At 34.2% G+C, this 72089-nt stretch overlaps 1 protein-coding gene and 1 non-coding gene across 2 annotated transcripts; one reads left to right on the top strand and one right to left on the bottom strand.

Moving 5' to 3' along the window:
* Positions 1-20580: 20580 nt before the first annotated feature.
* On the top strand, positions 20581-24108 carry LOC131061783 (tetraketide alpha-pyrone reductase 1). The gene is made up of 6 exons (XM_057995607.2): positions 20581-20732; positions 21389-21558; positions 21640-21828; positions 22022-22184; positions 22506-22698; positions 23769-24108. Exons 1-6 carry the CDS (start codon positions 20603-20605, stop codon positions 23923-23925), a joined length of 1002 nt encoding a protein of 333 aa, XP_057851590.2. The 5' UTR covers positions 20581-20602; the 3' UTR covers positions 23926-24108.
* A 2170-nt stretch (positions 24109-26278) lies between these two features.
* TRNAK-UUU (transfer RNA lysine (anticodon UUU)) lies at positions 26279-26351 on the bottom strand. The gene has a single exon. It is a non-coding gene; the product is annotated as a tRNA-Lys (tRNA).
* Positions 26352-72089: the final 45738 nt, after the last annotated feature.

The raw sequence follows: 72089 nt of genomic DNA, 5'->3' as shown, positions 1-72089 counted from the left end.
TTAAGAAGTGAGCATCCGCATTGCTCCTTAATATTTCATCAAATAATCTGTTGAAGTGAGGGTTATGCTGAGCCCTTTCGATTGTTGAAGGAGTGGGAGTACTTGGGTTTTCATCAGTTACAGTTCCTCCAAGTGCTTCTTGAAATTCATTGAGGTTGTCTTCTTCTTCCTCAATTTCTATTTCTCGTTGCCTTGATCGCGATCGGGTTTGAGCCATTTTGTTTGTAAGTTTGTGTTGAAGTTGATTGAAGATGATGATGAGTTATTGATGAAAGATTGATGATTGGTGATTTGTATTGTATGGGGATCTCTAACACTTTAAGGTAGATGTAACCGAAATTCCTTCTTTGAATTGCTTGTTTGTTTTGAGGAGTTTGGATGTGATAAGGTGTAGAGAAATCTGAGATGTGTTACAGATTTTGACTACCTAGCAATGAGAGGATTCACTCATGAACTAGTTTTAACCTGCGTAGATGTGTCTCTTAGGATGAGCTTATCCTAGATGTAGAAACAATATAAAAAGTGATGTGATGTGTTTGATTTCAAGCAATATCTAAAAGAGAACTTGGGACAAGAACCTCTTAATGTTTTGAGAGTTTTGGGATGAATTGATGATGGAAAAATGATGTATGAATGAAATGATAGATGAAAATGTTTTCAACTTCAATAAAAACTTTGTGTTACAAATGGGACAAACTCTATCTCTTCCCTTTCGGGCGTTGGTGGCACTTCTCGAGCTGTGTTGTAGGTGATACAGATGTTTGGGAAGAAGTTGGGATTAATCTTTCCTCCTTGATTTTTGTGATAACTCAGAGCTCTATATTGCATAAAAGCTCTGCTGTTCAATGATTCTGAATCAAACTCGTTTGTTTTACCTTGAAGGTATAGACGCATGCGATGTAGAAAGACTCTATGTGAGACAAAGATTTGTCTATTGAGATAGAAGAATTTCCTCCTTTTGATTAAAGCCTTTGAGCTCAATGGTCTCCTTTTCAAGTTGATATTCTGATGACACTTCTTCTTTCGCAAGATGTGAAGAATGGTCATAAAAGTTGTGACTCTGTGTTGTTTGCACTTTGTTTTTGGTATTTGTGGTTGTGTTGACAGATGTTGGATGAATACTTTGTTTTTGGGATTGATTTTCTGATTTTTCTTTGACAAGAAAACAAAGCAAGCACACAAACACAAAATTGTAGCCTCAAAGGCACAAATGAGTATGGGTCTAGATTAACCCAATCCTTGGACTTGTTTCTGACCCTTCTTTTAGATGTATTTTAAGATGTATTTCCAAAGCCTGAAGTCGGCTCAATTTGCACTAGGTCTGTAAAATGAACACACTTCAAACACTCTTTATCCCTAAGGTCAAATGGCCAGTTGTGATAAATTTAGCCCACATCTTGATATTTCTTCGACTTTGGTACTACATACCTTATGAATCCCGCCGTGGCAGGTAAGGATGTGATATACTAAGTCTTGCATGAGCATAACAAATAGATGATCCCTATGATGGGGGAGTCACCACTTTTATCAAGCCACAAGTGACCTTTCAAAAAGCTATGTTTCTACTCAAGGAAATATGTATGGTGAGTATCTTGGGAGCAAAACCATCTATGCTCTTGCACTAAATTATACCTCAAATATCCTCAATCAATAGAACAGGTGGGCTACTACTTAAAGGTGTTTAGTCATGTTCGATGTTTTTGGACATAAGTTCATTCTGCAGTGACTCACTTAAGAGCCTTGTAACTAGTGGTGGGGCCCATTTGTCCTTTCGGCTAGTTACACTATAGGAACAGCTATACCCAAGGCTACAGCTTTCGCTCTCACCTGATTTCTATAGCGGCTCGAAGGATTTACCGCTCGAGGTCGTTCCCAAGAGTATCGATCCCTTGGCAGGCCTCTCTTAAAAAGATAAAATGTGAGCGTTACTAACACTTTTCTCTTGCACCTAGGACCACGAGAGCCAAGGGAGAGGATAGTGTGTGTTAGAGGTAGGACCACTCGACCAACTCTTTTGCACAAGTGTGTCAAACACAAAATTCACTTGTTCCTTTTAATTTGTCATCGCAATGATTTTCTATCTATTTGGAGATGTTGCTCCAACAATCATGGTGTTCTTTTTAATTTTCAAAGGCAATTGTTGGAGTAAATTAGAATTTGAAAATCCTGGTCAACTTAATGAAAAACACGTTTGCATGAAGTAAAATTGCTTTAAAAATGAGACAAGTTGATTGTGAATTTTATTTGCACCAAAAATGGAAGTGTGGATTGTAAGTTTTATCTTGATGCAAGAAATAAAATTTGCCTTGTTGATTTTAAGCACCAAAAGAATTTGTTCCTAACTTTGCAAAAAAAAAAATTGCGTGTTTGTTTTTGTGATTCTTTTTAACTTTGAACAAGTGTGATTCTTTTTTAGAGCTCCAAACGAAAGATATGGTTCTTTTTAAAACTCCAAATGAAAGTGTAGTTGATTTTAACCCAAAAGGAAAATGAATTTATTTTATCCTAACTTGAAAGACAAAGTTAGCAATATGAACAAATTTATTTCCTAAGCTAAAATTGCTAAAAATAATGCTATTGTAGGGGTTAGTTAAAACCTGCACAAAAGATAATTAGTTAGAAAAATCTGCATGTTTTGGTGGGCTTATACAAGCCTAAAATTTTTGGTTTTCGGTTACAAGGAATTTTCTTACAACTCTTTGTTACAATAGCTCTACTCTGTGTGAAAACAGAAGTGCTATTTAACATGAAAGAGCAACATTATAGACAATAGCGTTAAAGTATCAATTTGCGAAGGTGCTAAATTGAGAAGAAAAATGCAAGAGAATGACCTGTGTGTCAATTAAAACATTCAAAAGTTAGTAGTCTTCAAAATGATTGCTCTTTGATTCACGTCGGGTTCACCAAATGATGTCATGGAAATGGGGACAAGGCAACAACAAAGTTCAATGTTAATAAGTTAGTTTCAACCATAAAAACAAAACAAAGAACTAAAAACCATTCCAAACATATCAAGAGAGATTTCAAAAAGCATGAAAGAAGTTTAACAAAATAAAAGAAAGGAGAAGAGCCTCCCTAAGATGCTTCCATGATGCCTTTTGATGCTTCTCCCTTGTTTCTCTCTTCTTCAAGTCCCAAATGAGTGTAGCTCTCAGCTTTTAGCACTAGCCATGGATGCCATATGGAGATTCAAGATGGTTGAATATGATAAGCAAATACTATGCAAGAGTAGATAGTGATGCTATGAGAAAGCTCTATGCTAATGCCAGTATAACAACAATACTCTAATGCTTTCTTTTGCTTGAGGAGAAGGGTTCTATTTATAGAAGAAATGGGGAAATGAAGGGTTAAGATTGAATGGTTTAATCAAGGGCCAAGTTTGAAAGTTGGGGATCCATGTGCACAATTGGCACCAATAAAATGGTGACAAGTGTCAACATAAGATTGGGTTGAGAGAAGAGGTTGGAGGCATTAAAGGCCTGAGAAGACCTCATGGTTATCTAGAAGGTAAGGGTCAAGTCTAAATTAAGATTACCCATTGGATTAAGAGTTAATCCAAGGATAAACCTTTGTGCAAATGATTAAGAGATAATCATGGTCAAAGCATTAAAGGCTTGATGAGACCTTTGGGTTGGGTAGAGGTTGAGTCAAAACAAATGTTTTAACCATGTGGGAGGGTTTGAGGTAACCATTAATGGTTATTGGAGACTTTGGGGATTAAGTGGTTGAAGGTTGAAAGCCTTCAATGGTTATCAAAGACTTTGAGCCATTTAGTGGTTGAAGGTTGGAAGCTTTCAAAGGTTATCCAAGACTTTTAGGCTTTGAGAAGTGACTCCATTTTGCTTAGGAATGTAACAATAATTAGGGGATGGATTAAGTTAATTAGGAAGGGGTTAGAAGAATCTAGAAGAGGATTAGATTTTGCAAGTGGATTTGGTGGGTGAGGGAAAATAGGATTTTATTAAAATAAAAATTCATTTATTTCAATAAATGTGTGCAAGTTGTATTTGGATAAATATTCAAATAAATATTAATTTATTTAAATGAGAAAAAGGAAGATAAAGCATTAAAATGCTTGAAGACTTTGAGGGGAACCATTAAAGGCTTGAAGACTTTAAGGAAAACCATTAAAGTCATAAGAAGACTATAGAAGGAAGCCATCAAGTTTGAAGACTTTAAAGCCATCAAGTTTGAATACTTTAAGGGAAACCATTAAAGGTTTCAAGTGGGTGAGGATAAATAGGTTTTTAAATAAATAATTTATTTAAAATAGTTGTACAACTTGCTTTTGTAGGAAAATACAAGTGGGTAGAGGATAAAGGTGATTTAAATAAATGTTAATTTATTTAAATGTGAGAGGTGGGATTTTGGGGGATTTAAATAAATATTAATTTATTTAAATGTGAGAGAAGATTTAATTAAATAAATATGATTTATTTATTTAATTAATGGTCTAAATTTGGTTAAGTGAATTAAATCAAATAAATTGAATAATTTATTTAATTAATAGGAGAAGAGGGTTAAAATGAATTAATTAAATATTAATTTAATTAATTATTAATTGATGGTTAAATAATCAAATAAATACTAAGTATTCATTTAATTAAGTGGACAGATTTATGTGACTACAATTTAAATGATGAAACAACTTAAATCACTCACATTAAGCTTACATTTCTAAGCTTAAAAGTGTTAAACACTCATAGTTGGCTGACATTTTCTAGGCTTAATATGTTGCTTAAGATATGTGGCCACACTAAGAATACACTTCTAGACTTAAAAGTGTTAAACACACTTAATATGATCTAAGACTGACCAAAAATGACTCACTAATTTTTCATATAACTAGCAGTTAAGCTGATAGGCCATCAAGCATGCAAGGCTAAGGGCATTTATAGTGATTTGGTAACATAAAATAAAAAGCTTTTGAACTTTACGAAAACAATTTATATACAATAACAATTTGCACTACCAAAACATTTTAACAAAACAAGTAGAAATATCAATTGTCAAATGCAATTCTTTTATATTTATTAACAAAGCTATTTTTTAGCAATTCTTTTATATTTATTGACAAAATTTCATTGATAAAAAAATGTACAACATGAAAAGGCTCATCCACAATTACATGGTTTGTGAATAGATATGCACTATAGTTGCACAACTCAAAGCTAGATTTGTTAGTCTTCAAAATGTAAATGTTGTTGTAAATAGATGACTAGTGTGATAGGCAATTGAGTAATAGATATCAAGACACACAATGCTTGAAAAGAGATTTGTTAAAGTGATATAATATCCAATTATCATTTGACAACCAAAAAGTGGCATGTTCGTAAGGGAACTTATATAGCATTCATTATTATGTAGATTTCTCTAGGCAATTTGATATCAAAACTTCAAATATTTAGAAAAAGTAATTTGTCATCAAGAATTTGCAGCATGTCATACAACTGAGGGTCTTCAATGAATAGTCTTGCAACAGTAAAATTTCCTTACATAAAATAAAAATGATCTATTGAGCATGATTACATTCCATTGAAACCTGAAAATTATGTTTTGCAAAAAGAAATCCATCTGCTTCATTAAGGAGCAACATTGGATTGTATTATGTTAGAAATTGCATTTCATTTAATTATAAACACTATGAATAAATTCGTATCATACTAAGAGAAAAATGGTCTACAGATTGTTGATAAAGCCTAAATTTACATTTTGCATGTTCTTGGTTCATAAATATCACTCCAAAAGTATAGGTAAAGAAAAATATTTAATAGTTTAATTGCCAAGTTATGTATACCAAGAACTATGAAGGGTCAAACATTGAAAAGTAATTTTTAACAGTTATACTTTATTGCCTGTATCCAATCTAGATACATTTCCTTCAAATCACTTCCTTACGTTAAGCATAGAAGAATGCCTATAATTTTGAAGCAAAGATAAAAAATAAGTCCAAAGATGATAGGTCCAAGTTATTTCATAAAAATGCAAACAAGTTACTATATACAATCTGAAATAGATTTCATCCAAATCACTTAATTAAGAGATAGCTACAAGAATGCATATAAATATTTAAGTGAAGTTAAAAAATAAGTCCAAAATTTATAATTCCAAGTCATTTTACAAAAATGTGGACGAGTCTCAAAACACAAATTTTGAATCTGGCCAAGGAAGTACACTGGATAATTTTGATAGACCTTTGTAGAAAACAACTTTGACCCACAAGATGGCCCATTAAGAGCCTATTTATTGCAAATGTTTCACTTTCTTTTTATTTTCCTTACATATGAAATGATTAAATTGTACAAAATTGCATTTACCAATATAAAGGTACAACAAACTAACATAGACATAAAACCTATGAACATAGCAAATACATGACTATCAAAACTCTTTATCACTCACACAAATACAAACAATTAATATTGAAGGAATTTATTATATAATATTCCAGAGTCCCCCTTCTTTGAATTAGATTCCCCTGAAGTACTTCTCACATGAAATGTAATGATTTTTTTATATTACACTAGTGAATGATAAAAATCTATTGAAATACTGAATCCACTCATATATCCACTTGTTTTAAGACAGAGCTAGACATTAGTGTCTCAATAGCTTTGTTCACTATGTAGTATTATGTTACCTATGACTATCCAACATAGACGCTTCCTCCAAACATATCTTCCACCCTAGATCATACAAAACACAGATGTGAACAATTGTCTCCAATTTCTAATACACTGACTATGATCACTGTCTTCATTGAATGCTACATAATGAACTATCATACCTATTGTGGGAATACTGCCACCATCAACTAGGGCTTCATACCTATCCAATTTTCTAGGTCCTTTTTCTTTCAAATGCTGACATAGTCTTAGAGTCCTTTACATGCTTAGTATTGTATCTTTACTCTTTCTATGCCTTACTACATCTCTTGCAAAAGCGTTATTTTTTTTTTTGTTGCTCACAATCAACTCCCTTTGAGACTATATTCTCAATTCATTTCATGGTTCTTGTCATCCTCTATTGTGGGATTTAACACATGCATTGCCACTATTTGTGTGTGAATGAACTAGTAGGCCATCAAGTATTTAATCTCAATAGCACTAATCTTTCCCCTTTTGTCTATGACATTCATGTGTTATGTGATGTAGACCTTTTAACTAGTAATGTTGTGATTTGAAACTGTCATCATGCTTTCAACAATGCACTTTGCCTTTTGGGTTGTCTCTATGAATAGAATGTCATTTATCGTTTCAATAGAGATAACTTCAAATTTGATTTAGTCTACACTAAATCTGCTCTAGTAGTTGTTCTTTTACCTCAATAAGCCTTCATGGAGGATAGAAGAACCTTTCTCATTGATTTTATCCTCTATATACTCATTTCTCTTGCTTTGTACACAATAATTCTTAAAGAACATTGTGGCATCTATTGTCATTTGATGATCATTTCATACTATGTATGTGTCTGTGTTTCATCCATTTGCATGTGAAAAAGGATCACCAAGCATATCTCTTTTGTCATTATTCTTTGAGGAATTGACTGTTCTTTGGATGAAAATTCCCTCGTACATTAATTTTTACAATATGATATCCTTTTCTCTTTCCCTAACTTTCTTCCTAAAGCAATGGCATAGAAAATATAGGCATTTACAAAACAATGCCATCCACTTACAATAGACTATCCCTCTATGGCAGAGACAAAGTTAATCAAGAGGATAAGCTTAAATATGAATATTAAAGTTCATACAAAATAAGAGCCATCAAAAAGAAACAAAATTCTAAACTATGCTTCTTACTCCTTCAACCATCCTCCCATAAACTTTAAAGGTCTTCAAAGATCTTTAACTACCTTCTCTTCAATGTGGTTGCCATTAGAGCTGAGAGATATGTCAGAAAAGAGGAGCAATAGTAATCTAGGGATAGAGCTAGAATAAGCTATAATAAGGAGGGAGGGGGGTATGGGTAGAAGCTTCAAGTCAAATGGCTAAGTGCTATGTGGACCATTCATTCTCATTAGAGATGGGCTTTTGTGAGCCACTTCTCATGAATCATGGGTCAATGGGTTTGACTCAAAAACTACATAGTTGAATCTTGGTAGCAATATCATAATTTGATTTGTTGTGGAAAATACCTCCTACTTATCAATTGATGAGGTAAAGGGGCTCTATTATGAATAGTTCATAAGGCACAACACTTGTTGAAGGTTTTGCAAAATGGGGTTGCAAGCTAAGTGGGTTTAACCTTGGAGGAAACTCTATGGTTAAGTGTGCTTGAGTTGGAGTAGTACTGAGATGGCTGACCTCCCAGGAAGGCCCAATGCTTCACCTTTATGAGCATCACCTAGATGTAATGAGTTATATGTGGACCATTCATTCTCATGTGAGATGGGTTCTTGTGAACCACTTCTCATCAATCATGGATCAATGAGTTTGACTCAAAAACTACATAGTTGAATCCTGGTAGCAATATCATAATTTGACTTGTTGTGGTAAATACATCCTACTTATTAATTGATGAGCTAAAGGGGCTCTATTATGATGGTTAATAAAGCACAACACTTGTTGAAGGTTTTGCAAATGGGGTTGTAATCTAAGTGGGTTTAACCTTGGAGGAAACTCCATGGTTAAGCACACTTGAGTTGGAGTAGTACTGGGATGAGTGACCTCCTAGGAAGGCCCAATGCTTCAGCTCTGTGAGCATCACCTAGATGTAACAAGTTCTATGTGGACCATTCATTCTCATTAGAGATGGGTTCTTGTGAACCACTTCTCATGAATCATGGGTCAATGAGTTTGACTCAAACTACACAGTTGAATCCTGATAGTAATAGCATAATTTGACTTGTTGTGGAAAATACCTCCTACTTATCAATTTAGATTTATAATCTATATGGATTTAGCAAAAATCTTTTGAGTTGGAAAAAAATACTTTCCCACTACTACTTCATTTACATAAGCAAAGTTTTGTGATAACTTCAATATTTGTAAATATGAAAAAAACCACAATTACATATGAATGATTAAAACATATAGGAATTCATTACTAATTTATTTAAAAACATATTCAAATTCAATATATATAATTTTACTATTGTTCTACTCAAAATGAATTTACAAAAAATTAAACATTAATCCAACCGTGTGCTTATCACAAAGGCTTGTTAGTCCACATTAATAGTGATCGTGGTTCCCAAAAATTGACTGTCCAAAAGGTAGGATTAATTTGATTAATATTCTAATTATTGGTACTCAACACTTTAATTTGATTAATATTCTAATTATTGGTATTCAACACTTTACTATTTAAAAAATAATAATAATCCATAGAATTAGTTTCATGTATTCTAACTTTAGCATTCATGTATCACTTCTTCTCTTTTTTACTATCTCTTTTATCTTCTCATATCATTCAAGGTTTAATCCATAAAATTAGTTTCTTGTATTCATATAACACATCATTTTTTTTTTACTTTTTAATTTGTGGTATTCATGTAATACAACATTTATTTTTTCTTTTTACTATCTCTTTTATCTTCTCTTATTATTTTTAAGTTTGAAGTGAAACTATCCTTATTTTATAGCACATTATTTTGTTTTAACTTTTTAAGTTGTGGTATTCATATAATACAACACTTTTTCTTTTTTCTTTTTAGTATCTCTTTTATCTTCTCTTATTATATTTAGCTTTTGAAGTTAAATAATCCATATTTTTTTGCTATTTATATCTCATCTTAAAAATCACAATTTTTACCCTCTTTCTATTCCATCCAAAGGATCCTAATGATAGATCATAAGAAAAATATTTTTAAGAAAATCAATTTACATAATTAAATCCACATACAAATACAAACAAACTAATATAATTAAATTCACATACAAATAAACAAATACGAGCAAACTAATATATATATTTTTAATATGTAAATAGCTACAGAGGGGCAACACCCTTGTATTAATCAAAATAGGAGAATACAAGGCCTAGTTCAATGAGAGCAGTAGGGGGAAAGAACTAGGAAGAAAACCCCTACCCTAGCTCTATTCCTTATACAAAAAGAACCAGCAATGGAGGTTGGGCAAGTACAAAACACCAGTCGACAATCGCTGGAGAAGATAACAGAACCAGCCAGAGGCCTTTAAACAAAAATAATAACTAGAAAACAGAGAAACTGAAGAAAGGTGACACAACCAGAATCAATGGGATTCTTTCGAGTCATCATCCACAGGAGCACAAGCTGCATCCAAGATTATAGGGAATTCAGTGCCACAGGTCGAGTGAGCCACCAATTCAGCCTTCTCCCTAGGGAGTCGGTAGTCATTAGGGAACCACTCCTCGCCAAGCCCAAACCCCCAGTCATTGCCATCAACCAAATCTTCATTGTCAAGAATACCAAAACCTTCTGCACCCTCTAACCCTTCATCTTGAAGATACTTTTCCCTCCATTCCGACGTGAAGCCATTTTGAATGCCTACTGCCTTAAGTAGAAATTCAATATTCCTAGTAATGGCAAGCTAGGTTTCTTGAAGAGCATCAAAGTCCAGAGAGTTCACAATCACAAACTTTCTCACTTTCACCCCATTGCCCAAGGACATATAATAATTTTGGGGAAGAAGTACTCTCTAGTTGCTATCAATATTGTCCAACGCGACATCAATTTCCCCCAGCAGGCGATGTTTAAACACCATTTGAGTTAAAAGCTTTTCTCTCTACTTGCTAGTCCCCATGTATATCACCATTGCAAGGAAAAAGGTCAAGATATTGACATTGGCTCTGTACCTGTGATAAGCCATAAGGAATTCCTTCCCCAGTATCCTTTTAAGGCTATGAAGAATGAGAGGGTGTAGAGAGTAGAGGACCTCCTGCAAACGTTTGTCAGTGATTTCACCCAGGAAGGTCATTTGTCGACAAGTAGCTTCAAGGAGAATTGGGGATTCCATGGCAAGTCATTGAGTGAAGAATGCAAATGTTTGATGGGAAAATGAGGGCATTCCAGTGTTAAGTAGCAAGTCATCAAACCAGGGGATACGAGCGCCATGCAAGTAGCTCATGCCTATTGAATACACACACGTGAAATAACAATGTCCAATCAAGTTCGTCAAATTAATGCCGATTATCTTTATCCATCAAGTAATTATATGCATATCCAGATAGGATCTAGTCGTAACTAGATGTCAATTAAAGTACACACATGACCAATTGCCACGAGGTGCAAACCGACACAGACCAATAATGACGGCAGAGAGCCACGTCTCGGTGGCAAGAAGAAATCTTAACTGGTGAACAAATCAATCAGTCGATCAATCCACCGGAAGCCATGGTCATTAGGTTAAGTAAAAAATATAGAGGCAAACGGGGAGGCAATGCAACCAATTTGTGCCCCAACCGGTAATTCAATCAGAGAAACTTTTCAACCGGAATGAGAAATGGAGAACGCAATCGACAAGTAACTCAACCGGTGAGCACCATCATTAGTGAGATAGTCAGGAGTCCATATCAACCGATGGAGGCAATACTACCAGTTAGCACCATCATCGATAGGTTAATCAAAGAAACATATCAATTGGAAGGAGAAGACAATCAGTTGAGACCACAATCGATAGACTCAACCGAAAAACACCATTACTTGGCAAGATAATCAGACCATATCAACCGGTGGAAGCTCATCTGGGATAACAAACTAGTCAGAACGACCCAATCAGAGTGCCAAGGGGGGGTCACCATCGACAATCACCATTTTAGAGAGTTTGTTAGCCTCTCCATTGCCTTCCCTATAGATGTGGCTAATCCGAAATTCATCAAAGGTGGCTATCAGCACCAGAATCGGTTGAAGCCACTGGTTAAGGCGCCAACTAGGGGTGTTGTTATAGAAGACCGCATTAACCACATTTAGTGAGTCTCCCTCCAGATGAAATCTTTGCACGCCAAGCTCCATCCCTAGCTACAATCCTCTTAGAGTCGCTCTGAATTTAGCTTCGTTGTTAGTGGCAACTCCAATTTTTTTGGAGATTTCTTTTATACAAATACCATCAGAGTTCCTCAGTACACACCCAATACCACTTTGACCCAGGTTTCCAGCAGAAGCACAATCAAAGTTTACCTTAAACCACCCAGGCTCTGGCGCTTCCCATTTAACACTCAATCTTGGATTGACCTGATCCACTAGGGATCCCTTACCAAAAAGTGGTGGAATGAGTAGATTTGGAAGTGCCAGCTTAATCTTCCAATCCCAGTCCGTATATATATATATATATATATATATATATATATATATATATATATATATATATATATATATATCTTTAATGATTTGGATTGAGAAGCCTCATTCAGGAGCTCAGTCAGATGGTTCTCAATTTTCCCACATAGAGTCGTTAAGCTCATCTCTTTACCCTGGAAAATTCTACGATTCCTTTCTTTCCAAATTTCCCAAATCAGAAGAGATGGTAAAATATAAAGTAAATCAGAAAATATAGCCTTTCTTACCGGTTTAGGCCATTGCAGAAACCACTCTTCCAACCCTGATGGAAAGGGGCCAAAGATTCTCAATTTTCTCATGAAATGCCACCAACAATGACTGGAGAACTTGCAGTGGAGAAGTAGGTGATCCACAATCTCTTCTTGCTCTTGACATAAAATGCATCTACTGGGTCCATTGATGCCCATTGAATAGAGTCTTTCTTTAGTTAGAATCTTCTTTTGACAAGCCAGCCAAGCAAATGAACTTGCTCTAGGTAGGACATGTCAATGCGAAAAAAGATTAACAGGCCAATCTTTTTTGTCTATAGCCGCTTCTTTCAATTTGTAACCAAAACATACCTTGTATTTACCATCAGAGGAACCACACTACCTGATAATGTCCTTTTTAGGGGAAGGGAAAATAACCCTTTTGTTGAGAATATCAGCAAACAAGTCTTTCTGGTGCTGATCCAAGTCCAAGGTATCCAAGGAGTTCCATTTCCACTTAGCAATGCCATTTTCTTGGATAGGGTAACCATAATCATAGATATTGTGACCCTAGAGGCGACAAGTTTCTACCATAATAGGTTGCAGAGAAGGGTTGAGACATAGGGCAACTTCACCAGCCCAAGAATCAATCCAAAAGGAGGCATCCCTTCCATTCCTGACATCCCAGGTAACCTGATCACTTATGATTTCCCTACTTTCCACAATAAAATTCCAGATGGCCGAACCTTTGGGGGGGTTGTTTATAGTAAGAATCCCTTTTGGCTCTAGGGAGTCCAAATATTTATGTTTTAGAATCCTTGCCCATTTTTGTTTACCACCATTTCCCAAACCACTTTAGCACCCATAGCTAAATTCATATTCAAAATTTGTCGAATGCCAGCACCCCCTACCTTTTTTGGTTGGCAAATCTTTTTCCAAGCTACTAGAAGAAATTTCCCTTTGTCATCTGAGCCATTCCAAAGGAAATTTCTCATTATAGAGATCAATTCATCTTCAATTGCTATCGGTAATCTCAGACATGCCATGGAAAAAACCGATAGCGCAGAGAGGATCGATTTTATCATAGTGAGTTTCCTAGCAGAGGATAACCACTTGCCTTTCCAATTTGCAAGCTTGGATTTGCACTTATAAATAAGATGCTTCCAATAGCAATTTCTGTTACTGCCAATGAAGAGGGGGGTTCCAAGAAATTTCCTTGGGAAGTTTGCAACTCTGAGATTAAGAATCCTTGATAAGGCACCTTGCAAGTTAATCAGAGTGTTGACAAAAAACACTTCAGATTTGTTCCAATTGATTTTTTGCCCAGAAGCCATACAGTAATCATCGAGACATGATTTAATTGTCCTTGCCTCTCTCCTACAAGATGAGCCAAACAAAATGGTATCATCGTCAAACTGCAAGTGAGTCATTTTTTCAATCCCTATTGCTACATTGACTCCAAGCCATCGATCATCTTGTTGAAGAGCCCTTATTGATAGACCTAAGGCTTCAACCATTATGATAAACAAAAATAGTGACATTGGATCACCTTGTCGTGTTCCTCTTGACGTGGAAAAGAAGCCATGAGATGAGCCATTAACCAAAACGGAGAATTTGGGGGATGATAAACAACTCGTGACCCATGTGATCCATTCCTTGCAAAAACCAATTTTTTTTAATAAATCAATTAAGAAACCCCTATCCACCATATCATAAGCTTTCAGAATATCCAGTTTTAAAATCATGCAGGAATCCTTGGTTTTCCTAGCCATGTGAAGCGTTTCATGGGCAATGATAATGCCTTCCACAATGGATCTTCTAGGGGAAAATCCACTTTGTTCATCCAATATGATGTGTTTAAGGAGGGGCTTCAATCTGTTGGCTATGATCTTTGTTACAATCTTATAGATCATGTTGCATAAAGCAATGGGCCTAAAATCACTCATCTATTGAGGGTTTGCTTTTTTGACATTAAAGCCAAAAAGGTATGATTAATAGCACCTAACATAGTCATTTTCTTTCTTGATTCTTCTACTGCTAGGTGTAGATCTTGAGTGATGACATCCCATAACTGTTGGAAGAAAGATGAAGGGAAGCCATCAGGGCCAGGAGTCTTATCAGGATTCAGCTGGAAGGTGATTTTCCTTACTTCATCAATTGAAATAGGATTAAAGAGAGTTGCATTTTGACTATCAGATATTATGGATGGGATTGAGTTAAGATGTCTGACTCTTGCTTCATGATCATTCTAGTGACCACCATTCATTAAAGATTCAAAGAATCTTACAGCTTCCTGCACAATGTCCTCATAGTTCCTGACTATGTATCCATCCAGTCTCTTAATCTCTGATATTCTATTTCTATTGCGAATGGCAATGGCTGATCTATGGAAGAATTTGGTATTTCTGTCACCTACCTTAAGCCATAACTCCCTCGATTTTTGTTGCCAATGGATTTCCTCACACCGAAGGATTTCATTTAGATCAGATTTGAGGGATTTTTCTTTGTTAAATAAATCCTCATTCATTCTTGAAGTAATAACAGAATTGGTGATTTCTTCCAACTCAGCCTTAATTCTTAATTTCTCTATATGAATATTCTTGAAACGGTTCATATTCCATTCTTTGATCTTAACCTTAATATACTTGAGCTTCTTATTGAATATGAATAATCTCGAATTATTCCCTAGAACCGGTTCATTCCACCAAACAAATATAAGATCATGTAGCTCAGGCACTCTGAACCACATTTTCTCAAACCAAAAAGGGGTACCTCCCTCCGATTGTCCCTTGGCGACCTCCAGACAGATTGGGCAGTGATCTGATCCAATAAGCGGGAGAATCGATGACTCTAATACAATATTTTGTCCTAGCCAATCACCAGTAACAAGAAACCGGTCTAGCCATTTTGCAATATTAGTAAAACTCGATCTCCTATTCGTCCATGTGAAAATTCCATTTTTAGGAACAATGTCTATTAGGTGATTCTTCTCAACAAATTCCAAAAAATCCTTCTAGGACGTACCAGTCCTTTGAATGCCCCCACTTTTTTTATTCTCACAAAGGATCGCATTGAAGTCCCCAACAACCATGCAACTGCCTTCGGTAATACTGCAAAGTCTGATGGCTAAAAGATCCTAAAGAGGACATTTATCACCAGCAGAAGATGGTCTGCAAACATTAAAAAGATTGAAATTCTCATTTCATCCAAGGATACTTACCAGACAATGTTGCCAATACTTATCTTCCCCAACAAGAGAGATCCCAACATTCATGAGATTCCAGATGATTCCCAAGCCACGAGAGGCTCCATCCGATTGCCTAAACAAACCATTCCATTGTTTCCAAACTCTCATTTTTACTTCAATCTTAGCCTTACTCCATTTAGTTTCTTGTAGAAGCCAAATATCTCCTTTGGTGTCATCAATCTGGCGCTTAATCAAGCATCATTTGTCAGGGGCATTGATGCCCCTGAAATGCCTCCAACATTCCAAGATAAGAGTTTCATTGCTCCGAGGGAAGGGCATTTCCCTTCCCTAAATTAAGTTTGGTTTGACCACTAGCTGCACTAGCAATTGCTAGCATTATTTTTTTTGACTTGCGCCCCCGCATTCCTTTTGGCTTGAAGTTTGGTTTGTCAATGGTTGAATCCGACTTCCCAAAACCTTTTGTAGATTCCTCCAATATAAGATCAGAGTCAGGTTCAAAGTCTTCTTCCCATTCCGAGGAGGAAGACTCAATTTCACCATCTTCCAATTCAATACCCAGCGAAGAGCAAATCTTATCTCCCATCTCCCCCAGATTTCTAATAATGTCCTTTTCTTGAGTGTGAATTTTGCAGTCTTCAATAACCAGTTGACTCCCAATCACAAGAGGAGAGGGTGGTAGCGACTCCACCAATTTAGTTTCAATATCCGCCTGTAAGTTTTTAGTCTTTTCCAGAAGCATGAGAAGATCTTGCTGGCTTTCACTTGGATTAGAGGAGGGAGGAGCTATGTTCAAAGGAGTTGCCTCCGTCAATGGAATATTCTCATTTTCATGAATTTTGTTACAAAAATTAGCCCCAGTGTCAATGGAGATAGGAGGTTTCGATTGCTGATTTTCTTCAATAGGAAATTGCATATAGGAATAACTTCTCTGTATCATAGCCAAAACATCACAACCTAAGTTGGTGTGATCCAAAGAGAAGCATCTAGGGCAAATATGCAACTGATCTTCTCTATCAATCTTTTGGATCCAGAACTTCCCAACCCCAATAATTTTAACTTCATCGGAGATCTTGGTGATTTGATCTGTGCAAATGCATATTCTGAGGAAGCTTCCCCATATTTTTTCCTCCAAAATGTCATCAACCGATACAAATGTGCCAAGATCTTTGCATATATCCTTAATGACATCAATATGCCAGTAATCTAAGGGATAGTTGTAAAATCTTAACCATACCTTACTGTTCGGTAATACATGAGTCCAAGGATTGAAATTGGGCTGCCATTCAATGATGTGAACTTCAATTCAATCCAAGATATATGGACCTTTATTTTTAGCTTGCCATTTCTCCTCATTACTCATAAATTCGATCATATAGAAGTCATTTGGGAGAATATTGATGTTAATATCCTTTCCCCATTGTGCTCTACACCAGGATTCAAAGTTACCCTTAACCTGTTTTCCACCACCCCACTTGATGAAAAAGAAAAACTCAAGCAGATTCGATCTAGCAGAATTAATTTTGTTTTCATCCAAAAAGATAGTAGGTCTTGAAGTTTTTCTTACTGGTTTATGATGATGGGGACGATGAGGGGGAAAGGTCCACCCTCAGAAATTAGTGTTTCCCACTCGATCCGAACAAGGGTTTCGATTTTTAGGATGAAAGTTGGATCTCCAAAACTTGGCATGGTATGTCCTAGAGTTGTCTTGCCTAAAGCGCCCATTCCGCAATTGGAAATTACCATGAGATTTCAGAGGGACTAGATTGGGTTCAGAATGTGGATTGCCTCGCTCAATTACCGCAGGATGCTAGATTCAGGCGAAGGTTGCCAGTTTCAGGGGAACTCAGAAGCAGGATACTTGGCCTTGCGAAACTAACCTTTTTTATTCTAGATGAAACCATTTTCCTTCCATTTAAGCGGGTCAATAGGGAATTGGTTGCCACTTGAGTATGGATTTCCATAATTCATCCACGGTTTGGAATATCTGTCTCCATGGAAAATGTCTTTTCGCCCAAAATTAGTCGGTTTCTGAGAGGGTTGAAACCTACCTGCTTCAATGGGAAAGACAATATCTGCTTCATCGCTCCATGAACCGATCTTTGGGGTGAATTTGTTTTGATTAGGAATCTTTGCAGCTTGCACGCCCAAACTTCGCATATCGACATCCCTGCTCTTGTTTCCACTGTCGCTCCTGCTGCCTTCAAACGACGCCATTTCACTAATAAAACTTTTGCAAACTAATATTTCATATTACATCATATATGATATTTAATGAGTTAATATTTTTAGTCCAATAACCACTGAATCTGAAAAATACTTTAAAAAATAATAACAATTATAATATTTAATAGGAAAAAATTGAATTGAATTATTCAACTCAAACCTTCATTATTTTAGTTTAATCTAAAGACTTACTAAAATAAAAAAAAAGCCCAAACCAGTTCTAAAAATTTCTTTAAAAAAACAACCATTATAATTACAATCAATTTATTTATTTATTAAATTCTAGTGCCAAGGATGTCTGTATATTTTTCATTAAAAAAATAAAAAATTTAAACATTTAAATTTGAATCATAAACTCCAATATTCATTAGATTTTAATACAAAAAGCCCATTTGATGATAAACACTAATTACACCAATCCTCCCTCTAATTATATCAATCCTCTTCAATTGAAAACAATACAAATTACAAAACCATTTATGAAATTTCCACTTATTCTTGAATTAAAACCACTTCTATTAAATATTTTATAGATGAATTTAACTACGTGATCTTTTCGTTGTAAAAACACTTTAATCCATTCATTTTATCTATTTTTTTCATCATTAAATCAATAATTTATCCATTCATTGTTTCTTCTAATCATATTGAAATGCCTCTCTAGAAATTTAAACCAACATTAAAAAAACCTTTACCAATGAAACCCCATTTGTGTACACTATTAGAATACATTGATGAAACATTTCACTATAAGAAAGTATTTATTTTAAAAAAAAATTAAAATCAAAATACGGCAAAATGGTTTCAGCGAAAGTAAAAAATTTCATTGATGCATTTCCTCAAAGCATAATCGCATAAATTGTCTTGGAGTAAGATGCATAGCGTTTAAAGTGTGGAGAAGAATTTTTGAAGTTTAAAATATGAGGATTGTCTCAAACTAAATGCTATAAGAACATAATAATAATTATTTTATAAGGAAATGAACCCAAAATAAAATAACTAAGCGCCTTGTAGTGTTGCCTCAAATCAGAAAAATTAAATGGAAATTAGACCTTACCAATATGATCGATATTTCTTCATATCAAAATTATGAAGTTTTTCTGCGAATCCTTCACAAAATTCTTCTCCTATGTAGCCGAGCACTTATCTCCTGTGTAGCCGAGCACTTGTAGATAAGGAAAAATTCCAGTGTCTGCAGAGAAAAATTTTAAAAAACCCTACCCTAGCAGACATAAATTTTAAATGAGATGAATAAAAAAAGCAACGTTGCAAGGAAAAATAAACTCTCGATGAACCCCCAAGGCAACCCATGGCAAGTGACTTACCTCAAGGTTCTCCAGAAATTGTTTTATACTATCAACGACTTCGTTGATAAAAAAAGAGCAGAGTTTGTAGGAAAATTGAGAATAAGGGTAGAATGGGGCATTACCTTAGAGGGTGGAATGATAAACACAAATTTGGGGCAGCAGAACAAATTAACACAATATGAAAGAATCTATGGGACCATGAGAGACCAACCTTTCTGTCAGGGGGCAAAGCAAGGGCTGTGCAAAGCAGAGAATATCCCTCCCAATAGTCAGGCATATAAGCATGGGTGAGGGCTCTTTTGAAAAATGGAGGCATTTCCGTAATCGCCAATGCTCTACTCACTTGTGAAGAGCATCATGAACTTGTCTTTTCTTTGCATTTGTGATAAATGCAATGAAGTGGTACTACCGCCAACTTCGGGAAAACTTGGCATGCGTGGAAAAATGTGAAAACGTGGATCGAAAAATGTGCCCCGAAAAAATGAAAACATGTTTGGAAAGTATGCTGAAAAAGATTTTGCCAAAACGCTGACAATTTTCTGGGCTAAAAAGCCCATACTAAAAGCCTATCGGCTTAAAAATGGTGGATTGAACAAATGGGTATTTAAAAAACAGATATTTATTCCGCCATTACCCGTCTGGTCACGTGAAGAGCCTCCACACAGAAATTTCTTCATAGCAGATAATGAAACGTACATAAAAACTACCCCAAAAATGGAGCCATCAGATTTTTGCGAGTCGGTAAGAATAAAAAGCTCCCAGCACGACAAACAACATAATTACTCCCATTGCGTGTGAGACATAATTCATCGATTAACTAAAACGACAGCCTTGCCAACCGGTCCCATGAAACCGTCGAAAAACATTAAAAAAACAAACCTTGCATAGCCTTTTTCCAACGCTGTCAAACCCTCTTTCCGCCTGCCGTGATGACAATTTTACGACATACTGACTATTTTCCGGCAAAGAAACCCCATACTAAGAATCTATCAGCTCAATAAGAAAAGACATTTCACATGGTATCACTAGGACGAAATGGCTTTCCAAATTTCAAGCATGGAGAGAATCTCTCCATAGGCCCGATTTTATATTTCTGACAGACATTAAAAAGGAGCAATAATTCACTCTAACGTACCTTCATGACTGATCACATTTCTAATCTTTTTTTTTTTAAAGTTAAAACGGAAAACTTACCAAAAAATAGGTGCCAAAGTCATTTCCCCCTTGAGAAACGTTGAAAGTAGGTAGGCAGTTCTCAAAAACAGTTTTTGAGACCGACGTAAAAAGCATGGAACAACTGATAAGCTACTCATCTACCTTCTTTTCCTTCGGCTTCTTTTGCATGCTCTTTAGAATCCCACTCACGCTTTATATACAAAGCACACAAAGTGCTCATCTCAAGCCAAGATCCCATTGTAATGGATGAAATGGAAGCCATGAATGGAACAACTGTGTGCGTCACAGGAGCATCTGGGTTCTTCGCCTCCTGGCTTGTCATGCGCCTTCTTCAAAAAGGTTACAATGTCAGGGGGACTGTGCGCGATCCTGGTATTCTTCTTTCTCTTTATATCATCCCTTTCATGTAGATTTTTGTTCAAGTTTTGATTGTTCATGTGAGATTGAATCCTCCATGTAAACAATCTATATATAATATATTGTTTTTGTTGGGTTTAAAAGCATATTCTAAATTTTGCCTAGTTTATGTGGCTTATCTGAAATCATTTTTGTTTCTTAAGTAGGACTTGTCTATTAGTTAATTAAGATGAACCACCTAAATCAATCAAAACTTAAAGTGTGTTGTTTAAGTGGTGATTCTTTTATCTTGTTTATGTGGCTCATCTGAAATCACATTCATTATTTAAATATGATCCACATATTAATGTGATCTAAGATGAGCCACCTTACAAATCAAAGCTTAAAATATGTTGTTTAAGTTGAAACCCTTGACTCTTATCCCTTCTCAAAACTTGCTTGGCTTATAATGCTTCTGATGAGCCACCTTACAAATCAAAGCTTAAAATATGTTGTTTAAGTCGAAACCCTCAACTCCTATCCCTTTTCAGAACTTGGTTGACTTGTAATGCTTATGATGAACCACCTTACAAATCAAAGCTTAAAATATGCTGTTTAAGTCGAAACCCTCTACTCCTATCCCTTCTCAGGACTTGTTTGGCTTGTAATGCTTCTGAAAAGTGGAGTTGCAGGGAACGAGGAAAAAGTTGGGCATCTGTGGAAGCTCCCTGGGGCGAAAGAGAGGCTTCAACTCGTTAAAGCTGATTTACTAATAGATGGTAGCTTTGATGATGCTGTCAATGGCTGCCAGGGAGTTTTTCACACAGCTTCCCCTGTTGTTACAGTCAAGTCAGATCCTAAGGCAAGTCTTCTTTAGACTTTAATTTACAATACATGAAGGAATTGGAAAATAGGGGACTTATTTGACTGTTTTGGAATGCAGACTGAAATTCTGGATCCAGCTATTGCTGGAACACTGAATGTTCTTAGATCTTGCAAGAAAAATGAAAGTGTAAAGCGAGTGATTTTGACATCCTCTTCTTCTGCTGTTAGAGTCAGGACTGATTTTGATCCATCTGTTCCTCTCAATGAGTCCAGCTGGGGCTCTGTTGAACTCTGTGAAAGACTTCAGGTTTGTGGTAAGAGTAACAGTATATTTTACAGTTTGATTTGTTTAGGTAGTTTATCTGAAATCATACTAATAGGTAGATCTTATGGGAAGGCCAGTATGATTTCAGATGAGTCATCTAAACAAGTCAAAGCTTAGAGTGTGTTGTTTAAGCTCATTGTGCATGATCACTAAAAATATGGAGTTTGTTGAACAGTTATGGTATCCTTTGGCAAAGATATTAGCAGAGAACGCTGCATGGGATTTCGCTGAGAAAAACAATTTAGACATGGTTGTGGTTCTTCCCACATTTATAATAGGACCGAGCCTTCCTCCTGATCTAAGCTCTACTGCATCAGATGTGCTTGGGTTGTTAAAAGGTATTCTATTTTGTACATTAAATTTATGATTGTTTGAACTATCATTCACAAGTTCGTTTTGTTATTTGATACAAAAACATGAGCTTATGTCGATACTTCTTTGATCAAGAATGGAAAACTGAGGGGTATCCATTCCAACAAAGACTCAAAACACAATCTTAATTTCTCAAAAGTTCAAACCTTGATAAATGGTATAATAAAAAAACATAAGATCACTTTAATCACATGTATTCAACCAATTCAACTACAACTCTTTGATAATTCAAAAAATATATAAGACCAAATAGAAATAAGAATACACTGAATTTGATAATTATGCAGGGGAGACGAAGAGGTTTGCAATGCATGGACGTATGGGATATGTTCACATTGATGATGTTGCTCGTTGTCACATCCTGGTTTATGAAGAGGCAAGAGCAAAAGGACGTTACATATGCTCATCTGATGTACTAGATAACTCTGAGTTAGCACAAATCTTGGCACAGCGTTACCCACATTTAAACATCCCCACACGGTTAGTATATCAATCAATAAAATTATTTGAAATGCTAAATGCTGCTTTTAGGGTTGGGTACTGAGAACAAAAGAATGTGATGCTTAATTTTTTCATGAAAATTATAAAATTTTATGGTTTTTAAATTTATAAATGTAATTGATAAAGAGTGTTTTTTTTGGGACTGTTTGGATTTGATCTTTTTCATTATGTTTATAGTCTTTATTTTGGATTGATTAGATATTGAAGATGTGTGTTTTACCACTCAGCTATTTCCTCTATGAATTATATATTATTATTATTTTTAAAATTTAATATATATGGGGATAATTATTAGGGATTGAATCTTAAATAAATAAAAAGAGTTATATATAATATAATAAAAATTTATCTTAATTAATAATTCATCTTTTCTTATCTTGAAATTTTATATAAATATGTATAATATGTAATTAATCTTTGCTGCACTATTATATATCCCATTTTTCTCTAGAAGTTGGAGGATTTATGAAGCGTTTTTATAATTCTATTATCTCTAAAGTGCATAACGTGATAAATAATAAGTTAATAAAAATTGGTTTCATTTTGGCCATACGCCTCTTCATTTATTGTTTAATGTTTTCTCTTATGTATGTCTTTTAAGATGTACCATTTGATTTTCTAATTAGTAAATTTATGTTCGTGTACAAATTGACACCCTACTTGTTAAATTTATGTTTTTCTTGATCAAGTATCTTTCCTTCTACTAGTTTTCTCTTCTAATACTCTTTGTATTCACCAACTAGTTTCCATTCCTTCTAGCTTCTATTGGCAGCATGCCATAATTACATCACAACTGTTGGTTCTTGAGGAATGTGTTTGTTCTCACCATGATTATGTCATATGCAATGAGTTCTTATTTTTGAATTTGTTTAAAATCAATAATTTTAAATTCCATTTTATTTGTGTCATAGATTGATACTACATCCACGTTTCAACATGATAAATTTATAATATCTTGAATATATTTATGAATATGAGCTTATTTATTTATTTAATGATAAATATTTCTATATTTTAGTGTATACTTATTTAATTATGTTGTCTTTCAGATTTGAGAACATATGGGGAACAAGGCATCCATACACTTATGATACCTCCAAGTTGAAGAATCTTGGTTTTGAATTTAAGGGTACCATTGATAAAATGTTTGATGATTGTATTGCATCACTCATAGATCAAGCATACCTTCCTAAACAAGGAAAATAATAGTAGCAAGATCCAACCTCGTAAATAGCATATGCTATTCTCTTCTATTTGCAAGACTCAATAGTTGCTTATGATATTTTATGGTGACAAGGTTTCTCTAGTGATGCTAATTAGTGCTTGTGAATTCCTAGTGACAAAATAATGAGAGCTTTATTTCAATGAAAACTTAATGTCTTTGCTCTAGTGTGTAATCTATCTCATGCATTCTTATTACATATTTATTCACAATTACTTGTAAATATTATGTTTTCATTTTAGCAGTTTATGTCAAATTAAATTGACTTGCAACTAATTAAGGTAGTGTTCAATTCAAAAAATACAATATTTACATACATAATTACTTTCCATGTTTGGTAATACTACTTATAGAATTTATATCATTTTAAATTATTGGAAGAAAACAAATGATAGACCTTTCTATCAACCTTATGGATAGTTATAAATAGTTAATCAAACTATTCAATGAAACCACCACCATAAAATAAATTTAAATACAAAACATGTATTATAATAGAGAGGAGCAATAAGTTCAATCCTCAATGCACTTCTCACTCCAATTTGAGTGGATAAATATATTCTATTAGAAATAGCTTAAACATTATGTAATAGTTAAATATATTTTGAGTCTTAATGGTAAAAGTGGTTCCTAAATTATATTTATAGGTCATAGCTTGGTTGTAGTTTAGATATATAATTTGAGGAAAGTATACAAATATATATAAATTAATCGCTCATTACAAATTGCTAAAGCTATTAAAAATAATTAGATCACCTTAACTAGTAGCAAAAAGACACCGTATAACAAAACAACATAAAAACTACTACGAATATAGGTGCATTAATATGAGAAGCGCTCACATGTCAAACAAGGAGTTCTTGAGATTCCAACATACACTCAATTTCTCCCATCACACCACTCACACACCCACTTGGCTCCAAATTCCATACCACTTAATTTTCCTTGTATGCATCACAATGGTTACCACTATATCCACCATCATATTTGAGTGCTAGATTATTGAGACATTCACATTTATTGCTCTTACAACCATGTGCTCAACCTTGTCCATTTTGACCACCATATAATAAATACCAACTCTTCAATATTAGACCATGTCTAACCTCCAAAACATGAAATATCTACTTAATCAAGTGTATATTTATAAGTCATAGCTTGGTTGTAGTTTATAGATATACTTTGAGGGAGGTAGATAAATATATATAAATTAATCGCTCATTACAAATTGATAAAATTATAAATAATTTTGTTTAGATCGCCTTAACTACTAGCAAAAAGACACAACATATAATTATACAACATAAAAATTACTACAAATATAGATGCATTAATATGAGAACCTCTCCCGTGTCAAGCAAGGAGTTCTTGACTTTTTCATTATCATAGATTCTAACACACTCAAATTCTCCCATCACACCACTCACATACCCACTTGGCTCCAAATGAATACCACTTAATTTGCCATGTAAGCATCACAACAACTACCAATATATCCACCATCATATTCAAGTTAGATTGTTGAGACATCCACATTCATTGTTGTATTACCATGTCCTCAACCTCGTCCAACTTGACCACTATACAATCAATACCAACTCTTCATCTTCCTTGACTAATAGTGTAATCCATCTTAACCAATAGGATCTTTTCCCCAACTACCAGTACAATGAAGTAAAATTTTCTCTTGTTATACTATATTAGACCATATCTAATCTCAAAAACATAAAATGTCTATGTAATCAAGTGTCTTTGTTCAAACCTAAGATCCTCAAGTCCCTTGGAAAGGCCTTGGAGGAGTTGAGCAAAGTCAAATTCAACCCTTTGCAAGCGTCACCACAAGGAAGTGGATGAAGGGAAGGAAGCCTTGTGGTGTTTATCCACATGTACAATAAAGAGCCTAAGAAGGGCATTCCTAGAAGTTTCTTATCTAAAAGGTGTTGAAGAGTAACTTGAAAAAATATTGGACACCAAATCTATCCATCACCACCTTATGAGCTTTACACTGTCAAATTCAAACCTCTATACATGTCACCAAAAGAAGATGGAGGAAAAGACATCTCATATTATTTATCCTCATAATATGCTTAAAAAACGTCCCCAAAATTCTTTCCCTACAACTTTGATAATTTTGATTAATATTGAATGATCAATACCTTTTTTAATAAAAAAATTAATCATCACTAAACCCCTTAAACATATAAAAGATAATAATTAACCATCGTTAGATGGGTAAGAAAAGTTAACCAAACAAGTTGATTGATTTCGAGTAGAAATTTTCCTCAGACAATCTTACATACATTGTGACCTTTTACTTTACATGATATCAAATTTAAACGCCGTCTGTGGGAATCGAACCCACGACCACGTGGTTAAAAGCCACGCGCTCTACCAGCTGAGCTAAGACGGCTGCAATAATAACTAAAAATAATAATTTATATTACGAAATTCCACTTGTTAAAGCTCCCATAACAAAATTTGTTGGGTAACTTCAAAAGAATTTTGAAAATTCAATTGGATTTTTGTTTTGTTTTAGTGGATGGTGAAAGACACATGTAAATGGTCGAGATCGCATGCAGTATGGATTCCAACTACACAGCTGCCGATTAGGGTTTTCGTTTGCAAATCACAGGTATGACAGTTCTTGCCATCCATTGGTATTAACGTTTGCTCAAATTTTCTTCTCTCGTGAATTTCATTTCAACCTTGCATATCATCACTATGATTGATCTTTGATTTTTTGCAGGCTGGCACTGGAGCATGGACAGATGGCGATTAGGGTTTCAATTTTGCCATTATTAAATTCCAGAGGCTGTGTTTTCCAGTCATTTTTCGCTGTCGTACCATCTCGGATCTGCTTCTACGCTCCCCTTTAACCTTGTTTCGAGATACATGAATAACCCCAGGCTTCACTGTTGATTTGTTGATCGTGCGCCGGAATCGGCCTTTGTGCATTCATCTCTCGTGCAAGTCCCTTGGTCTGACTCTCGTCCGGTAATTTTGTTGATCGACATCATTCACAGTAAGAGATTTTAGCTATTTTACATTATGCACTATAGAATAGAAATGCTCGTCTGTAGCATAGCATTCAGTTCCATTGATAGGCTTTCAATATGGTAGGGTTCAAGTTTTCTCAATATAGTGAAAATTATTTTTTCATGAAACATTTTGGGCATTTGAATTTGTGATTTAGCTATTTTATATTATACATTATAAATTATAAATTCTTGTGTTCAGCATTGATTTTTCATTAATTCTAGTTTCTATGTTCTGAGATTGCATCCTAGTAGACTCTAATCCAAAATTCTACCCAATCGTTAGACAATCAAAAAGACTCTAATTAGGATTGAAGTTGCTTGCTCTGAACGATAACTGTAGAGATGAAGAGGCAGTAGGTTCCCAGTGAACCTCTCTGTTTCTATTGATCGGACTGACCCCTTTAAATCTTTCCATTTTTTAAAAATATCACTGAGATATTCAGACTTCTGGCACAGTTGAATAAAATTATTGAAATTTGCAAAGATTACTGGACATTACAACTGCAAGTGTCGAGAATTATTGTCAAAATTGGCTTCAAGAATTTGTTTGAAAAGAATGTGAAGAAGGCATATTTGACAAAGTTGAATACTATATTTACGTCCTGAATCGCTTTTACTATTTTGCATTAAAGTGAGACCATTAACTTCTTTCAAGCTTCTAAACTGTCTTGCCAGAATGCTTTGAGCTCTGTTTTATAGAATCTATCATGGACACCAAAATACAAACTCTCTAAGCGAATTATTTATGAATTTCAAGTTACAGAGCAACAATTGGCTTAACGTGCAAGGATTTGTTTGGATCAAATGATGAGCTATGAAGTAGGAAGTTAATTAAAAAACAAAAATCTCAAATGCAGGCCATGCTTTAAAAAAGTACGGGCATATTAAAAAATGGATATGAGAATTTAAATTTTCTTTCAACTAGTAGCACTGAAACTTGAACTCACCTTGAATAAGCTGGGCACATTTTGGACTCAGGCTTGGACTTGGAAAAGAAACTAGGCACAACTCAATACAAAACTGTAAATTTCAGAGAAGCAATACTCTGGATAGAACTTCGAAGAAGCAGCTGCCAAAGAACGAGGACATAAATGAATCTGAGGTTAGGTACAACAAGATTTTGTTTAGGTACACGTCTTTGATGCATACTGTCAAACAGTTCATGTACTTTGTCTGTGATCCACATTTTGCATAGATGTCTAGCTCATTTCCAACGATAATGTCTGACAAAAATATCCCCATCATTATGCTTTGATAGATGTATTTGCCCACAAGCAGGGAGGATGCTGGAAAACAATTCGGCTTCACACCTGCCAATTCGATTTTCATCAAATTTTCTAAAGCCTTCTCAACAAATTCATTGTTCACATATGCTGCAATCATTGCATTGAATAATTAAGTAGAGTTTGTAGCTAGTACGCCTACATTCTAACTGTCATTTTCCTTAAAAAACTTTGCTTCCATATTATTTGCAAGGTGCGGTTTTTTCTTTAATCATCTTCATAATCCTCATTGTTTTCATCATTAGTGACTGATACAGGACTTTCAATGATTGTGCTCTTGTTCTTAAATTTTTCCTTGTGTAGGTTACATGCGTTGCACATGTTGGCAAAGGCCACTATTTGTGTATCCCATTTTGTGAAATAATCTCCAACCAAACTTTGCTTGGAGTAACACATAGCAGTTAATATTCCCCGAATTTTCAAATATGCATGATTACACTATTGGTGCATAGAACTCAAACATCTTTTTCATGCTAAGATACACTTAGATTCACATACAGGCCTAAGTTAACTTGTTTTGGTTTTTCTTTAAGGGTAAATAAGGTAACTTCTTTTTTATTTTATAGCAAAGGATTTTAGATAATTTCTAAAACATTCTACTCATGCCAGTCATCTACTTGATTGAGTTTTACTCTATAAGCTTAACTTGGAGCCTCACTTGACACCTCGGCTAGTTTCTGTTAGTTAGATTAGATTGTGTACTTAACTATTTTTGTACACATTTTTTAACAATTACTTTTCTTTTAGAGTTGGTTTAGATTAGCTTTGCAGTTACATTTTCTTAGACGTCTTAACTGGTAGCTTGCATTCAGTTTCTTTTCATTGATTAGTTGTAGTTTGTAGGTTTCAATTTTCTTCAAGTAGAGCTTAGATCAATTTTATTTCTTTGAGTATTCCTTTTGTGGACACTAGATTGGCTTTTCAGTCTGAAAATTGTTCTTATTTTGGCTAAATTTATTTTCTTATATCTTTCTTTCAGTGGCAAAGTCGCTAAAAGGTTTTAGTGTCTAGCATAATGCTTAAATAAAAACTCTGATAAAATATGGCTGCAATTAAAGATCGGTCCTGCCAACCTAACAACAAACACCCTTTTTCATCACAAAGCTTATAACCATCACACGTAATTTTAAAAGAGTTGGATCGAAAACACTTCAACTCAATTCACTGAAATGAATTCAAGGTAAATCTTGCATATGACAACAGAATCAGAGAAAAAAAGTAGATCGAATACGAGAATTCAATTGCTTGTGGGAGGCTGAAAGTTCTAAATCAAGTGGTAGTTTAGCAGATGTCACCATGTTTTTTAATCAGATATTATATACCCATCCCTTTGCCTAGAAATAGATTTAACTTCATGCATATTGACTGTAAGAATGGTATTTTCTAAACTAGCTTGCAAAGAATTTATGCTGATTGGCATGATGTAACTATTTTCCTTTTAAGCCCTGTTTTGTAATGCTTAGAACAGGCATAAGCATGCGTGGTTTAACAATTTACCATGATCAGCATCTGTTGCTCCTTAGTTTCCTATGGCTAATTTTTTAAGCAAATCTCCCTTTAATAAAAAAAAAATGACCAAAAAATCCAAAATCAATCGTTTTTTTTTCCAATCTTCATCTTCAGAGAATTGATCTCATAGACTAACCATCATTCTGAAATAGGTAAAGATTCTGATTTGGAAGTTCAAACTTCACGAACACTTGTGAATTTTGCTATAACAACAAATCTACAAATGATATCAGAACCTCAACCTAGTTACGAATCTCCTCATCATCACACTCCTCAAAATCTATCATATAGATTAACCACCATTCTTAACAAATCGACACTCCTCTCCTGTGTTTATATTGCTCAGAATCGAATCGGGGCGCAACTATGGTGACTAAATACAGGGACATTGGATAGGATACGAGAGGCTCATTTCCAACAATAATGTCTGACAAAAATATCCCCACTATTATGCTTTGATAGATGTGTATGCCCTGTTCCAAAGATGCCATTTTGGCACAAGCAGGGAGGATGCTGGCAAAAAATTCAGCTTCACACCTGCCAATTCGATTTTCATGAAAGTTTCTAAAACCTCCTCAACAAATTTATTGTTTATGTTCTCCTAGTTTGCAATTATCACAATATTGTTTTGTTTTTGCTTTCACATTACACTTTACGCTATTACAGTTGTTTACATATCAATATTCTCCCAGTTTGCAATTATCACAATATTGTTGTGTTTTTGCTTTCACATTACACTTTAGGCTATTACAGTCCTTAGAAAAGAGTATTCTGTTATCATTTTTCTTTCTTTAATTGCATTACAGAAATGATTACTACATCTATAGTCTTATAGATCCCTTGTATTCTGCTCAAAACAGTCACAAAAACACAATCAGAAAGCCTACAGAAAAGCTCTGAACAGCCAAAAAAGTCTAGAGAATGGAACATAAAGGCATTGCAGCAGAGAATGGAACATAAGTGCTAACGTATTTTTTTTTTACGAGTATAGAAAACACGAGTACAAAATGGAGTAAGTGCCTGTCTTTTTGTAGTGTAAAAGAAAGTGCTAATTAAAAAATCAATAATATGGTTTCTAATTATATGTTTCAATGTCTACGAACACTGCTGAATAACCAATATAAGGTAGGAAAATGCATCACAAAAATATTTTGTCAAATGGTACAATCCAGATCTGAAATAGAGAGAGTTTTTGCTTTTCATAATGATAATATTTCAACATGCCCAAACCACCCGATTCCTTAAAGTGCTCTGTAAGCAACATGGCATACAAAATTCATTTGAAAATCTATAATATTTTGGATCATATATTGTTATTTTTTTGCTTATTTTAATGCTATCTGCATAAAATTAATATTACGGTTATTTTCCTTTTCAATTTTTTATTTTATTTTATTTTTTTCTTAATTTTATTAATTGAGTTTTCTATACCAAAGCATGCATACGTTTACAACAAATCTGTGTTCCTCAACCCATACCCATTCCCTGGTAAATCAGAACTACATGTTGATGATCAGAAATAGGTTGCAACCAAACATACAAACGTGATACCTATTGTAAAATTAAAAAGAGTTTATTCGACAGTATAAATGAATATGGTAAGGAAGAAATTATATTAATGCTCTTGGATGATCACAATTGATTAATGGGACTGCAAAAGATGAATAGTTAAAATACAACTAGAAAGGATATGCTTAAAAAAGAAATTCAAACAAAATCAGAATGAGGCCTTCTAAACAACTTTTACTATTTCAAAGGTAATCATTTGTAGTAGAACCACATTGTATCTGTCCTAGGAAGCAAAGAACTCTGAAAATGAGGTTTTATAAGTGGTACAAGCAAAGGCAAGTATCCATTCTGTGGACCCAACACCTAAAAACTGTGAAATAACTTACTGAAGACCAGCACTATTCATTTTCAATGCTATCTCATGGGTTGATAAGATGATTACCCGCAGCACAAGTCAACACATTAATGCTATTAGAAAATGTAGAAGCAACAGAATTAGATTGAAATGCACATCAAAATGGCTTTTGGTTATAATATTTCGGTTTCCATATGCAACATTACTGATTATAACAAATGTTAGGAACTGCATTGATAGACACTAATCGGTGGCACTTCCTAGCAATTGAATCTTAAAAGAGTTATCATGATAGTGCATGCATTATGGGATTCCAATATATAAATCTCCCAAGCCTTCTTCAATGCAACAAAGAATTAGTATTTGATTGTTTCTGGTTGTCTTAATTGAACAGACGTGTTTGAAATTTTAAGTGGGTAAGAGATTATGAAAAGTTAGAAAATAAATAATATGCTCTTAGATAGAGATTATAGCATTAGTAACCTCACTGATAATTTTCTGGCATATTCAGAAAATCAAAACATTGCACGCCAGAGGATATGACAGAGAAAAAGAAATTATTTTGTTTTAGAGGAAAGTTCAGACGGTTACCCCCCAGAAAATCAAAACATCGCACGCCAGAGGATATGACAGAGGAAAAGAAATTATTTTGTTTTAGAGGAAAGTTCAATTCTCTCCGTAACTGTGAGCATTAAGGTAAGCCAGAAGATATGACAGAGAAAAAGAAATTATTTTGTTTTAGAGGAAAGTTCAATTCTCTCCGTAACTGTGAGCATTAAGGTTTGTTGTATTGGTTAGATTTGTAAAATCTGAATACTAATATGCTGAATCAGAAATAACGATTTGAGGTGATTTAAATTGATCTAATTGTACAAGTTGAAATGGTGTGGTGTTTGAAATTATTTTTCTTTATGGAAGGTTATTTTGGGTTTGCATTATAGAATAGATATCTTGGAAGGTTGTGATGAGTGTTAGAGACTTGTGAGTTGTGCTAGCACCTTGTTTTTAGGTGTCTCATCTTTGCTTTTTTCTACTCCAAAAATAGTGCATTTGACCCTGCCCAGCTTCTATTGATAATCAATTTGATAATCAATTTGAGAAATCTTGGTTGGATCTCTTAGGTTGAGTAATTGCCTAAATGTTTTCATCAAATATCCTTTGTAACATTAATGAAGAGGTACTTTTATATGAAGGGGTACTTTTATGGTCAATTCCTTGTAATTTGGCCTTTCTTCATGTGATTTGAGGCAATTTCAGAGTTTCAAAATTTCTCATCTTGAAATCCTCATTGGACCTATTATCCTTAGCACTCTCCTTTCCCTTAAATTTTGATATTTTGGGTTTGGTCATCCATACATCCTTTCCTCAAAAATCACTCCCCCCACTCCAAAAAATCCAACTTTCTAGGTTTTGAAATCCTAATGAAGTCTCAAAACTTTGTCATTCAAACATAAGAACATTACTTACCTCCTCGCATGAACCATGATGCCACTAATGGTTTGAAATGGAATGATTCAACATATGAAGGCTCCCAAATACCTCTTCGTACTTGTGGGCCCCTCTAAGACTATAGAAAAGCATATGGTTATTGATGTAAAGGCAATGGTTTCAAGTGTATGGCCATGTGAAGGTGATACAAACTAACATGTGAGGCTTATACAATGGGGGGTGCGAAGAAAGAGTAGTAGTTATAAAACGAAGAAAATATTGCAGGAAGCCTTAAGATTACATTTTCTAGTTTTAAGTAGTAGTATTTTGAGGTTGTATTGGTGTGGCTCTATTCAAAGTTTATGAAGGAATCATTAAAGCTTTGAAGAATGATCATAACTAGTAGATACGGTATTGTTTGAGTGTCTCCAAGAGTTCTCTATGTATTATCTTGAGTTATTGATTAGTTGGTCAGCTAGAAAGCCATAAAATTATTTCAAAGCTTTTGTAATCAATCTTCTCAAGATTATTAAAGAATTGTACATGTTTATTATTCGATTATTAAGTAAACTCATAAATTTTTGCAGCTTTTTATTCATTTGGGGAATTAGAATTATACTGGCTCCATTGTGGAGACACGACGTGCTTGGGGCGTCTCCCACCTTTCTTACATGATTGAAAATAAAGTGACCTCGACCTATATGAAACAATAGGGGTGGAAGCAACTAAAAATCCCATTGACCCAACTTCCTCTAGCAAGTGAGGTGGATAGGATGGTGTGAAGCGTATGGTTCATACAGGTGCTGCATGGCTGTCCTGTGTCGTGAGATGTTTGGTTAAGTCCCATAACGAGCGAAACCCTCATCTTGTGTTGCTGGGGTGGTCGAGATAGGAAGGATAAGGGGGGCCCTCTCCCAGCCCCCACCGGGAGATATCTCGAATTGTGGGAGGCCCCTATAGAACCTAGTTTAAGTGTATCTACATGAAAACAGTCTTTGGATATATCTTGGTTAAGGTATATTATTTGATTTCAGTTGTTACATATTTTGTATAAAATCCATACTTTGTATCAAACTAGATACAAAAATTGATCTATGATTTATTTCCCACTCAAACATATTTTGAACAAATTAAAATTTATACAGATTTCTATTTGTGTTGTCTTCTACTAATGTAAAGGTGAACAGTCTGATATTCAAACCAATGCATGGGTACTAGTAATTTGATTGTTCAGACCTTATAGTGTCATATAATTCAACACCTTAGTGAAGACCTTACCCACTTAATAATTAATAGCAAAATAATCTCATAAATTTCTAAAGATAGCGCTTCAAATGGAATTATATAAAGTCACCTTTTTAATAATAAACCTTCAAAAGGTTTTTAGTTGTTGCTATAAGGGTTACTTTATACATATTTATCTTTTAGATAGATTCTCCAAAACCACACATCCCTCATGGAAGGAGACTCTTTGAAAATGGAATTCTAAGTAATGTTAGTAGATTTCCACATAGCTTTAGGGCTTTTGTTTTTGTTAGGTTCCCAGCTGGCTTAGCAGGAGTCTCGACTCATGGAGGCATGATAACAGGTGTTTGTATCTTGGAAAGCCATGAAGATGGCAGAGGTAAAGAGCTATCATTTGTGGTTCCTATTGATAAGTAAGAGTCTATATCTACTGGAAAAAAATGGTTGGTTAATAGCCTAATCAAAATTCTCCTACGGTTGAGGAGATTAAAAAAAAGGTCTGATTCCTTATGATTAAGATGTAGAGAATATCTGCTCAGATTTCTAGTGTATTAGCAAATGCCAAAGGTCCATGAAATTAGCTCAAAGGAGTCTTCATTTTCAGTTGTTGAAGAGGTACACACAACAGAGTGCACTTAGAGATGAACAAAAAGGCAAATTAACAGGTGCTGGAAAGACTTGTCAAAATTTGTAGGCAGAAGGGACTCTTCTTTTAGTTCTGAGCAATATTTGTAGGCAGAAGGGATTCATGGATTCATGGATTCATGGTAGCTCCAGTAAACCACAACTCACAACATTTTTTATGGTCCAGAAAGCTACCAAGGATACTCATAGAAGGTTAATGACCAACGGAAGGAGATTTCATGTCTGCAACTAAAATACATCAGATAGTTGCTTTGAAGCCATTTACAAAGGTACGATGTCATAAAATAGCCCTGTCAAAATAGTTGAATGGACACAAGTGTCCAAATGGGCTTTATCTTCCTAAGAAAAATTCTACATGGCTTCAAGAAAATTTGACAGAATGTCAAAGGCATGTTAAAGTTCATAGAAGACGATGCAAATTCATTCGCCAAGTGGGTAGAAATGTATCATGGAAAAATGACCAGAGCTTGTGCATTTTGTTGAAGAGTATATATATATATATTCCGCAGAAATGAATGATCACTATTTGTGGAGCTACAACAAGTGCACATTAGCATTACAGAGGCATTTTCAAATTTGATTAAGTTAAATGATTTTTTTTTAGTTTGTGTACCTGTCAAATCATAGAGCATCATGCCACCATTATCTACTACTACTCTACTCTTACAAGTGAAAGTGAAGTTTTTTAACGAATTGTACAAACATACATGCAAAAAATAAATCATTATAACAAATTCATTACACATCTAAAAATATTAATTTTAATTACTATTAGATAAAAATCTTAATATAATAATCAAATTACACCCAAATTAATAAAAAAACTAAAAAAATTAATACCTAAAAGCTACTAATTTGTTTAAATATGTACTAAAATACCTAGCATTGAGAGAATGTTCAAAACTAACCAACCTACAACGGTATTGAAAGAATGTTCGAAACTAACCTACCTACAATGGTAAAGAAAATTCAAATGAAACCTACAACGGTAATGAAAATTCAAATGGCATGGAGTGGGGAAAAGCATGTGAAGTTAACATTATAACCCTTGGCATTTTTCTGGTAAGAGTCTGTCTAGTTCAATTATGTCATAGACCCTCCACAAATCATCTTTCTTCATCTTCTGGAGCTTATCCTTCAATTTCAGTTTTCCCTTGAGTTTATTCTTCTCTTCTTCACCCCAAACAAACCCTAAAACCTACAAAACATTCCTCTTAAAATGATAAGCCTTTCCGCGCCTTCCATAAAGAAGATTGTGAATGATTGCCAACATTTCATCACCTTTGGTGAGCTTGGATAGTTTATATGCTACATTTAGAATGTTCTTAAGCTGTGTGCATTTGCCCTATTCAATGACGAATTCTCTGGGGCTATCCCCAATGGTGGAAGGATCAAAGGTTTTTACAGGATTCTTTTCTCTCACAGGCCAATCCAGTGGAGTAGTAGGTGTTGAAAGTAAATCCTCGGTTTTCTCTTCTCTGAATTCTTAAGCCATATTGAGATTCGAACCTGTGACTTAAGGTTCAAACCCTGGAATTAAATACCTCTTATTGCTTCGTTCAACGAATCGACATCAAATATGGACATACATGTTCGAATTCAAAATTTGTAAGCTAATACATAATTTATTTATTATCATAGATCATTTATTGTTTTCATTTGTTCCGCCAAGATGCGTTAATCACGTTTATGAACAATATTTAACTCTGAAAAACTCCCTGGTCCATCTGTTCATGATTTTTATCTATTATTTGTTTTTTTATTTTTCACATTCTAGTTGGTAAAAGATGAAGAGGCAAAACAGAGGATCAAAAAATAGCAACCAAATGAGATCAAATTTCCTCTTCCAGGTAATTCTTTGTAGAGTTTATCTTTGTTTTTATTTATTTTTTTACATATCTGTGGTAGCAGATGAAGCAACATAGTAATGTATTGTTTACCCCGCCCAATAAAATTGTGCATTGATAAACACACTATGAATTTTAATAATAGATCGCTCAAAATGGCATGAAAAATTCACCTCTCTAATATTTAATTCTTTGCATTAATATTGGCTATCATGGCATTCTGCTTCATTGAATTCATGAGGCTAGGGCACAAAGCACCTCTACTCATTCTTCGATAGATGTAGGGCTAAAATAGCTAGTAAATGTAACCCTAATCACTTTCTACTTTCCACCATTGAAAACTATTTCAAAAGTGCATTAAAACCATGTATAAGAAGTTCCTGCCAAGGAATGGAAGGACTATGTTTGTAGAAGGGTTTACTAAAGCTATCAGTTAATTGTTTTTTACTGACAGAGGACACGAGTATCTTGATAGAGTAGAATATAATCAAGTGTTGTGTGAAGGAATGCAATGATTGCAAGTTAGACACAAATTAGATTTGTTCAAAAGAGTTTAGAAATTTTTAAGCAAATGCAATTGGCAGATGTAGATGCAGATTGCACTTTCTGTCTGTGCAAAACGGGAGATTTGGAACAGGATGTTGAAATCGATCAAAGAATAAAGAATTGGGATAGAAAAATGTCTAAATGTTTAGCTATTTCTTCCTAAGATGAAATGCACAATTGTAAATTGGCTTTAACATCTCAAGTTGTATGCTGTAAAATAGGAAATAGAGCTAACAAATTAGCGATGTGTACTTAAATGGGCCACTTGAAATCTAATAAGAGTTGGTGCACTTAATGAGTGGCTTTGCTGCTTAAATTAATGCATAAGACATAAGACTGTAGACAAGTGCAAGATGAGATATTCAATAAATAAATTTTATTTACAAAGTAAGTAATGAATTTAGGTAAATTAATCTATATTGCACACAAAGGTTTCATGTCCCAGACAAATTCAGTCCAGTTCAAGCTGAAACTATTATGAAACAAGAGCTGCAATGCAACTGAAGTCCCTGCCTAATGAAAAAAAAGCAACTGCCTAATGCAAAAAATAGCAGAGATCAATAGGAAAGGCTTGTTGATTGAATTTTTGAGCAGCTTAGTGTCCGTTCAAGGCTTTAGAAATATCACAAGCTCAAGCTTAGGAGCTACATACCAAACAATGAGTCAACAAATTGATGAAAGTTGATCAGAAAAATTACCCAGGATAGTAATACCAAAATCGAGTAGGTATTTGCACTAGTACCATTACTAGAACGATACCAGTACAGTTGTGGGTACCAGTACTAGAACGGCATCAGTACAGTTATGGGATCCTTCTTGACAGTACCCAGTAATGTAGCTTTTGATTATTTCTTATTTGTCCCTGTCAATAAAATGAAATAGCTTTATTAAAGTAAATGTAATACTTGCATGTAATGGTGATAGGAAGGATTGCTAGGAAAGTGCTCAAAAGGCCAATTTGCTCAAGAAGTTCAATTCATTACCCAAAGACTTGTTGAGTCTGCTGTATATGTTTACATAATCAGTCTTGTGGTTAAAGTGCCAAGTACTCCATGGTTCACTTGCCTAATAAGCTCCCTTCTAGGTGATGGCTCTCACCATGCTCAATCTACTCAAATCACTCACTCCACCCAACTACTCATTCTCAACCCCTGCTCTTGGCATCTAACTTGCTGTTTCCAATGCATATTAGCAAATCCAACATGAACATGTGGGGGCAGCAAAGTTTTGTTTAAGGTTTGCTAGTCAAACTTGGTTTTAGGCTCATAGTCATTTGCTTGCTCAAATGCACCACCAAAGGATCAAAACCTCTAAAGGGGCTACACACTGTCCAAGGTTTCATTTGCCATTTGTTTCACTGTCCTAGGATGATCACATAAATTTTAACAAGTTCCCAAGTCCTCCTTGCAATTGGGTTCCAAAAAAGTGTGTGTTATGCAGTCAAGGGCTACTAGCCTGTGGAGGCCTAATTGGCCAAATTTTGCTCATGACACCCAACGATGGGCTTTTTGGCCATGGGAAATGATTTGGTTAGTGTGGATTAGGTCTAAGCTAAGAGATTTATTTGGTTTTGGACTCCTTCAAAGTGGTTTAATGACTGTCCACCATTTTAGGCTTAAACATAGGGTTTCAAGAGGGTTTGGGTGCTTCCACCATGGATTCACTCCATCGAACTTGTTTCATCCTCCCATACTGCTTGGAGACCTCTGCCATAACAATTTAGAGCTTCCCCTGCTCTTTCCATACAAGCATTTTACCAAACACTTCGCCAACAATTGCAAAATCAATCAATTTGTCACTGTCACAGTCAAACTGTCCCTTTACCAGTCAATCTGCTGCTATCTCTTTGGCCCTGTAAGACAAGGAGTATGAACTGGAAAGTATACAATGAACTCACTGTTTTGCTTACAACAAGAGAATGATTAAATGAAACAAGCTATTCTAACACATCCAAATGATGTTTAACAACCTTGGTCACATGCCTAGACCTCCACCTCATTCATTTGTTCACTCCAAATCACTTTTGGGTGCAAATCTTGAGTTTTGTTCATGCTACTAGCCAAATAACCATATTTGCCGAGTATTCACTCAAATCCTTCTTCCAACCACACTTTTGGCACACAATAGAGCATATGTACAGTATATACATGATTGCCAACTTGACTAAATCCATTTTGTGGGTTCCCAGACCTGGACTAGTCAAGTGGTGACATTTTAGAGCTTCAAACCCTTGACAGGGCAGCGAGTAGGCAAAAACTAAAATATTTTTTTTGATAAACCAAAACACAGTAAAAACCCTAACACAAAAAATGAAAAACCTTCATATAACCATGACACAAACTCCCATGAAAGAATAGTACGGAAATAGTGCTTTGTACGGACTTTTAGAACAATTTTTGCTCAAAAAGCATGAAAAACAGTCATATGTCATTAACTTCTTCTTGTTAATACCAAGCCAACCTATTTACAATGTTTGAAGTGTCCGTATATAGGCTCACTCAAACCATTGCAACCCTTATGGCGTCCATAACTACCTTGTAGAGTGATTTTACAACTTTTCTCACTTTTTGTCGAAATGTTGCTTGACAACATTGGCAATTTTTGACTCTTAGTGCATTTTTGGCCTACAAGACAAATATCTTCCACCTAACCATTTGATATGGTGTCAAATCATTAAATAGACCTACTCCAATTCCTTGCTAAGCTTGTTACAAGGTTTTTAACACATTTTCACTATAATGCCATTTTTGGCTTACAAAGACACTATGGGCCAAAACTGGAAAGAAAACTTGAGTAAAATTATCTAACCCACTCTAAGATAAACCTAAACCATAATGAAACATAAAACACACACTTGGACTCTTACAATAGTCCTTTATTCAATTCTTGATCCCATCAGGATCAAACAAGCCAAAATTGTGAAGGTGCTCCTGCACCAAATGGGCTTCCTAGAATGAAGTTAAATCTATCATTTACATTGAAGGGGAAGGAAGATGTTATTAAAATTTTGCAAAGAATAAAATGTACAATAATAAGTTCGTAAACACCTTAAAAAATGACAATAAAGAATATATATAGCGAGAGAATGTGGTGAAATGAAATAGACTTCCAATTGCAAGAGTCTCGAGAGTCATAAATCAAATATAATTTCAATGTTTGTTTTACGATGGCATACAAAGTAATAAATGTGGTTGTACCAGAATATCCAAGGTAATGTGAGGGTTATCAAGGTTTTAATTAGTTTGGGTGAAGATGCAATACTCTTTGTTTCTAGTATTTTCAATAAGCCTTACATTAAAATACTTTTCGCAGTAGTATGATATAATCTAGTTTGTGAACATTTTGAAGCAATTCTATTACAGTAAGGGGGCTATTGGGTCACTTGATTACAGTAAGGAAGAAAGGAGTGCTCTTGCCATTAAGTCCCGGGTTCATCCATCAAAGTTTAGGAACTCAGACCGACAAAAACTAATGGGCTTTGTTTTAATGCAGTTTTTGAATTTTATGTTTGGACTTAGTAACATTTTTTGGGAATTCATGTTTTTGATTTTGCATATATTGTAACACACCTTCCAGTTCTTTAGTCTAATGGCTTAACTATTTTCATTCATTATAGATTTATGAATATAAGTTGAAGAAGGTGACTCTTGCACCTGAACTTAGTCCTATGACTGACAACCAAGATGCCTCACAACCTGTAACAGCTGAGGTTGAAGACCAGACAAATGCGATTACCGTGACATCTATAGAACATTTGCAAGCAGAAGAGATGATTGGGGATGTACATGAATCACATTTGAATCTTGATATAACTCCCCCAATAGCAAGAACCAGTGCAAAGTCGAGACCACACATAGAGCCAATAGTTAGATCAGCTACAGAACTAGGAGTTCCAAATGCAGATGTAGCAAACATGGACTATGAAATGAGGAATAACCTAATAATTAATAGACAACATACATATCCTGATGATAGAGGTCTAACGTTATTAGCATTTGGCTTTTCTGTGGCTATATAATGGCTTTTAAAAATGAGGGATTTAATTTCAAAAGAAATGCTCCAGTTAAACTATTTATATCACTGAATTGATTTACTTCCAACAATTTAGTAACTAAGTAAGAAAGATTTTGAGAAAGAAATAAAACACAACGAAAAATGATCCGCTAAGTACAAATATATTAAAAAACTCCAGGTGAAACCATGACAAGCAACTCACCTCAATCCCTCTACAATCTCCTTTGGCAAGTTCTAAACTCTTTAACTGGTAGCATCAAGAAATATTGTTGAAGCCATTTGTCCTTGCGTGGATGCAGGCATGTATGCAAAATGTGGAAGGATAAGTAAGGCACATTTTTCTCTCTTTTTTTTGTTTACTAGAGTTTCCATTTAATGGAAACGAAGAAAAAAAACTGTGAATCTCTTATGACTGATTCTACATGGTAGATTTTAGGTTCTCTATTTTTTTTTGAATTTTTTTCAGAGCGGGACAAAATGTAGGAGGGCAAAATTTACATAATGATAGGTTTTCCTTAAGGTTTTACTGAATGTCTGTTGCATTATCCAGAGATTACTACACTCAGACTAATTTATCGAACAAGATTTCTTTTTGTGATCATGGATGAAATTCTAGAAAGAAGCTTCAGATCAGAAAATATATAGATATGTCGATGGCTATATCTCAAAATCTAAAGATCAGATTGCTCTTTCCTTAACCTTAGAACATGTTCTTGAATATAGAGACTGTCATAATAACAACTTAGGTGAAATTACAGAGGTATATAGATATGTCGATGGCTATATCTCAAAATCTAAAGATCATATTGCTCTTTCCTCGACCCTAAAACATGTTCTTGAATATAGAGACTGCCATAATAACAACTTAGGTGAAATTACAGAGGTATAAAATAGGTGAAGTGAGTATGTCTAGCAAAGATTGCAAAATGTGGAAACATAGCCATGACACATGGATTGTTTAATATGCAAAATGTGGAACCAAAGGCTAGGCACGTGGACAGTTCAAGATGCAAAATGTGGAACCAAAGGCTAGGCACATGTAAGCTATTTTTTTCAAAAAAAATAAAAAGATATTGAAAACCCCTAGCAAAAATACCAAGGGCCAATCACGAAAAAGTAGAAATGAAGAAATAAATCAGTTTAATGATAAAAATAAATAGACCATAGGTTAAAAACACTAGCACTGTTTCCCAAGTAGAAACTAATTGTAGAATAGCTATACGAAAACATAAGTCTCCGCCTAAAGGCAGGGACTAACAAACTAAGTGTTAGCCTAAATATTTTAATGAAATATGATTTTTAAATCTTTGTAGTGTTCATCATACTCTCATATAGATCTATGCTTTTTAACATGATGAACATATAGAAACCAAAAAAAATACAAACAAGTAGAATAGAATTTGTATGATTCTGTCTGAGAATTAGAGGTATTACTTTGGTTATAACAGACATCAATATAATAATAGCGTGCACCTATCCTTGAAAGGGCATATTAAGTTTTTCAAATTATGATATTAACAATAATCACTTGATCTCGATGTATAGGTATTTGATAGACCTTTAGATTGTACACCATTAGCTTTTGTGTGTTAATTTGTCTTAAACTGAACTACAATATCCACAAGCCTGAAAATTTAGGAGTTCTTTGGTTCCGATAAAAACCCACAAATAGTGGACTTGTAAGGCCAAATAAAGAGTAGTCATGATGGTTAACTTTAAAGTAGATATCCATCCCTATCCTATATTTAATGTTGGTTTTAAGCTTGGAGCTTACTATTTATGTTTGTGATATCCATTTTAATTTTTTCTCACACAGTGCTTGATTCGCTCATCTACATAGCATGGGGCTTATTCGATGGAAATAGGCAAGATATGATAGATCAAATGTGCATATTCAAATTTAAAATCACTTGTGCATATGTCTTTAGGAGAAAAAAAGGTTCAAATAGAAAATATTGAGGAAAATTAGTAGAGAACTCTAAGACAACATGAAGTAAATTGTAATAAAATTAATTTGAAGTCTCATTTCTTTAACATATAGAGGAAGGAGAACTTTCCCGAATAACGGATACAAGATACTAGTGCATGAAGAAAAGCTTAAGGTAGAGCACCTTATTTAGGTTGTCATGCTTCAATATCATCTGCAACTCGGAGTTAATCTAGAAGATAAACATAAATTAGTCTAGAAGAGAAACATAAACCAAAATCAAAGATAGATATGTCTTCTAAAGATTTGAGGCACATGATGTGAGATATTTTTGTATTATAACCAAATCACATTTTATACCACTACATACACTATGTCGGGGAATACGAAATTTGGATCTGGAAAAAGGCTTTTATATCTAGATCACCTAAATTTAAATTAAGAAATGAACTGAGTTTTTTTTAAATTGCTCAGAATTGTAAATATGAACTAGGACATACATCTGAATCTAGAATTATTTATAGAGTACAACTATGAACCAATGACATAAAACTCCGTTAATTGATGAAAAGTACAAGTAACTAGCATTTAATTTGTAATTAAACAGAAAACACTTAAGAATAAAAAACTTCATCTTGAATATAGAAAAAGTTGATCAAAGAGTTGAAGCCATGGGCAATTCCGGTGTAAGCTCAATTTCTATCTTTACTCAATAAACTGTTAGTGGTTGTGATCATTGTTGTTGTTACTCTCATAGTTTATTTAATTGCTCACCACATCATATTGTCTAACAAGAGAATGCCAATATCTTTTCATAGTTATAGAGCTCATGGAAATTATTTAGTAGAGGAAAAACCATCAATTCCAGACATGTCGGTTGATCTGCATAGAGAGCTTTTTAAATCTCTACTAACAGTTGTGTACGAAGCAGAGCAAATGAAAATTGTGCTTGAGTGTGCAGTTTACTTGTTGGAATTCTAGGAAAATGAAAAAGGCAGGAAGAATTGCCCAAATCAGTAGGGTTTGGAAAAAGAGCTGACTAACAAAGCAAAAGCGATAATGACACTCATGAAGAGCCTACCAAGAAAAGGAGACTAGCTTCAACCAAGGATTCACAAATCATGATAGAGGCATGCTAGCTAGTCATTTTATCACCTAATTTCTTCCAAGAATTTATTGAGTGAGATCTTTGGTAATTGTTGCAAATATTAGGAAAAATCTTGGCAAGGATGGGAAAGGAAAGCTTAATCCTATTTTTCTTGAGGAAAGGCCTAACTATGTAGGATTTAGGTACGACGAAAGAACAAACAAAGATTAGAGAACACTCTAGTGCTACCTATATGAGTAGCTTTGATGGACAAGGATAACAAGCTACGTCTACATCAAAACCATCTCAAACCCAACAATCTAATTGCTTATTGAGACAAGTAGGTGACAACTCATACTTGAAGCATAAGCCACCACGTTAGTTTTGCCACTCACATGTTGTACCACAAATGTATCTTTGTAAAAGGAGATCTATTTGACATTGTTATGGGATAATTTGTCTTGAGATTTGGTATATTTTAGCGCTTGATTTTCTATCAAGATGAAGTATACTAGATAAAGAAGCTTAGCAATAAACATTTTACACTATTCTCATGTGTAAGAAAGCACATTTCTTAGAAACAAATTAATCTTCAAATTTATATAAATACTCAGGAACTTGACACTAAAATAATATAACCAGTCACTTGATTCATAACATTAATGTGGCTCACATACAAAATCAGAGCGGGTCTTACTACTTCCAAAGGGTATAAGAACCATAATTAAAGTTACAAATACAAATAGGAAAATATGAGCGACTCATACTAATTTCCTTGAATCACCTAATATCTTCTATAACTGAATGCCCAATGCGTAGCTATGGAATTATGATCAACTTGGCTTCTTGTTGTCGCCACACATGCAATAAGGATAACTAATTATTTTGATATAGGAAATTTCCTCCTCTTCACAAATTGATACAACATATTCTAGATTTATAATACCGCGGTATCCTTGGTTCTCACACATTGAGTATTGGTCTCCATGGGAAGAGTCAATAGTTGGCTAGTTGCTTGTATTGTGAGGCACAAGCTTTACCACTAATGACCCCTTACCATGTTGAATCTTGGATCTCTCCTTGTTGCGTTCGACAAATTGGAAGGATGAAGGCAACGCAAGGAATGGTGATTGCAAACAAACAATTTAAAATCCAATCCTTGACGTCCAGTTTCAAAGACAGAGATAAACCTTTGGGTTCTGAATTCCTGTAAAAGGAATGTGTCGGCTCATGGAACTAATATTTTTTAAAATCCTCACCTGCATGCAACACATATAATATGCTAATCGCCAATTGCCAGACAATACTGTTTTACCAGCCAACTGTCCTCTATGCATCTATGTCCTCTCTTCTTTTGAAGCCTTGAAACCGTTGCATTCCTACAGAAGCTGAAAAATTGGCGAATGGCTTTAATCCTAAAAACTCTACAATCGAAAGTCTAAAAAACTTTCTTGTCATTCTGTAACCTAAAGAAATGTGCGTTCTCTCCCATCGAAAGTCTAAAAAACTTTCCTATCGTTTTGCAACCGAAATAGAGGCCAATAATAGACTGCCAACAAATTTTAAACTAATACTGGCCTTAACAAATATGCAACTTTACTAAGGCAACTAGCATCCAAAAATAAAACTTGGGAAATACTAAATCGTGATTGGCTACTCATGCTCAGCTTAATCACTATTTAAGGACTTTGCCCCTTCGCTATAGTTCCATGCGTAGAAGGAACTAATATTCTTCAAGTAGTGAAAGATATTTGATAGTTGATCATACCTTCCTAGGTGTTAGTAGCTTATTTGGCATGCACGTGGCATTTTGGGTCATTACGACGAGTTGTTATGTAGTCAATATTTTATGTAGTCAATATTTGAAATTAGGGAATTGAGGATCAGGGTTGAGGATTAACTCTTCCCTCTTAAGGTATGCAAGGCTTTAGATTAATAGGGATTAAGGATGACAACACACCAAGAAACAACCATTGAATGAGGAAAGTTTGGCAAAGGAAGGGCACTCGAGGAAGAGTTGTTAAGCATAACTTAAACAAGGTATCGAGGTTAAGGGCCAAAAAAATGTATTGAGGAATTGATAGACCTTGGGGAGTTCGAAGTGGCTTGCAAATGGTATTTGGGGATAAAGGCCCATAACTTTGACAATAAACACTAAGAAAATATTTTGTTATATAAAAATAAATTGTATTGTTTGTCCAACTAGAATGAATAGGAATCAAAGATCTTCTTATAGATTATCTTTACTATAAAAACTAATGGACTATTTACCCTGCTAGAATGAGTAGGAATCACAGATCTTACTATAGGTTATCTGTACTCAAATAACTAATGGATTGTTTTCCCTGTTTGAACATCTGAACAAATAGGAATCGTAGATTGTTTATATATAGACAGCTGATTTAATTATGATAATAATAATATACAATAGCCATCTACCTTTGAAGCTGTCAACCCTGGTTTATTCATCCTTACTATTATTATCTTTGTTGCTTTTAACATGGCTTACTCTCTATGCCATTACGATGATAATAGTGAGCATCACATGTTAGATCTAGGATGTAATTCAATGTTTTGATAAAATTAGTATAAATTTGTAGATAATAAGTTTTAGATTTGATCACTTCAAAGGATTTTTTTCTCTTATTCTATAAGTTTTCACACTGTGTTTTATTTTTCTTGAGAATAAATATTTTGATTTGTTTTAATTTCTTATAGATTGACTCGTATTTATGTTTCAACCATTCATGGCACTGGCATTGGATTCATGGGTGGGCCCATTTCTCATGTTGGTATTAGCACTTCTCACAGGCCATTGACAACAAAGGATTACTGAGCTGCATCATCAACTTAGGTTTTTCCTTTTGCCCTTTTCTTTTTCCTTATTTAAAAACTTAGGGTGTGGAATTTTGTCTTTTGCATGTATTTTTGTATTTATTTTATTTTATTTTAAGTACTTTTTTGTCAAATTGTTATGATTGACAATGAACTACTAGGATTTTCCATGGATGGTAATAATTACAAGGAAGTTGCTATCATTAAAGTTGATGTGTTTGGTGAGGTTGATGTGAATGATTAAACATGAAACCTGGTATGTACATGTGCTTGATGTTTAGATTGTTTTGATGATCACTTTGTGTGACCAACATGCTTTGTTCTGTGTGTTTTTCGTTTATACCCCTCTATGATGAACTTTTAAGAGTAATTTTATAGATTTGGGGTCTTTAATATTGGTATGCATTTCATTACTTTATTTTGTTGCTTTGAATATAAATGAACTACAATAAAAATTGAGATTGATAGTTTAAATCATTTATGTGATAATTTATTACATTAGAACATTCTTTCCCTTATCTCTATAAAAGATGTCCAACACACATCTGTTTTGTCTAACAGATTGAAAACCCTTTAAAAAACATTTCTCATATTGACTATGATACAAATCAAATTGAGAGAGAGAGCCTAATCTGCAACAAGTACTCCCTTGACCATAATCTAAGCAAACAATAACAAATTCAAACATGTTTATTTTTATTTTGCAAAACAAAACATATCTTACAGTTTGCGATGCTGCAAACATCATTTACATTCAAACTCTCTAAACGCTTGTTCAAAATAGTTTTCAATATATTTGAAATTGCAACAAAGAAAACTCTAAAATTAGCCCTTTATATTTGTCTACAACAAAACTCTCTATGCCATGAAGTATTAAGAAGGAAAACTGCTGTTCTTTTATTGAAATTGGAAGGAATTGTTGATACAAATATGAAAATGCTTCTAAAATTTGCGTTACAATGTTCTTCATCCTGAAAGAGCCTGGAAAAGATACAATACCAACTAAGAGGAAGAAAAGAACTAGGAAAGAATATAAAAGAAGCCTTGAGAGTAACTGAAGAGAAGCTGATGAAGAACTGTTTGTGTGTCTCGGGACTGAGCTCTAACTGATTGTCCTTTCTTGCTTCTATCTTTATCTTGCATGATTGATTCATCCTAGGTCGAATTTGGTGAAGAATGAGATAGAGAAAGGCGTATAATAGTTGCAAACTGAGAGTTTGTGGGCCCAAACCTCTCCTTGAACCCATGCATTATCCATGTGGGCTCCTAAATATAACAAACTACTGCATTATCTTCCAAAATCCCCATTTTCAGGCCTCAAACTGAAGGCTCCACCTTTGCCTCCAAAATTGATCATGAACTGATTGTCTGATGCTCTCAAGTGGTTGCATTATCCTTGATTTAATGAATGATCTAGGAGCTTGTTGACTTAACCAAGAGTTTGCTTTAGTCTTCTTTTCTCTCAACACTCTTAAATAATTGTCTTTATACTTATTATAAGGCTATGGACTGTCTTTTAGACCTTTTAATTGATGGAAAAAAGATAAACTAGGATGATATGAGCGTCCCTAAAAGATTGCTCTGAGAAATGTCTTTTATTGGGACTATTGTAACAATATTGCTACTCTATACCCTAGAAGCCTTGTCTTAAATCTTTTCAGTAGTTTTGACTTTTCTCTCTTGTCTTTCTCTCTATCAAAGTTACTGTCTCTCTTTGACAATACTCCCCTTGCTAGGTATTCCTTGAATGGATTGCATCTTTCTCCATTCCCTCACTGTCTTCATAAAGAATAGTCACTGTATTTACTCTTCATTGGTGTCTTTATCATGTGCCCTATGAAATCAACTTCTATCCTCTGTCGCTTGGCTCTATCTTGCGGTCATAGTCATGAGGTCCTTGCTTCTATATTTGCATCATAATATTGAACTACTTTGAAGTTTTGTAAAGATAACATCCCTAACCTCTGAATACTCCCTGACCTTCAATAGGTCTGGAAAAGATACTAGGACAATGATTGTTTGTTTTGTTATTTTAGACTGAATATGGCTATCTCTATTATCATTTAGACTTGCTATCACTGCTTTGTCTTTGAAATGACTATCCTCTTTACCTCATGCCTTGGATCTAAGGTTAGGCCTACTCACATTTTCGAATTCAGCTCTTTTGTCTTGTAGAAGCAACATTGTGCTTTGATAGAGATGTTTTTGCTAAAAAAAGATAACCCCCTTAAAGCTTGTGACTGAGCTTTTGGAGTATTGTGTTTTATATATTCTTTACTTGAGCCTTTTTGATGGATATGCTACCATCGGGGACTGCTATGATTACTGAAAGTAATCTTGCTTGCTGCTAAAAGGGCTTGTCAAGGCATTGCTTGCAATGATTTGCGACTAAATTTTTTTTTTGATCTATCTGTGTTCTTTGTCCATTGAAATGCTCAAAATACTTTCACAATTTTGGTAATTCCTTTGTAAAAGGCTTTCATGGCCCTGAAGTTGCTTTTGTTCAATGATTTGGTGTTACTTTGAGGTTTTGATACTATGCTATGTTTCTTTGACAATGATGTATCTTTATGACTGTGTATGTAATGATCCTTGGTGAATATTTTATGTTATGCCTCCATGATATATGGTAGGATTGACTATGTTCTACCACAAATGCTACAATAGTATCTTTATAATGCATCCTCTGTAATATACACTAAACTATGACTTCAATCTTGATATCACAATGATTACCCTATGCTCAATCCTCTATGTTGATTGTCAATCAACATTGTCATGAATTGTACCTTCTGCTTCTTAGAATTGTATTTTTAGGGCTTTTTATGACTAAGGTTGCCTCTTTATGCCTTGAGAATGAACTACTCTTTACCTCTTTTGATGGTGAACTCTTGATACTTGGGCTCTTAAGCATTAAAATTTATGAGATAAAGTCATTCTTTTATTTACTGTTATTACTTATTCACTTTCAAGTATGCTCTTTAATCATGAAGAAATTCACCATCACAACTTTTATATACTGCTCTATTTATTGTTAAGGCCTTCCCTATTTTTTCTCTTGAATATATTATTTATTTCAAAGAGACTGAAAGAGATTGTAGCTTGATAGTTTTATTGTCTTTTCTTGTAAAAAATAAATGCATACATGTCATTTGACACCCATCTCTATTTTGAGAATCATCTCTGCTTGTGTATGTTGATTAAGGTTAGCATTGGCCTTGTGATTCTTGATGGTGTTGCAACCTTTATTCACTATCACCTTTGGTATTTTAATCTCCATTCTGCTCAAACAAAATAAAACAATTCTCCTCTTCATCTTTCACTATGATCTAGGGCTTCTCATTGTATACCACTGTGATAAACTTCTTTATTGGGTTGTATCATAGGCACTCTATGTAGGTTGCTCACACAACCCTTGCCATTCGCTTTCGACCTTATCATACTATCTTTATGACTTTATCACTGTATTTTCTCTTTAAAAGTGACTGTGCGAGGTCTACAACAAAACTCTCTATGTCATATAACCATTGTGAATGAGTATTCATTCTTGTTTAATATCCTTGGACTGACTTGATAGCCATTTATGCCTTGAAGTTGATCCTTTTATCCTTTGCTTGAGATTTTTTAGACTTTGATGGTTGCAACTTTCTCTTTATTTGTTGACTTGATTCTTTTGGATGTTATGTTCTTTGTGTTGCTACTACTTTGTGAAATCATGAATTGACTGTTGCAACAACTTTGCTTCAACAACTACAATTTTTCATAATACATGTAGCCTTCAAGTATATAACAAATCACATTACTGCTATGATTATCCTTCGTTATGTTTGGGACGAAAGCTTGCTCTATATCCTTATCATTTCACTATGAAGATGATCCATCCTTGATCACATCTCCTTTTGTCACAATGTTGACTACTTATTAATGCTCTGTTTAAAAATGCAACAACAATGAACATTGTATAACTCTTCATTCTTTTGATATAGGTGTTTTTCGCTTTGTTTTGGGTAAGGTTACGTCATTGTGTGCTCAAAGGATGCTTTTTTATATAGTGATACATGTGCTTTGTGGACTAGAATGGGTTGTGCTATTGTTGTCCTTGAATAGGTTGACTCATTGCTTGCCATGGGTTGTCCTTCCATCTTTAATCGCTGCCTTTTACTGTCATTTATCCGTGTATATCTTTGATTGGACTCTCTTTGTCTTGTAGAAGCTTCATATGACTGTCTTCACCTTGATCTTGATGTGCTAGTATGTGGAGGCTTGGAAATTAAAAGATGGACTGTTATTTGTTCATGACTTAAAAAAAATATCAGCAAACTTGACCTATTCCTATGATAGTCTAATACAAGTTTTTAAACATTCTTTCCTTCAAGGGTCTAGACTGTCAAAGGTGTGAGTCCATGTTTTCAAACATGTGAACTACTCTTCAAGAAATTTCATTCATTCTCTCTTCAAGAAATTTCATTCATTCTTTATCATAGATTTTGGACTGATTTGCTTTAAAAACACATAAACAAGAGGTAAAATCCTCTATATACATGCAAAAATTAATCTCTGTCATGAAACACAAAGAGGGTGTGAATGTAAAAGAACTTGCTCGAAGCTTGTTGAGACTTTGCATGATATGGTCCTTTGTAGTTGGCACGTGGCTTCTCTTAACCTTTTCATGCAAACTCCTTCATTGAAGAGGCTAACTTCACGTTCAAACTCTTTGAAGTAACCCTTTGACTGCTCCTTCATTTTATGATTGCTCTCCTTTATGCATGACCCATTACATAGATCAGATGACTGCCCTTTTGTGACTCTTGAGATATTTATCTTTGATGTTGTAGTAGACATGTGAAACTTTGCATGAGAACCTACTCACAACAAGACTTCATTCTCATGAAAGAACTCAGAGTAGACATATAATGAACCACTAAATGCATGCAAAACTGTAATGTACCCTTTTGGAATTTATCTCAATTTAGTCATGAATCAACAATTCTAACTTAAAATGAGGTTTGTAATACATTCATAAATATAATTTAATGGATTCTAAAGACATTTTTACTATCATAATGCTAAGAATAATTTTAGAAGATGCAACTTATCTTGATAACTTTCCCTGATTATGCTGATCATAAACCTCCCCCATAAAATGAGTATCATCTTCTTACAAACGACTCTAGAACTCTTACAATCTTCTCATAAATCTTTCATAAAATTCCTCACTATCTACTCCTATATTATATATTGATTTCCATATGCTCAGAAATCTCTCATTGCACAACTTGTTTCACCCTTGAATGTGGAGCATCAATATAGTATTGGGTCCTTCTTATCAGTGATATGAACTTTTGCGACAGAGTCTTCCTTGATCAGTAACCTCAGCTCCTCATGCATCGGTATTTAGTATTTATGTTGTCATACTAGTGCATTTAGATTTGAATAAAATAAATATATAAACTCTTCTATCTTCCCCCATTAGAATGATATTTATGTCTCTTAAATAAAAAGTGAAAAGATGTGAATGTGAACAATTGCCCTCCCAACATGAGATCACATCCCATATGAAAAGCTAACTAACGCTAATGATTAGTTAATTAATGTAAACATCTATTATCTTTCCTTGGTCATGAATGAGAGAATGTTGCTACATGTATCACTTGTTATTGATGAGTATATTTACTTATTAATTATAATCCGATGTTCATAATTAATCATACGATTGATCTTTGGGTTTGATAAGGCATATCGATTGGTTTGATGCCGCCAACTACAATGTTAATCTATACTTTACCAAGCTGATTATTCTTTTCATCTTATAGATGTCGTGTTAGGGAATATAACAATTACTTTTAATGTTATTATTGTTTGAGACTTTTGTTCAGGTTCCTATGCTCTTTCATTCATGCTGCTCTTCTTTAAAATTAATTGGTTTTTATTTTCCCATCGATTTGTCTCCCAAACCAATGGGATGAACTATCTTCACACTTGTTTTTCCCCAATAATATCACTACCTATGGATTCTTGATATTTTCTTTTCACATCCCATACCTCTCTATTTTGCTGTGACCCTCATGATTGTCTCTATCTCACACATGACATCATTAATAATTATTTACCTTTTTAAATCTTACAAATCTTCTTTCCATTCAATACATAGACCCTAGATTGAAAGTCATTCCACATAGGAAAAATGCAGATGCCACAATGGACCAATAGCTCATATTTAATTGCAAAACATTTTATTGTTTAATATCAGTGCATATAAATGTTGAATGCCAGACACTTGAGAATGAACCCTACAATATTTCAAGGCCCATCTCTAGTTGCTAAGTCATTTATAGTAGTGTTGTTCTTGGAAAATCAAAGCAACATAGGTGATGAGACACTAGATATATGACTGAATGTGGTATAGATGTCTAAAAATATGGAAAACACTTTGGTATGCAACATCAACAAAGACTAGGATGAATAATTTGCTCATTTTAGGTGCATAATAAATGATTAACATTCCTTCAAGAAATTGAACAGATTTCCCTTTATGTGAACCATAGAGTATAGTCTGACTGATTAATAATAAATGCAAAAGAAAGGTCCATATCTAGATCATTTTACCTTTGTTTATGTTCTGACTGATGCAAGAGGATGTTACCACAATCTTTTAAGTAATGCAACTCTAGTGTCAAAGGATGCAATGCTTTGATGTTATGATTCAAAATTTATGTATTGCACCCATAGTAGAACATTTGTTATGATAAAAATAAGATATTATTTGTTACTTTTCAATATGAATTCAATGCAAAATTATTATTGATTATTTGTTCAAAACTTTGTTGGGATCTAAGAACATTGAGAGGGGGGGCTGAATCAGTGTTATATTGGAAGGTACAGTTTTCAACTTTCTACACCATGCAAGTATGTACCGGTAAACAAATAAGCATATAACAAGAAGCAAATAAATCATTCACATAAATGAACACCATAACACATAGAATTTATACGTGGAAAACCTCAATGAGGAAAAACCACAGTGGGATTCGTGATCCACAATATCAGTTCACTGGCTATATGAAAAGATATTACATAAACAGGGGCCTGCACTTGTAGGAAGGCATATAGCCTAGAGCATACTGCTCATCACTAAAGATCCTCACTAACTACAAGCTTTCTGCCAAAGTAAATTATTGAAAATGAACTCCAGAATGCATCTACTATGCTAAATAGAGTTTTGGTTTTGGTTCTGCTCTGTACTGGTTCACAATCTTGGACCATTACTGGTGTCACTTCTCCTCCAAGAGTGCTTTCCTCGCTATCTATATATCATTGCATGATACAATGTTCGCATACAAAAATGATCTCCATACATATATTTCACATCTCACAGTTCTGCTATATGTCTATCTCTATACCATCTCTACCTTTCTTAAATTGACCTAGCAGACAGACTTATATACCCATTACATATGATATGCCTTATGTCGTCTTACAATGCATTTACAAAGAATATTCAATGTCGGCCTCGACAATAATTACAAAATGATTTACTAAAATAAATCTTTCTTGATGTCAACTTCCTTGAAGTACTGATGCCGGTATCAATGTCGGTGCCGGTGTAGGCCTGAATGCTTCCAATGTCGGTATATGCCTCCTTGTGTCGGTTTGTGACTTCCATCAAGTCTTGTTGCCTTCTATCTAATCTTGTTGCCATCAATGACAACAAAATGAATCCAGTGAGTGTCAATTGCTAACAATCTCCCCCTTTGGCATTGATGGTAACACTCATGTGAAAAATGGATTCCCTGCTGGTGTGCTCCCCCTGAGCAACACGCTTCAACTGATAACATATTCCCTGATATTTTTCACATATGTACATACTCCCCCTTTGACATTAATGCCAAAGACCCGTGAAGGAATAAAAAATGAAAGAATACAGTTAGAGTCATTCGAGCTTAGTCATCTTCAGAATTTTTGGGTATGCCTTTTGCAGCAACTGAAGATATGTGTCCCAGCCTGATTTGAAAGTGTCTGATACTGATGCAAGTTCACTGAGTAAGTGGGCAAGTGATTCCTTCTCCTGGGTATCTACCAGTGTGGGCTTGGCTAGCATGTCCATGCATTCTCTCTTGTGAACACCCGAAGAGTCAAGTCTTGGACTCACCAGTCCTCTTAAATTTCTTGCTCTCCTCAGTATTTTATCTTTTTCTTTCTCAAAAGCAAAAACTTGGTTCTCCAAGGACAAAATTTGTCCATCAACAAATGTAGTTAGTGTAGTTATCCCATCAAAAGAATTAGCAATAGTAGCCATTTTGTCATATAATTCTTTCAATCTGTCATTTACATTGGCTGTTAGACTTCCTGTATTACAACATACTTGATAAATATTGGTGCATTGTTTCAAACAAACCTCAATAGAGATAAGTTTTTCCTCTATCTTATCCTTCCCAGTTTCTATAAGCTGATCAAAAGCTGCTCTTTTTGCAGCAGAGAAACTGTCCAAACCCTGTTGGTTTGCAATCTGTCTGAAGGATTGATAGTTATTTGATATGTGTTGTGTTAAAGCTTTGAGCTTACTGGAAGGACTTGCTATATCCTCTATCTGATAGTCACGCATTCTTCTGTGTAATATAGAGACCGATTTATCAATTAACCCTTTGTCTACAGTTCCTTCCTTTAACAATTTTTGAGTGGCCATCATCATTAGTTCTATTGGACTTAATTCATAATCTGATTTCTTCTCGACCTGAGAAGTGTCAATTGCCAAGACTCTTGCCAATGAATCTGTTTTGCCTGTCGGTATGGACTGAGTTGATTTAACCTTGTCCATCTCCACCTCTTTTGCACCAGTGGCTTCACCACTTGGTGTAGTGTCGGTTATTGCTGGTGGAGTATTATCCACAGTGTTTCCAGTGTCATGTACACTCTTTTGCTCAAAATTGGTTTGTGTCGGTATAAACTGTACACTCTCTGTGACTATCGGTTGTGGATGTGTGCCTTTAGTTGCAACCAGTTGTGATTGTGTCAAAATTGGAGTAGAACTGCCTAAATATCCTTCCCTTTTGATTTGTCAGGAATTGTAGGGGATGTTGCCTTTGCAAAGTCTTCCCAAGATGTGAGAAAGTCTGGGTTTTTCTGAAAGAATTTTGTCCACCCCTTACTTGTCTCATTTACCACTTCATTCACTCTACCCATCATAAGACTTATTTGCTAGTTTTTACTACTAAAAATTGTCCTATTGACAGTATCTATACATCTTTTCATCTCTTCATTATTTATAATGTCATATTGTTCCAAAAGTGCAACTTCCTTGATTTCCTTATCCCTCTTGATAGCATCAAGTCTCCTAGCTTCAAGTTTATTGTATAGAGATAAAGGTATCTCTTTCAAAATTTCAACTAATGCCTTCTTATATACAATAAAATAGCTTCCTCTAACTCATTTTGCTCACTCTCTTCAAAAACTTCATAATATTTTGATAAATTCTTTAATATCCCATCTTTTGTCACTTCATCAATAATTTCAGCACAGGTCATTGTTGTCTTATCAGATCCGGTATCATCACCCTTTCGCTTTTTGCTTGTTGTTGTCTGTGTGATTGGTTTCCTCTTTTGCATAGACTTCCTTACCAGTGGTGGAGGTGTAGTAGGCTAAGTTGCCTTTCTAACAAGTCTCCTTCTTGGTTCTGCCTTTTGTTGCTCTATCGGTGGTTTTACCACATCCTTCCTTTACACCCTTCTTAAAGCTAGAGGCTCATTATCCTCAGGGTCAAAGTCAAAAGTGATTGGAGAAATGTGAACTTGTGGCTTCTTCACTTCTTCAGTAGCAACCTCTGCCCGTTTGACTGCCTATTTAGATTTGGAACCTGATTGAGTATCTATCTTGTAAATCACATTCTGCACATATGCAGACATTTTATCAATTTTCTTCTCTCTCATTTTTCTATTGAAACCTATTTTCACTTCAAGAGCTTTTTCTCCTATTGTACCGAAGTGCTCCGTCTTATCATCTAATGGGGCATCTAACAACATCTTTGCATAAAACTCAAAAATACTATCATCTACCTCATATCCAATCTCAGTGATCTAGATTTGCCTGGGTTCAACTGCTTCCATGAGTGTTTCATCAGTTTTCACCATGAAACATATGTCAGTGGAGTACTTCTCCACAATGTTCTTAGAGATTCTTTCCCTTTGCCTCATGTTCTCCTGAAATTTCTTGAAGTAACCCTAGAGCTTCTCATCCCCTCCGGTACCAAGATCAGTGATAGCCATTTTGATTTGCATACCCACCGGTATGTCATGAGCCCATTGCTTCTTTCCTAAACCGGGTAGTTCATTCAAGAAATAAAGCATTAAACATAAGTTTTCATATTTGAATGTGCTTTTCTTGGTTCCTTTGATCTTTTTAAGGTTTAACATTAACTCACTCCTCATCCATTCACATAAGTCATATTTCACATTATTTCTTAACATTTGATATGCGGCATGAATGCATGAACTTGCAACAAAGTTCAAGCGATTTGATTGAGTTACCTTATATCCTATGATCATGCTTGCAAATTTTATGTCTGAGTCGGTTATTGTGCTTATCCTCATTGATATGTTATTTGGTGTGGAACCAGTGAGTTTTTGAACCTCTGTGTTGGAAATTTTCTTACCAGGTTCTTGTCCAACCCTAGGTAAGCCAGTGACAACTTGAATAACTTCCTTTGTGTTCATGTAGGGTCTGTCTAACCAAATGAATTCGTTATGAACCTTGCTTAAGACATATCTGATAACTTCATCCTTGAATTCTGGTAAATACAGAATACCGGTTAACCCTAGATCCTCAATTGCCTTAAATTCTGGTTTAATGTTTCCAATGTCTCCCAGTATCACTGATTGATACATGCTTTTTATGTCTTCAGTGCCCAGATCCTCAAGAGTGCAGTGGATGTATGCCCTCACATCTTCAACATACATTACTCCTTTAGGAACCCTAGAAAACGCTCTCGCAGAGTCTTCCTTCTTCGCAATTTCGGGAACCTCCTTAAAGATTGGCCTTAAGCTATCCTTAACTTCGACGATTGTTGGATTGCAATAAAAGTAGGAGCGGAAGATTCAGATGCCATTTCGGAAAATACCTGAGTGAATGCCGGTGGACGATTTGAGTGCTTTATATAATTGCTCGAAATCCTCTCTCAATGCTTTGCTCGCTCTTAGTTTGCCTTTGCTTTGCTCTGATTGCTTGAATGCTCGGTGAGTGAAAATGAATTCACTTAGCTTCTTTTATCAACGAATAAAACCCTAATTTTTTGTCATTAATGTTTCACCAACAACCCTACGGATGCCGGTTTCATAGTTAAGTGCTAGGGTAACCTTCATCAATGATAAACACAGTTCTTTAGATTTCTTTCCAGATCTCCTTAGATCTCTTCCGGGGTAATATGCAAAATTTAGCAGTGACTTTGCCAATCCCTAAGGCTTTTGCCTTAGTTACCGATGAAATTTCCTACCGGTGGAGGATTACTTTGTTCTACCGATGGATTTGTCGGTATAGATCCATCTCCACTTTGTTCATATTTTCTAACCCATCTCTTGGTATGATCTTGTTGTATTTCATCTACCTTCTGCTTCCCTTTCTCATTGTCTTTATCATTGTTAGCTAGTTGAGTCTTGCTTCTGCAATATTTAACAATATGACCTATTTTGTTGCATGCATAACATGTAACATGGACGAACTCTCTGCTAAAGGAAGTGGGGGAGGCTTTAGGCGAATTCCTGCTGATTGATAAGGAATCTTACCAAATTTATCATTCTACTTATGCTCGTATTTTGGTTAACATTGATGTCTCTAAAGGGCTTCCAACTGAGTTAGAGATTGAATCTTCCTTGGGATCTTGGGTCCAATTGCTCGACTTTGAAGGTATCCCCTTTAGATGTTGAAAGTGCTTCCAGACTGGACATGTTGCTGCAGGGTGTGAAACAAATAAAAAGAAAAAAGATCTGCTTCTTGGTGGAAGGGTGCATCCTCTGAACACTAGTTTGTTAAAAAAGCTTCTCCCAGGTGGTGGCACAGGTTCCTCAGATTGAGGGTACGCCTCTTGTTTCTGGTGTTGCCTTGCCTCGGGAATGTGTGGATGCCTGTGGTGGCATCCCGAGTGATCATTTGAAAAATGATGGATCTTCCTATTCGATGGATGACTCTCCCGCATCTCAGATTGTTGCTGCTGTCTCTGCTTCTCTGGATGCTGACTCTGTTCCTCCTGATGAGGGGAGGTCTTCTATTCTGGATCCATCCTCTTGGCAAAAGGCTGCTGCTAGGGTTGAGGAGGGATGGATTACTGTTAAAAGTAAAAAATCTAAATTGTCCCAGTCCTCTTTTGATATGACCCTTCGATCCCATAAGGGTAGGTCAAATTCTTGATCCTTCCTGGTTGGGTTAGGGCTACTGGTTTTTTGCAGCCTGCTGGTTTTTGGTGGGGGTTAATGTTGTTCCCTTTCTTTTGATTGGCTGGGCCAAATCTCTTTTGTGTTCTGTTTCTTTGAGTGTTTTTTCAAGTTTATCTTTCGGTTTCTGGTCCTTCTAAAACCTGTCTTGTAAAGGGTTTCTGGTCCCTTAAAAACTTGTTTTTCCTTAATAAAAAACATTGTTCTTCTGAATTGCTTTGACATATCCAGTATTATTATTTTTTGACCTACAATGATTAGCAAAATGTTCAAACTTTCCACATGCATGACATTCAACATTCATTCTACAATCTTCTGATCTATGACCATATTTCTTGCAGTTTGTGCATTGACCGGGAACAAAATTGTAGTTTTGATTTGCCTTGTTTCTACATTGTTTAGCTATATGCTCAAATCTATTGCAAACAAAACATCTACCATTGAATTTATAAGCATTAGATTGTCTTACCGGTTTCCTCTGTTCTGATGAGTTCTACATACCGGTTGTCTGATCTTCATTAGCAGTACCGAAGCTTTCACCTTGTACAAATCCAAGTCCTTTAGAATCATCAATCTGTCTTTGTCTTTTCAGTAAGTCATCCAATTGTGCAGCATTGATCCTAAACTTTTCTTTATATTCGCTTGTAGTAGTCAGATAATCTCTCAGAGTAGTTATTTGTCTTTCAAGTTCTTGTTCATTGTTCTAGGAGTGTGTCAAATCAGTTCTCAACAGATTATTCTCATGAGTCAATCTTCCATATTCATCGAATTTGTTCTTCAAAGATAAAACAAGACTATATTCCTTCTTCTTTCTGTCCTCAATATCTTTTGATAACCTTGTGGTCAGATCTTGCATTTCATTCTTCATGAGCATATTTGCTTGACTTAATTTCTGACATTGTTCCTTAAGAGTATTCTTCTCCTCATCATCCGGTTGTTGCAATTTTTTTTTTCTTTTGGCTTGAGTAGATGACAATCTTTTTTGCAGAATATAAATGAATTCATTTGCATAATCCAGTTCTTCTTGCAATTTCAAGTTCTTCATCCTTTCAGCATCATAATCCTCAAGAGCCATCTCAAGTTGTTTCTCCATAGCCATGTTCAAAGATTCTGGTTTCAAGATCTTCCTCAAGCTGTTAAACTTCTTCCGAGGTACTAAGATCTGATACCAATTGTTGGGATCTAAGAACACTAAGAGGCACGGGGATGGGGGGGCGGGGGGGGGGGGGGAGGGGGGGTGAATAAGTTTTCTACCGGAAGGTACAATTTTCAACTTTCTACACCATGCAAGTATGTACCGGTAAACAAATAAGCATATAACAAGAAGCAAATAAATCATCCACATAAATGAACACCATAACACATAGAATTTATACGTGAAAAACCTCAATGAGGAAAAAACCACGGGTGGATTTGTGACCCACAATATCAGCTCACTGGCCATATGAAAATATATTACATAAACAAGGGTCTGCACTTGCAGGATGACATACTGCCTAGAGCATACTGCTCATCACTAAAAAGCCTCACTGACTACAAGCTTTCTGCCAAAGTAAATTACTGAAAATGAACTCAAGAATGCATCTGCTATGCCAAATAGAATTCCGGTTCTGGTTTTACTCTGTACCGGTTCACAATCTTGAACTATTACTAGTATTACTTCTCCTCCAAGAGTGCTTTCCTAGCTATCTATAGATCATTGCATGATACAATGTTCACATACAAAAATGATCTCCATACATATATTTCACATCTCATAGTTCTGCTATATGTCTATCTCTATACCATCTCTACCTTTCTTAAATTGACCTAGCAGAATGACTTATATACCTATTACATATGATATGCCTTATGTCGGCTTACAATGCATTTACAAAGAATATTCAATGATGGCTTCCTTGAAGTACTGATGCCGGTGCCGGTGCCGGTGCCGGTGTAGGCCTGAATGCTTCCAATGCCGATATCTGTCTCCCAATGTCGGTTTATGACTTCCATCAAGTCTTGTTGCCTTCTATCTGATCTTGTTGCCATCAATGACAACAAAATGAATCCAATGAGTGTCAATAGCCAACAAACTTAACCTACTTAAAATGACTTTTTCTTTTAAGTGAATTTTGTTTATGACCTTGTTTGAGATTTGTTCGTCTGACGCAAAACTAAAGATTCCCTAATAGGATATAAACTTTTTTTGCCTCCAATGACTTTTACTTTAGGTTGGATTTTTGTCAAGACCCATTTTGAAATCCGTTTCTGTTACAAAAGTAAAGATTCCCTAATAGGATATACACTTCTCCTACTTCCAATGACTTTTACTTTAGGTTTGTCAAGGATCTTTTTGAAATCTATTTATCTTTTACAAAATTAAAGACTCATTAATAGCCATTTCCTTTTTAATTCCATGAGGATTTATTTTTTGTTTACAAGTCTTTTTAGAAAACTTAATCCATAGTTTGTGTTTCGTTGATTTGTTGAACCTTTAATTTTCCTTTTCTTTTAACAACTAAATTATAGATTCTATTAGCTAGAAGATTACGGTTTATTGGTTCACCAATATGATTTGACTATTCTAAAGGGCATGGGTGGAGTGAATGGTTAGGATAGTTTATTCTTTGCATAAAATTTGTTAAGGGCCAAAAATAGATTGTCTTGATAGGAAGGTTGGTTATTCCTTCAGGTCATATTTTATAACAGCTTAAAAAATGATCAATAGGCCAAGGCCATTCTTTAAGGTTTGCGTCTCGTTTTATTTGCATTTTTTTTAGTTAACGTTTTATTTAAGAATTTATTAATTTTGATCTCAACACTAAATTTAAAAATCACAATTTTAAAAATAAATTTTAGCCCCCTTCTTTCGCCTCACAACATAAGCCCCCCTTCTTTGCCCCAACTTCTTTTTGACCCCAACTTGACAGTAAATAAGACTAAGGCAAGACAAAGGAGCCTTGGGCTGAGTCATGGGGATACTCTAGAGGTGAAAAAAAAACATAAGGCCCCTTCCTAAATGTTTTATGAATATTTTTTAAAAACGTATGAATTGTTATTAAAATAATGCACAATCGATAATTATAAATAAGCCTCACAACATAAGCCCTTTTCTTTCGCCTCAACTCTTTTCTGACCTCAATTTGGCAGTAAGACCGACCAATGTAAGACAGACAAACGTTGGACTGGGTCGTGGGGAATGCCTCTAATTTAAAAAAAAAATTATAATCCCCTCTTAAGGCCATTCTTTAAGGTTTGTGTCTTGTTTTCTTTGCATTTTTTTTTGTTTACGTTTTAAGATTTTATTAATTTTGATCTCAATATTATATTTTAAAATCACAATTCTGAAAATAAATTTTAGCCCCTTTCCTTCGCCTCAGCTCCTCTTTGACCCGAACTTGGCAGTAACTAAACCAATGAACGACATATGGGCCTTGAGCTAGGTCACGAGGATATTATATCGGTGTTAAAAAAAACATAAGCCCCTTTTCTAAATATTTTATGAATATTTTAAAAAAATGTATGAATTATTACTAAAATAATGCATAATAGATAATTGTAAATAACCTTCGTAACATAAGCCCCATTCTTTCATCTCAATTCCTTCCTGACCCCAACTTGACAGTAAGTAAGACCAAGGTAAGACAAACATGCGTTGGACTGGGTCGTGGGGAATGCATTCAATTTTTAAAAAAACATAGTCTTGTTCTTAATAGGCCAAGACGACTCTTTAAGGTTTGTCTCTTTTTTTTGCTTTTTTTTTTAGTTTACGTTTTATTTAAAAATTTCTTAATTTTGATCTCAACATTAAATTTAAAAACCACAATTTTGAATTTTTTTTTTAACTCCCTTCTTTCGTTTCACAACATAAACCTCCTTCCCTCATCTCAACTCTTTTTTGACTCTAACATGGCAGTAAGTAAATCCAAGGTAAAACATACGAGCTTTGGGCAGAGTCACAGACATATTCTAGAGGTAAAAAAAGAAAAAAAATAGCCCCCTTCCTAAATGTTTTATGAATATTTAAAAAAAATTATGAATTACTAAAATAATGCAAAATCGATAATTATAAATAACCCTCGCAACATAAGCCCCTTTGTTTTGTCTCAACTCCTTCCTGACCCCAACTTGACAGTAAGTAAAACCAAGGTAAGCCAGACAAATGTTGGCTTGGGTCGTGGGGAATGCTTTTAATTTAAAAAAAAACATGCCCCATTCTTAGTAGGCAAAAGTCATTTTTTAAGGTTTATGTTTCAATTTTTTTGCATTTTTTTTAGTTTACGTTTTATTTAAGATTTTTATTAATTTTGATCTCAACATTAAATTTAAAATTACAATTCGGAAAAATAAATTTTAGCCCCCTTCTTTCGCATCAGCTTTTTCTTGACCCCAACTTGGTAGTAAGTAAGAACAAGGTAAGACAAATGGACCTTGGGCTAAGTCACGAGGATACTCTAGAGGTAAAGAAAAAACAAAGAGACTCTTCTTAAATGTTTTATGAATATTTAAAAAACAAGTATGAAATGTTATTAAAATAATACCACAATCGATAATTATAAATAACCCTTGCAACATAAACCCCCTTCGTTGACCTCAATTTTTTTTTCTTGATCCCAACTTGACAATAAGTAAAACCAAAGTAAGACAGACAAAAGTTGAGCTAGGTTGTGAGGAATGCCTATAACTTAAAAAAACATTATAAGTCCACTTTTTAATAAGCCAAAACAATTTTTTAAGGTTTGTATCTCGTTTTTTTTGTATTTTTTTGTAGTTTATGTTTTATTTAAGAATTTATTCATTTTGATCTCAACACTAAATTTAAAATTTACAATTGTGAAAATAAATTTTAGCCCTTCCTTCGTCTCAGCTCTTTTTTGACCTCCAATTTGACAGTAACTAAACCAAAGTACGACATATGGACATTGAACTAGGATAAGAGGATACTATATCGATTAAAAAAAAACGTAAGCCCCATTCTTAAATGTTTAATGAATAATTTTAAAAAATGTATGAATTATTACTAAAATAATGCTCAATCGATAATTATAAATAACCTTTGTAACATAAAACTCCTTAATTCACTTCAACTCCTTCTTGACCCCAACTTGACAGTAAGTAAGATCAAGGTAAGGCGCACAGACGTTGGGCTGAGTCGTGGGGATTACATGCAATTGATAAGAAAACATAGTCTCGTTTTTAATAGTCCAAGACCATTTTTTAAGGTTTGTCTCGTTCTTTTTACATTTTTTTTTAGTTTTAGTTTTTTTTAAGATTTTTATTAATTTTGATTTCAAAACTAAATTTAAAAACCACAATTCTGAAAATAAATTTTAGCCCTCTTCCTTTGTCTCACAACATAACCCTCCATCTTTCGTTTCAACTCTTTTTTTACTCCAACATGAGAGTAAGTAAGACAAAGGTAAAACAGACGAACCTTAAGCTGAGTCACGAGGATATTTTATAGGTAAAAAAAAATAGCCCCCTTATTAAATGTTTTATGAATATTTAAAAAAAATATATAAATTGTTACTAAAATAATGCACAATCGATAATTATAAATAACCCTTGCAACATAAACCCTTTTTCTTTCGCCTCAACTTCTTCCTAATCCCAATTTGGCAGTAAGTAAGACCAAGGTAAGACGGACAAGCTTTGGCCTGGATCGTGAGAATGCTTTTAATTTAAAAAACAACATAAGTCCTCTTTCTAATAGGCCAAAATCATTTTTTAAGGTTTGTTTCAGTTTTTTTGCATTTTTTTAAGTTTATGTTTTATTTAAAAATTTATTAATTTTGATCTCAACATTAAATTTATAAATCACAATTGTGAAAAATAAATTTTAGCCCCCTCCCTTCGTCTCAGTTTCTTCTTGACCCCAACTTGGCAGTAAGTAAGACCAAGGTAAGGTAGACGGGCCTAGAGTTAAGTCACGGGGATAATCTAGAGGTAAAAAAAAAACATAAAGACATTCGCAACATAATGCACAGTTATTAATATTTAAAAAACAAGTATGAAATTTACTAAAATAATGTACAATCGATAATTATAAATAACCGTCGCAACATAAGCTCCCTTCGTTCACCTCAATCTTTTTTTGTTGATCCCAACTTGACAGTAAGTAAAACCAATTTAAGATGAACAAACGTTGAGATGGGTTGTGGGGAATGCGTCTCTAATTTAAACAAAAAACATAAGCTCCTTTTTTAATAGGCCAATTTTTTTTTAAGGTTTGTAATTCGATTTTTTTGTATGTTTTTTTTTAGTTTATGTTTTATTTAAAAATTTATTAATTTTGATCTCAACACTAAATTTAAAAATTACAATTTTTAAAATAAATTTTAGCCCTTCTTTCACCCCAGCTCCTTTTTGACCCCAATTTGGCAGTAACTAAACCAAGGTACGACATATGGGCTTTGAGCCAGGTCACGGGGATACTATATCGGTTAAAAAAAATCATAAGCCCCCTTCTTAAATGTTTAATGAATATTTTTAAAAAATGTATGAATTATTATTAGAATAATGCACAATCGATAATTATAAATAACCTTTGTAACATAAGCGCCTTTAATTCGGCACAACTCCTTCCTGACCCCAACTTGGCAGTAAGTAAGACCAAGGTAAGACGGACATGCGTTGGGTTGGGTCGTAGGGAATGCATCCAATTGATAAAAAAACAATTTCGTTTTTAATAGCCCAAGACCGTTTTTTAAGGTTTGTCTCATTTTTTTTAGTTTACGTTTTATTTAAGATTTTTATTAATTATGATTTCAAAACTAAATTTAAAATCACAATTCTGAAAATAAATTTTAGTCCCCTTCCATCTCACAACATAAGCCTACTGCCTTCATCTCAACTCTTGTTTGATTCCAACTTGACAGTAAATAAAACCAAGATAAAGCAGACGAGCCTTAAGCTCAGTAATAGAGATATTTTAGAGGTAAAAAAAAAATAGTCCGCTCCCTAAATGTTTTATGAATATTTAAAGAAAAAGTATGAATTGCTATTAAAATAATGCACAATCAATAATTAGAAATAACTCTCGCAACATAAGCCCCTTTTTCTTTCACCTCAACTTTTTCCTTACCCCAACTTGACAGTAATTAAGACCCAAGGTAAGACAGACAGGCAGTGGCCTAGGTCGTAAGCCCTCTTTCTTATAGGCCAAAGTCATTTTTTAAGGTTGTGTCTCAATTTTTTTGCATGTTTGTGTTTTATTTAAAAATTTATTAATTTTGATCTCAACACTAAATTTAAAAATCACAATTCTGAAAAATAAATTTTTGTCCTTTTGTTTCAACTCAATTTCTTTTTGACCCCCACTTGGCAGTAAGTAAGACCAAGTTAAGGCAGACGGACTTTGAGCTAAGTCACGGGGATAATTTAGAAGTAAAAGAAAATATAAGGACCTTCGCAACATAATGCATAATTATGAATATTTAAAAAACAAGTATGAAATGCTACTAAAATAATGCACAATCGATAATTATAAATAACCCTCGCAACATAAACCCCTTTTCGTTCACCTCAATCTTTTTTTCTTGATCCCAACTAGACAGTAATTAAAACCAAAGTAAGATGGACAGATGTTGAGTTGGGTTGTGGGTAATGCCTATAATTTTAAAAAAAAAAACATAAGCCCACTTTTTAATAAGCCAAAACAAATTTTTAAGGTTTGTATTTCGTTTTTTTGCATATTTTTTTACTTTATGTTTTATTTAAGAATTTATTAATTTTGATTTCAACACTAAATTTAAAATTTACAATTCTGAAAATAAATTTTAGCCCTTCCTTTGTCTCAGGTCTTTTTTGACCTCCAATTTGGCAATAAGTAAACCAAAGTTTGACATATGGGCATTGAACCAGGTCAAGGGGATACTATATCGATTAAAAAAAAACGTAAGCCCCATTCTTAAATGTTTAATGAATAATTTTAAAAAATGTATGAATTATTACTAAAATAATGCACAATCGATAATTATAAATAACCTTTGTAACATAAGACCCCTTAATTCACTTCAACTCTTTCCTGACCCCAACTCGACAGTAAGTAAGACCAAGGTACGACGGATAGGCGTTGGGTTGGGTCGTGAAGAATACATGCAATTGATAAAAAAACATAGTTTCGTTTTTAATAGTCCAAGACTGTTTTTTAAAGTTTATCTCGGTTTTTTTGCATTTTTTTAGTTTACGTTTTATTTAAGATTTTTATTAATTATGATTTCAAAACTAAATTTAAAAACCACAATTCTGAAAATAAATTTTAGTCCCCTTCCTTTGTCTCACAACATAAGCCTACTGCCTTTTCCTCAACTCTTGTTTGACTCGAACTTGACAGTAAATAAAACCAAGATAAAACAAACGAGCTTTAAGCTGACTAAACAAAGATATATTAGAGGTAAAAAAAAAATAGTCCGCTCTCTAAATGTTTTATAAATATTTTTAAAAAACGTATGAATTGTTATTAAAATAATGCACAATCGATAATTAGAAATAACTCTCGCAATATAAGCCCCTTTTTCTTTCACTTCAACTCTTTCTTGACCTCATCTTGGCAGTAAGTAAGACCTAAGGTAAGACGGACAGGCGGTGGCCTAGGTCGTGGAAAATGCTTTTAATTAAAAAAAAACATAAGCCCTCTTCCTAATAGGCCAAAGTCATTTTTTAAGGTTTGTGTTTCAATTTTTGTTGCATGTTTATGTTTTATTTAAAAAATTATTAATTTTGATTTCAACACTAAATTTAAAAATCACAATTCTGAAAAATAAACTTTTGTCCTTTTGTTTTGCCTTAGCTTCTTTTTTACCACAACTTGGCAGTAAGTAAGACCAAGTTAAGGCAGACGGACCTTGAGCTAAGTCACGAGGATAATTTAGAAGTAAAAGAAAATAAAAGGACCTTCGCAACATAATGCACAATTATGAATATTTAAAAAAGAAGTATGAAATGTTATTAAAATAATGCACAATCCATAATTATAAATAACCCTCGCAACATAAACCCCCTTTCGTTCACCTCAATCGTTTTTTCTTGATCCCAACTTGACAGTAAGTAAAACCAAAGTAATACAGACAGAAGTTGAGCTGGGTTGTGGAAAATGCTTATAATTTAAAAAAAAACATAAGCCCTCTTTTTAATAAGCCAAAACAATTTTTTAAGGTTTGTATCTCGTTTTTTTGCATATTTTTTTAGTTTATGTTTTATTTAAGAATTTTTTAATTTTGATTTCTACACTAAATTTAAAATTTACAATTCTGAAAAATAAATTTTAGCCTTTCCTTCGTCTCAGTTCTTTTTTGCCCTCTGATTTGGCAGTAACTAAACCAAAGTAAGACATATGGGCATTGAACCAGGTCAAGGGGATACTATATCGATTAAAAAAAAACATAAGCCTCATTTTTAAATGTTTAATGAATTTTTTTTAAAAATGTATGAATTATTACAAAAATAATGCACAATCGATAATTATAAATAACCTTTGTAATATAAAACCCCTTAATTTAGTTCAACTCCTTTCTGACCCCAACTTGGCAGTAAGTAAGACCAAGGTAAGGCGGACAAACGTTGGGCTGGATCGTGGGGAATACATGCAATTGATAAAAAAACAGTCTCATTTTTAATAGTCCAAAACTGTTTTTTAAGGTTTGTCTTGTTTTTTTTGCATTTTTTTAGTTTACGTTTTATTTAAGATTTTTATTAATTATGATTTCAAAACTAAATTTAAAAACCACAATTCTGAAAATAAATTTTAGTCCCCTTCCTTTGTCTCACAACATAAGCCTACTGCTTTTTTCTCAACTCTTGTTTGACTCGAATTTGACAGTAAATAAAACCAAGATAAAGCAAATGAGCCTTAAGTTGAGTAAACAGAGATATTTTAGAGGTAAAAAAAAACAGTCCGCTCCCTAAATGTTTTATGAATATTTTAAAGAAAAATATGAATTGTTATAAAAATAATGCACAATCGATAATTAGAAACAACTCTCGCAACAGAAGCCCCTTTTTCTTTCACCTCAACTCTTTTCTGGCCCCAACTTGGCAGTAAGTAAGACCCAAGGTAAGATGGACAGGCGGTGGCTTGGGTCGTGGAGAATGCTTTTAATTAAAAAAAAATATAAGGCCTCTTCCTTATAGGCCAAAGTCATTTTTTAAGGTTTGTGTCTCAATTTTTTAAGGTTTGTGTCTCAATTAAAAATTTATTAATTTTGATCTCAACACTAAATTTAAAAATCACAATTCTGAAAAAAAAAGTTTTGTCCTTTTGTTTCGCCTTAACTTTTTTTTTATCACAACTTGGCAGTAAGTAAGACCAAGTTAAGGAAGACGGACCTTGAGCTAAGTCACGAGGATAATTTAGAAGTAAAAGAAAATATAAGGACCTTCGCAACATAATGTACAATTATGAATATTTATAAAACAAGTATGAAATGTTGCTAAAATAATGCACAATCGATAATTATAAATAACTCTCGCAACATAAACCCCCTTTCGTTCACCTCAATCGTTTTTTGTTGATTCCAACATGACAGTATGTTAAAACCAAAGTAATACAGACAGAAGTTGAGCTGGGATGTGGAAAATTCCTATAATTTAAAAAAAAAACATCAGCCCTCTTTTTAATAAGCTAAAACAATTTTTTAAGGTTTGTATTTCGTTTTTTTTGCATATTTTTTTAGTTTATGTTTTATTTAAGAATCTATTAATTTTGATCTCAACACTAAATTTAAAATTTACAATTCTGAAAATAAATTTTAGCCCTTCCTTCGTCTCAGCTCTTTTTTGACCTCCGATTTGGCAGTAACTAAACCAAAGTAAGACATATGGGCATTGAACCAGGTCAAGGGGATACTATATCGATAAAAAAAAACCTAAGCCCCATTCTTAAATGATTAATGAAAAATTTTAAAAAATGTATAAATTATTACTAAAATAATGCACAATCGATAATTATCAATAACCTTTGTAACATAAAACCTCTTAATTCACTTCAACTCTTTCTTGACTTCAACTTGGCAGTAAGTAAGACCAAGGTAAGGCGGAGAGGCGTTGGGCTGGGTCGTGGGGAATACATGCAATTGATAAAAAACGTAGTCTCGTTTTTAATAGTCCAAGACCGTTTTTTAAGGTTTGTTTCATTTTTTTTGCATTTTTTTTTAGTTTAGTTTTTTTTTGAGATTTTTATTAATTTTGATCTCAAAACTAAATTTAAAAACCACAATTCTAAAAATAAATTTTAGCCCTTTTCCTTTGTCTCACAACATAACCCTCCTTCGTTTGTCTCAACTCTTTTTTTACTCCAACATAACAGTAAGTAAGACAAAGGTAAAACAGACGAGCCTTAAGCTGAGTCACAAGGATATTTTATAGGTAAAAACGAATAGTCTCCTTCTTAAATGTTTTTTGAATATTTAAAAAAAAAAATGAATTGTTACTAAAATAATTCACAATTGATAATTATAAATAACCCTTGCAACATATGCCCTCTTTTTTTCGTCTCAATTCCTTCCTGACCCCAACTTGGCACTAAGTAAAACCAAGGTAAGGTAGACGGACCTTGAACTAAGCCAAGAGGATAATTTAGAGGTAAAAGCAAATATAATGACTTTCGCAACATAATGCACAATTATGAATATTTAAAAAACAAGTATGAAATGTTAATAAAATAATGCACAATCGAGAGTTATAAATAACCCTCGCAACATAAACCCCTTTTCGTTCACCTCAATCATTTTTTCTTGATACCAACTTGACAATAAGTAAAACCAAAGTAATACAGACAGAAGTTGAGCTGAGTTGTGGGAAATGCCTATAATTAAAAAAAAAAACATAAGCCCTCTTTTTAATAAGCCAAAACAATTTTTTAATTTTTGTACCTCGTTGTTTTTGCATATTTTTTTAGTTTATGTTTTATTTAATAATTTATTAATTTTGATCTCAACACTAAATTTAAAATTTACAATTCTGAAAATAAATTTTAGCCCTTCCTTCGTTTCAACTATTTTTTGACCTCTGATTTGGCAGTAACTAAACCAAAGTACGACATATGAGCAACATAAGTTCTCTTTCTTTCGCCTCAACTCCTTCCTGACCCCAACTTGACAGTAATTAAGACCAAGGTAAGGCGGATAGGCGTTGGCCGGGGACGTGGGGAATGCTTTTAATTTAAAAAACAACAAAGGTCCTCTTTCTAAAAGGCCAAAATCATTTTTTAATGTTTGTCTCAATTTTTTTGCATTTTTTTTAGTTTATGTTTTATTTAAAAATTTATTAATTTTGATCTCAACATTAAATTTATAAATCACAATTGTGAAAAATAAATTTTAGCCCCTTTCTTCGCCTCAGTTTCTTCTTGACCCCAACTTGGCAGTAAGTAAGACCAAGGTAAGGCAAACGGGCCTTGAGCTAAGTCACGGGGATAATCTAAAGGTAAAAAAAATAAATAACGACCTTCGCAACATAATGCACAGTTATTAATATTTAAAAAA

The sequence above is a fragment of the Cryptomeria japonica genome, chromosome 4, assembly GCF_030272615.1.
Source record: "Cryptomeria japonica chromosome 4, Sugi_1.0, whole genome shotgun sequence".
Lineage (NCBI taxonomy): Eukaryota > Viridiplantae > Streptophyta > Pinopsida > Cupressales > Cupressaceae > Cryptomeria > Cryptomeria japonica.
The sequence above is the reverse complement of the archived record's forward strand: the minus strand, read 5'-3'. Positions and strand labels throughout refer to the sequence as shown.

Excerpts from the sequence above, each read along its gene's own strand:
- LOC131061783 (XM_057995607.2), top strand. The coding sequence starts at position 20,603 with ATGGATGAAATGGAAGCCATGAATGGAACAACTGTGTGCGTCACAGGA. Across the intron at positions 21,829-22,021 it reads AACTCTGTGAAAGACTTCAG|TTATGGTATCCTTTGGCAAA; the intron begins GTTTGTGGTAAG and ends TTTGTTGAACAG. Across the intron at positions 22,699-23,768 it reads CATTTAAACATCCCCACACG|ATTTGAGAACATATGGGGAA; the intron begins GTTAGTATATCA and ends GTTGTCTTTCAG.